We start from the raw sequence: 72,089 nt of genomic DNA, 5'->3' as shown, positions 1-72,089 counted from the left end.
ACAAGATATCATATGTACATGTGACATGGATCATAATCAATCTCATAGTCCATGATTCTATTTCTCGATTTCCTAATTTATGATGACTGAATTTAGACTAATAATTGAACACATCAATTTAGTCTGGTCTCAGCCAAGCACTTTAGATGTCGATAACAAATCATCGAGGGGCCAAAACATATCGCTTTTCCTATTAGGGAAAAAGGAATGAATCAACTTTGACTTATATTCATGTATCTTTCACTCACCAAATATGCATGACACTATGCTTTATGACATCACGTTACTAATGCGTTTTCACAATACCAATGCACAACCGACTTATAAATTACAGCTTATATACCTCCATTTTTAGAATAAAAGATATTATCAACTCACAATTACGCGTGATAAAATCTGTGAAGTAATTCTCGGAGCCTAGGTTTATCCAATACTCAAAATCCCCATTTTTTAAGTACTCATGAACATTGTAGCAATCTTATTACAATGTCTAATCCCCATAGACAATCTACAATTTAATTCTTGACAATCTTAGTTCACTACTTACTTCCAAAAGTATGATTGACTGTGTAATTTCGAACAATAAAATTATTCAGGAAGTAAAACATGCAAAGTAAAACACAATAATAAACTAATTAACTATGGTCTCAAATCTATTGAATATAAATAATATATATGTTGGGTTTTGAGCATTCTAACACTCTTAAGTGTACATGTAACCCTAAATACCTTGGATCTATGTTTTCTCTATTATACATGCAAATAAGAACTTCCAAGGTATTATCCTAATCTAGCATACAAAACAATGACTATAGCAAGATAGAATACATACCTCTTTGGTGTAGAATGTCTTCATGAAGCTTGAGTGCCTAGTGCCCCAAGTGTGACACCTCAAATGGAATCACAATCATCAAAACACTTAGAATAACTTGAGAGAATTCTTACAACTCATGAAATCGGCTAGCCCTCTCTAGAATAATACTAGCGCCGATTTTGCCAAGAATAATATCTTTATATAGTGTTACAATTAGGGCAAACCCTAATTGTCATGACTTTCCATTTCCTTGGATCCATGGGTTCAAATACACCATGGAGCATCCATGGAGCATCATATGGGTTTTGGCCCAACTAGATAATCCATGGAGCATTAGCCCACTATACAAGTATGGATGATTTACACAATCAACCCATATATTTAATTAGTCTTCTTTTGATCACTTAATTAATCCCAGATTAATTCTTGATCAATACTAATTAAATAATCTTATTATTCTTATTATTAATATACTAGAACTTATAATATATTAATAACCATAAGTGTCTTATTTCTCTCATTATAGTCTATCCAAGTGCATGATGGTATGCAACCCAAATGGACCATGCCGGGTCGGGTCAAGTCTTACCAATTATAGTTATGGACTTAGACATTAATCCAACAGTCTCCCACTTGGGTAAGTCTAAAACTATTATTGCGTATGACTTCAGGAACCAACTGGCAATCGTAGCTCTCAAAAGCTTCTGTCGAACTCTGACCTTGTCGATGAACTCTGACCTTTGTCAGTGACTTGTCCATTAGATAAGGGATCATATATTCCTCCATTCTAGATATCATATGGACTGAGACATGGATTATAATCATTCTCTCTGTCCATTTGTTGTTTCCCGATTTCCGATTTATGACGACTGACTAATTGAACAAATCAAATCAGTCCTGGCCCGGCCGAGCACTTCCATTTGTCATCATCAAATCATCGAGGGGCCCACAGATATCGCTTTTATCCCGAAGATAAAAGGAACGGATAAACTTCGACTCATATGGCTTGTTCTACTACTTGTTGAATCATACACAAAAGCACGTTTTATAGCACAGAGTTTCCAAATGCGGTTTCGTGCAATCAATGTACTATCAACTCATAGTAACAACTCATATCTCTAGGTTTGAAGAATATAAGATATTATCGTCTCATGATCACTCGTGATAAAATCCATGAAGTGATTCCAATGAGCGCGGGTTGAATCCAATACTCAGAACTTATGAGCACTCATGATTGTTGTAGCCTTGTCCAACACCTTAGACCTCTACAACCCATCATGACAGTCTTAATTCATATCTACTTCCAACATATGACCGACTGTGGATGGTTTGAATAACTTAGTCATTCCGGAAGAATAACCCAGTTTATTCGGGAAGTCAAAACATGCAAAATGAAACACAATAATAATTGAATCCAATATGGTATCAATACCTATGAACATAAATAAAACACCTTTTATTTATCACCATATGATTACACATTATTCATTGTATACTGTTTCAGCTCAACTTTATTCTTGAATTTAAAACAATAGTTGTCCCATGCTCCAAGCATGTACACTATGTTTTTTAAACACTAGTCATGCCATACACCAAGTATGCATACTATGTTTGTTTATGACCTTTACTTTGTGAACTAGATCAATTGAACATAGCTTCAATGATTCTCTTTTCACACTCCCAAATCCTTACTGCAAATGCAAGAATTCCAAATTCATTCCATTTACTAAAATCTGTTAGATTCTAAACTTATATGCATTGATACTCTTGTAACGATTATGCACAAACTCACAAAGGCTTGGCAACAATCATTACAGAGTATTCCAAAGGAGATCAACTCCTTGTAAATATTCTTCTTGCATTAAGTTTCCTTAATCTTACACAGATTGAAAATTCTAACTTTGAAACATTTCCAGATTCCATTTTGACTATCACTTCTGAACAAGAGTTGCCTCCTAACAGATTATGTCAATATGGTCCTTCCAGAATTATCACTATACTTCCAATTGTCCTTGAGTAACCAATCTTTGGTAAACCTTAGATTGTCCTCGACAATTGTTTAATCCTTTTAGTCATATCCAGTTCTAAACCTTTTCCCTTCTTAATGCCCCAGGCATTTGGAAAATTTTAGATCGGATGATTATAGCACATGTAATCGATCCTATATCCGAAGCATATGGGACACGATTCATAATGTCTCACATAAAGACTAAACCAGTCTTTTGCTATAACATTTCCATTTCAATTTGCCAAGTTCTCATAATTCAGACTATGAAAAGGGATGCCGTAATCATAATCGAATTTTAGAACACAAATAATGGACTCATATACAGAATTTCCTTATGTTGAGCCATTCCAACATGAAATTCATATATTTCCTTGACTAAATGATTAAAACCTCAGATCTAAACCTTATAGATTTGATATGAAGTATAATTTCCTCTCCCTTAATTATAGCAAAACAACTCTTTCCCAATTGAAACTTTTGTTTTCTATAATTAACATTGCTAACTTGCAATACTTATCATAATTATCATGCTCCCACTAACATGATGATTATTAGCATAACACTTATGCTCCCACTAGCTTTGACATGTACTCAGAAATCAGCTGGACTTCTAGAAATCAATACTTCATTGACTTTCTTACCAAAGTTCAGATTTCTGATGCTAGATTGTTTTGATAAAGCTGTATCAAAATCATACACCTTCCCTTAGATAGCACACTTGTGTATCTAAACAATTATGAAGAGGGATGCCGTAATCATAATGTTTAGACCTTTTTGCCACTTCTCACAAGTCCAAATTAGTGTGCCGGTTAACCACACGCGCTCCACTAACGACTTTGAGAATGCAAATATCACAATTGCTATCTAGCTAAAATCTACTTAGTGAAAGTGTTTCCTCACCATCATTTTCATGAATCAGAGAGAAACCTTATGACACTTAGATTTAATGGTGTATGTGTTCTTATCCATGTGAATTGTCAAAATCATAGTCACAAGACAAGGATAATGACAAATCCAAACTCATATGGACTGAACTCAATCTTAATTTCTTGCCACCTGGCTGCTCAAGGGCCTACCATTGCTTCTAAGTTGTTGTGCAACAAATTGAGAACTCTAAGAACTCATATGCAAAACCAACTTTAACTGGAATGGGCACAGAATGTGTCAACACGATAGGTTATAAACCTCAAGTCGTGTGCTAGTGAAGAACTTCAGGTTCTATTCTTGATTAGTTCTTGAGACTTTCAAGATCTTTAAGACTCCCACTGTCCTCTTGACCTATAAGACTCCCTTGTCAAACATCCAAGAGACAATGTGGATTCTAATCAAGACAAACACTTCACACAATTGGCCTAAGTTGATCTTTGTTTTATCCAAAACATCACAACTTACCAATTTCAAATGTACAAGAGTAGAAAACGTTTACTCTTACATTTGACAAGTGTTTTAAACCTTCTTTTGAGACATGTCACTCAAGTTACAATCTTGGAGTATGACTCTAAGACTTGTATTGGAACGAAGTATGACTCATCTTCTTGATTTAACCACTTCACAATTCAAGTTCCTCTTCTTAGTCATAAGAATGCACTAAGATTTCCTTAGAGAACTAATTGTGCTATGGTTTCTTAATCATTAAGATGATCACAGAACTGATACTAAAGTACTCTCCCATCTTTTCAGATTTGAGAAACTCTTATCCTTCTGCCTTATTTGATTCTTCTTATTCGCTCTGCCATACATTGGAACCTTTTCCAATGTCTCGGAATTACACTTAAGCTTGTAAGTATAATCATATTTACTGAGCTTTAGTAAACTATGACGAATAGTTTTATCAATCTTTTTGTGGTGGACTTAATCAGTGCACAAGAATGTGTACTCGATCCCTTAGTCCATTACTTGACTCACACATCCATGTGAACGAGTAATTACTCTTAATTTTCCAAAACTTGAAAGTTTTCATTCATCATGCTATACAACTTGCATGATTCCAAGTTCCGGTCCAAATGAAACTTGGATGATGAGAATCTTTCCTTATTTGGTAAATTTAGACATTACCACAAATGAAAGAATCAATTTCATATTTCCACTCTTGCTCTTAATGGAATCACATAAGCAACAATTTTTCCTCAAATGCCATTGTAAGGATATTTTAAAATAAATAAAATCAAAAATTTTCCTTTATTTTAAAACTTTGCGGAAAAAAACTTATCCTTACAATCCATATGAAAACTTGTTGTTATCTATTCCTAAGCAATATCTCATAACTCCTGAGAAGTAGCTCAAGAATCCGATCTTCAAACTATGCGATAGAAATCCATCTACGCCATCAGATTCAGCATATTCTTTCTTTAAGTTTCTTCACTTTTCTTTCATTCTTAAAACATCACCATGTGACCCAGTCACATCATGTATCAAGAATCTCAGAATAGAAACTTAACAGAGTTAGATAGTGGAATTTACCTGAAGTAGAGTCAAACTTATTGACTTTAACATCCTTAGGTAAATTTTGGCAGCTTCGCAACCAATGCCCTTTCTTTGGCAATACAAACATATGGACCCTTTGATAATGGTACACAGGACTATCACAGACTTAGCTTTTCTCTTTACCATTTGGTCAACCGAGTTGACTATGGCCGATCCCTTTCCATTGGGAAGAGAATGCTTTCCGGGATTTCCTGTGTCACTATTGTCAATGTCCATCAAGTTTTAAGAAAGTTGATCTTAACAAATAGATAAGATCATTAAGGGTCCTGTCATAGTCTGTTTCATAGGTGTTCCAAAAGAACTCACTATGTGACTTAGAAAGTAGTTGAACCACCAACTTTCTCAAGACTTTAACACCCAACTCTCCCGGCTTGTCAATATGTGACTACATCTCCAAGATGTGTCCACACCTAGACCTTACCTTGCCAATAGGGCTTGAGTGACCTTAAACTTTTTTCAAGAACTTGTGGGTTGGGGAGAATAATTGGAGGAGGAGAAATAAGTATGATATCCATGGGACATCATCTTCATTAGGAAACCTTGTTTCAAGAGATTTGGGAAGATCATAGGTGTCTATTACAGACATCTTTTGGGAGATATTCAAGATAATTGATTTAAAGTCCTTAATATGACACCCAATATGAAATATTAAGGCTAGGACCCAACAAACTATTTTATAACTTAGAAGAGGTATGCCGTAATCCAAGCTATAAAATATTTGAAGGTAGGTGAATGACGATTCACCAATTTCCACCAAGATAAACGAAATGTATTATTAGGTTTTAATTGGTTTTGAAACTCCTAGATCTTTGAGATTCATTGAACTTTTCAAAGGCATGTTTCAATCTCGAGTGTGCCCTTCAGGTTTTGTGACTGGGATGCCGAGGATCACAAAACAAGGTGTGAAGTAACCATGCAAATCACTTGGTACCCTTAATAAATTACCCCTCAATCAATGTGCCGGTTAACCACACACGCTCCATCGATACTATGATAAATATTAAGTCACCCTTTACCTACCTTGTTAAGTCCAAGTTAGTGTGCCGGTTAACCACACACGCTCCACTAACGACTTAGACAAAGTGTAAAGTGTAATTTCATGGATTAGCACCTTATTCACATTTTTCTAAGTAACTAAGATTGGGTATTATTAAAAGTTTAGTTACTTAGTATTTTCATTAATACTTTTAATGAAGGGAGAATTATAGTCCTGTCAAACCCGTTCGGCTAACGACCCTCCACCGGTCAAGCAAGCGGTGGGTGAGAGTGGACACCCATTAAGTTGCCATTTTATAGGCAACAACCTTATACCCACCTTATAGACCGGCTTCGTGAATGAGGCGTACTAGCGGTAAGACTGACTTTACTCTTATACATACATATATATATATATATATATATATATATATATATATTATTAACTTATAATATTATAAAGTATAAGGGTTGAATTTTAACTTTTAAAATTCTAAGGGCTAACTTGGAATTAAAGTATTCATACTTGAAAACTTTTCAAATTCCAAAACTTGAGGGCAAGTTTTGAAACTATTCAAAACTAATTAATTCCATAACTTATGTGTTTAAAGTAGTTTCAATCCAAAAACTCTTCAAGTTCCATAACTTGAGGACAAGTTATGGAAGACTTTAAACTAATAAAAGAACTAACTTTTTCTTTATTTTATAACTTATGGATTTAATTATGGTTACATATTTTTCTTTTAATGAAGTGACTCTTGAACTTTCATAACTTGAGGACAAGTTATGGAGTCATTAAAATTATTCAATGACACAAGACTCTTCATTTTGTAACCATTGCCAACCTTTATGAGTTTTATGAGTCTTTAATGTGACTCTTCATGTAACTTGAGGACAAGTTACACAAACACATTTTATACTCAACTCTTAGATTAAAATGGATTGAAAACAACTATTTCACTCAACATTTCTATTAATCTAAGCAACTCATAAGAACAAGATAATTCAAATCAAACTTTTTCATGTAATTAGTCTAAACCTTAAACTAATACAAAACATGAATCTATTGACAATTATCTTTGAAAATGGATTAGCATGAACATTACCACATCAAAAAACAAGTTTATAAGTTCAAAAACAACTTAGGGTAATGTTCCTAGTCCATTTCTAGCCAAAAAAACTCGAAAATATGCTGTCTGGGGGTCCAACTCGTCGAGTGCATGAACCAACTCGGCGAGTTGGATCGAATTCATCACTTTTTAGGCATGGACTCGCCGAGTCTCCTGATGGACTCGCTGAGTCTGATGGCCAGACAGCACCAGATTCGTTTTTTCAGCTTCTATTGCAGGTATAACAAGAAAACAAGCCTAGGCTCTGATACCGCTGTTGGGTTTTGAGCATTCTAACACTCCTAAGTGTACATGCAACCCTAAATACCTTGGATCTATGTTTTCTCTATTATACATGCAAATAAGAACTTCCAAGGTATTATCCTAATCTAGCATACAAAACAATGACTATAGCAAGATAGAATACATACCTCTTTGGTGTAGAATGTCTTCATGAAGCTTGAGTGCCTAGTGCCCCAAGTGTGACACCTCAAATGGAATCACAATCATCAAAACACTTAGAATAACTTGAGAGAATTCTTACAACTCATGAAATCGGCTAGCCCTCTCTAGAATAATACTAGCGCCGATTTTGCCAAGAATAATATCTTTATATAGTGTTACAATTAGGGCAAACCCTAATTGTCATGACTTTCCATTTCCTTGGATCCATGGGTTCAAATACACCATGGAGCATCCATGGAGCATCATATGGGTTTTGGCCCAACTAGATAATCCATGGAGCATTAGCCCACTATACAAGTATGGATGATTTACACAATCAACCCATATATTTAATTAGTCTTCTTTTGATCACTTAATTAATCCCAGATTAATTCTTGATCAATACTAATTAAATAATCTTATTATTCTTATTATTAATATACTAGAACTTATAATATATTAATAACCATAAGTGTCTTATTTCTCTCATTATAGTCTATCCAAGTGCATGATGGTATGCAACCCAAATGGACCATGCCGGGTCGGGTCAAGTCTTACCAATTATAGTTATGGACTTAGACATTAATCCAACAATATATTATTTAATCACCGTGATAATTACGATTTTATTCATTGTATAATGTTTTGAGTAATCAACTAACCACTTGAATTAAACATCAATCATGCCATGTTATGAACATGCATACTATGCATCTCTATGGTCCTTCCTTAGTGGACAGATCAACTGGACATTATTCCAATGATGCTAATTTCACAATTCCAAATTCTTATCATTATACAAGATGTGATGGAATTCCAACTTAAAATGCATTAATCTCCTATGATATCAAGATTCAAAAGTCTCAACGATTGAGTCTTCGATATTATTGAATATCCCATTGGAACTTTGTTACTAGAAACAATTACATGGTAATGAAGGTTCAAATTCAAGGTACACTCCTTGAACACTTCTCTTGCATTACTGTTTCCAACTCACATGTAGAACTTTATAATATATCCCATTATGAGACATTTCCATATTCCCATATGACCATTAATGCTAATCAAGAATCATCTTAATCCAGAATCATGTCACTTTGGTCCGTCCAAATTAATACCATACTTCTAACTGTCCACAAGCAACCAGTATTTTGGTATAACCTTAGAATGTTCTTGACAATTGTTTAACAACTTTAGTCACACAAAATTCTAGTCCTTCTTCTCATAATGCTCTGATCATTTGAAAAATTAGAATAAGTGAATATTATATCATATGTAATCGATCCTATATCTGAAGCATATGGGACATGACTAATTATAACTTATATAAGGATCTGATATCTATTCAATCTCTTGCAATAATATTTCCATATATGGAATTTCCTATATTGAACCATTTCAACATGATATTCATATACGTCTATGACTAAGTTCTATTAAACTATACAATTTGAACCTTTAGAATCGAAAAAAATATGAGTGCCCTCTCCCTTAAGTCTGCAATAGCGAAAGAATTCCCAAACTTTTCAATTTGCAAATTGAAAACTTTGTTCCATATGAACAGTATTGTCAACATGCAATACTAGCATAACAATTATGCTCCCACTAGATTTGACATGGACCTCTAGAAATTAGTACTCTTGACTTTCTTACCGAATTACAAATTTTTGTTACGCGATGCTTTGATAAGTCTCCAACTAGAGTTCTTAAGCTTACACGTCTTCATTGGATATCATATGTGTGTGTTTAACCCCATTCAAAACTTATATATGTATGTCTTGAAAGTTCAAACAATTTCTTTCCATTCCTCATTATTCGAAATATGAAGAGGGATGTCATAATCATATTGTGAATTTGAGAATGAAATTAACACAACCAATATCCATATTAATCAGATCTTTTAAATTTATTAGCGAAAGTATTTCCTCATAATCATTCTCATGAATTAAAGCAAAACCTTTGCAATCTAGATTTTATGGTGCATACATTCCCATCTATGTGAATCTATCATTTCCAACCAACCCTCATAAGAAAAGGTTTAGGACAAAACCAAATTCAAATTTAGCTTTCCTTCATGGACTAAACTTTACTATTCTGGATTTCTTGCCTTCTGGTAGCTCAAGGGCCTACCAGTGCTTCCATGTTGTTAGCAAGTCACCCATATTGATCAATGCACTTTCACTGACCAAACGCACTTTGCTTTTCTAGTTAAATGAAAAACATAAAACTCATAAGCATTGCCAACTCAACGAAAAGTGCACAGAAAGAAGAATGTGTCAACCAAACATGATAGGTTATCAACCTCAGATCACGTGCTAGTGATAACTAAAAGGTTTATTTTTGGTTGACTCTTGAAACTCTCAAGATCAATACGGCTCCCAATGAATTCTTGACATATGAGTTTTCACTCAAAGAACATTCCTTTGACGAGCTAAAACAAATATTCAAAATTTCGTATGGATTCCCAAAAAGAAAATACTTCATAGAATTGTTCTCAGTTTATCTTTTGTTTCTTGATTAACAAAAAACATCAAAACTCTAGTTCTAAATGTGCTAGAGTAAGAAAACATTATTACTCCACATGTTACAAGGTTTTATCAACCTTCTTAGTATGAAATGAGTTTCAAGATACAATTTGTAGTTACTAGAGTATGACTTTAAAACATGATTGGAAGAAAGTATGACTAATCTATGATCGAACCATTTCCAACAATGTTCGATTCCTCTTCTTAATCACACAATTACACTAAGATGTTATTGGAGGAGTCAATTGTGATACAATTTCACAATTACTAAGATGATTATAAAACAAGATACTAAAGTATTCTCATTTCCTATCATATTGGAGAATCTTTTATCATTCTGCCTAATAGATTCTTTATTCGTTCTACTACTCTTTAATTCTTTTCAAAGTATTAGAATTTTGCTTAATCTCATAAACACAACCATATTTACTTAAGCATTAGTAATTCATGATAAATAGAGTTATCGCCCTTTGTGGTGGATCTAAATAGTCCATATCAACATGTACTAGATCCATTAGTCCTTCACTTGCCTCACATAAACATGTGATCAATGAATTAGTCATAATTTTCCAATGACCATGTAACATCCAGATTTCCAGGTACCATATTTAAATTGTTTATTTTGAGTTATGAGGAGGGACTCGACGAGTTGACGCCTAGACTCATCGAGTAGGATCGCGATTTGCTGACTGGATTAATGAATGGACTCGACGAGTCGATGGGTGGACTCGACGAGTCCGCATTGTGGGTAGAAACCCTAAATCCTCGGGCATGTGCCCTATTTAAGCGACCTTATGGCCCTCATTTGCGGCTACCAGTCCAGAGAGAAACCCTAGTGAGCTTGAGCATGCGGTGTGAGAAGAAGGGCTATTTTGACCCTTGTTGGTGTGGTTTTTGCAAAGAAGAAGGAGATTCCGGAAAAAGAAGGTCAAGGTGGTTGCTATTATTTGGTTTCAAGCAAGGAACTCCATCTTTGAGGTATTAAATCGATCCTTCTTCTATTTTGGGGTTGAACCCTTGAATCTAGGGTTTTCTCTACCCTTTATTGGCTTGGATATGATGCTTATGATGTCCCTTTGAGTGTTAAACACTGGATCTGGACCTTGAGAGGTCCATAGAGCCCCAACCTCCCTGCTTTATGTTGTTCCATTAGAGATATGAACCTAGGTTGCCATTTTAGAAGCTATTTCACCAAAAGGAGTCTTATATGTGTTGCATGGGTGTAAAGATTGAACCTTTACGTAGTTATTGAGCCTTAGGAAGTCAGATCTATAGGTTAGAGAAACAGATCTGACCTCAGAAGGTCATTTGGGTGTTGCCATGGAAGGAACTCGTCGAGTCCATAAGCAGACTCGACGAGTCGAGTCGGGTTACCCCGTGATTCGTGTCCAGTGGTAACCTGTCGAGTGAAGGGTTAACTCAACGAGTCGAGTGATGATTTATGAGGATTAAAAGGGCACACATGGACTCGCCGAGTAACACGAGTGCACTCGACGAGTCTGGTTAAAGTTTGACCGTTGACTACAGTTGACTTTCATTGACTTTTAGGGTTTGGTCAACACTTGGACTTTTGGACCATTAGAAGGGTAAAATGGTCTTTTAGCCTTCTGAGAGAACATTGGAAGGGACTAGTCTAGCCTGGAGAGCCGTTATTGATTTGAGATAGTTGCTTATGTGTTTAGACGGGGCTACATCTTCGTTACGAGGTTCAGGGAATACCGAGCACGTGAGTTACTAGACAACATATGAGGTGAGTCTTCTCACTATACGCTACCTAGAGTGGTAATTATGTGTGACCGGAAGGTCCTATGTGTTATGAAGAGTATGTGATATATGTTGATAAGTGATATGTGATATGTATGTGTTATGTTATGTTATGAGTAGTATGTATTTGGACCAGAAGGTCATCATGTTATGGACCGGAAGGTCAATAGTGTATGGAACGGAAGGTCAAAAGGGTATGGACCGGAAGGTCATTACGTGTAGGACCGGAAGGTCTACCAGGGTTGGGACGGAAGTCCCCTGAGACACATGGACCGGAAGGTCCCATAGAGCTATGGCCTTGAATGGCGTATATTTTGTATGTGATATTTTGGGGAAATCACTAAGCTTTTATGCTTATAGTGTTATGTGTTATGTGTTTCAGGTACTAGCGAGGATCGCGAGAAGGCGCCTACATGATCCGTACACACTCGCAGAGGATTTTATTTTATGATCTTGGGATATGTTTTTATCATGATGACATTTGTTGAACATGAGATTTGAGAATATTGAATAAGTTTTATGTTGTTTGAAAAATGAAAAATTGTTTTAATTTTTACGTCGTTACAGACCAAGATTCTCATGCATCACACAATTCGAATTGCAGGACTCTAAGTTTCTATGCAATTTGACACTTGGTGATGAGAATTCTTTTCACTTGGTTAATTATGAGAATATCACAAGCGATATCATAAAAATCAAATCCACAATTAATATTGCTAATATTAGAAACATAACCAACACTTTTATAAATGTCATTTCAATTAAATATAAACTAAGGCAACCAATAAACCAAAATTTCACTTTTATTGAAAATAAACATAAAGTTGAAAATTTTCCTTACAACACATAAAATGAAAAACTATGTTTCCAGACATCTACTAAGAGTAATAACAATCTATTAAATTATCCTAACTCCTTAACAATAGCTCCAAATTTTGATCATCGAACCATGTGATAAAAGTCCATCTCTCACGATCAGATTTAGCTCACTTTGCTTAAGCTTCCTTCTTTCTCTTAGATCATGCAATATAATCAAAATGTGACTATTACATCATGTATTAAGAGTCTATGAATAGGAACTGTGACAACCCAAAGAATACTTCACCAACAGCCGTTAATATTAAACGATATGACATAAAAATGTAATAAGGACAACCTTGTAACCACACAGTATATTTTACTATATTTGAATTTTCTGTCCTTAATTACGTCAACCATTAGGCTAAAAAATAAGTACGCAAAAAGACGTGTCACCTTGAGAGAAGGTTAGCATATTTAGACTACTTAAGTCACCACAATTCTAGAAATATAAATTTCGTAAGAATCGGACACAGTATGGGTGAGATATGACGTTTACAATAAATAAATATCCACCTTACTTAAAAAGTTACAATGACGAAAACTACAAGGCAATTGTAGTATTACTTAAAGTAGGAATTATGAGGCAAGGAACACATAAAATGGAAGCAATATGAGAGAGTTATGATTTTTATTAAATCATAATGGTAATAAAAACTCTACGAAAAACGAAAGTCAAAACTAGACAAAATGACCAAAAAAATATTGTATAGAATGACGAGACCTACACGAATATATAAGAGTCATTGAAAATGAAGTTCGTATGCAAGAGTTATGGAATTTCAAAGTTGAATTTTAACTGGCACACGCACTCGCGCGTGGTGCGCTGCGCGCACCTGACAGACGATACGTCTGGATATGGGATGACGTGGCACTCGGAGATGTCGAAACGTGGCAACAATCTACAGTTCACGCGTATTTGTGCGACACACATTCTAAAACTTGATATAAATAGAAAGATTCGGAAAATCATATCATCACCCCTCTCATAAGTTCTCTCTCTGTCTTGATTTGAGTGTCACTGCCATGAGCACATCTCGAAGTGCTAACTTGTGGTTCCTACCCACATCAATGTTTTTATAACTCACAGGTTCACGACACCATTTTCCAAATCTTTTTTTTTTTTTGGGGGGGGGGGGGGGGGGATACATGTGTAAAATGAAACTTTACATAGTTATTACTAATTGTAGTTAGATAATTATGCTTATAACAATATGATGATATTATTCACGGTGGATACTCTGCCCAAACTTTTTAGCTAATATTATGCCTAGTTGTTATAATAAACCATAATGATAGATAAGATCATACCTAGTTATCATGATGGTTAGTTTCCAGGAAACGCTGAAACTTGTTATTATAGCCAACCTTTGGATAATCTTAGTACAAAGTGTTACTCGGCTACGCGAAACACACTATATATATATATATATATACATATAAGATAAATCATATATATAATAAGTAAACCCATATAAATATAACGTGAATAACAACACGACCGACCAGGGGAGACTCCCACAACAAGAATTAGATGAGACATAATTCATCAACACATTGATAGATTTTCAGCTAGCTCCCGGCCTATAATCGTTAAATCTTAAATGAATGGGATATATATATATATATATATATATATATATATATATATATATATATATATATATATATATATATATATGAGATTAACACTCCCACATGTGGTTGTTAGCTAAAACCTGACAACAAGTCGAAGCAGGCATAACTTTCTAAACACATTTGCGATGTCCGATGAAGCATCGTGGTTTTCAATATCAATAGTCATAGGTCAATTATAGGAAATCACCGTAACTTTTTTGAACTAAAACTAAATATCTTAGATTACTACTTGGAACCAACCTAAGAAAGTATTGATAGTACACACAAACTTAAGGAAACAAGTTTAGGATAAACAATATAAACTAAAATACCCACACAACACTTTAAAATAATAAACCTATGGACTCACTAACATTAGGTTGACCTCTCAAACCACATGTATTATTAGGAGAATGAACCCATCCGAAGGAGGAGATAACCCATGTGATGCAACCCGAAGTCTATATGATTTACTGTTTTACTTTGCTTTCGTGACCTACTTGTACCTCAAACAATTGTGTAATATACTTTATTTAATGAATAAATTACAATGTTGTTTAGTGTACCCAATGTATATATTTGTCTTGAATCCCGACATCCTAACGTCGCACAGCCTAGCGCTTCCGTCACAGGCCAGGGGTGTGATAGATTGGTATCAGAGCTTTAGATATTGCGAACTAGTAATTCCTTAGGAAATACAACTATAATCTAGTGCTACACTCTAATTAGGTTTAACCTATTATGACTACTAATTTAATAAGTATTAATATTAATTACCCTACTTTTTGACTACTTACGGGAGAGGTGACTAGTTTGAACAGTCGCGTGGGTTGTTGGATTTTAGAACGACTATATAATAAAATGATCCTACCCTCTGGTACTTCTCACATGGCCGATCCTTACTTGATAGTCTTTGAGTACAAAACCCTACAAATTAATAAAATACACCCAACAAAAGACAAAGATATAGAGTGATATAGATATGCTCATACAAATATATCTACTACCCACCAACACGAACCCACGAAGTCGCAACTCAGGAATTTAGGTAAAAAAACATATTTAGTGTTGGTATAGTATAATGGTCGTACCACAACTAGACCTGGAATGAGTAACTTAGCTTTATTATGGTTCGACCGATGCATGACCGAACTCGGATATAGTGGTTGGAAATCTAAACGCTTGATGACTTCTGGATTGGATACATAGAAAAGGATCCTATACTCAGAAGCTTCTTTTATAAACTTCTATGTCTGGAGATTTCCAACTCAACGACATCGGCACTCGAGGATTTCCTGCCCTAGGAACCACTAACTTACGACATAGTATGGGGACTCGGGAGTTACGGGTACTATCTATTACATACTTATAATTGGATATTATATAGTATTTAATTAATTTTCACATCTCTCATAAACATCTTTCCTGTTTGATGTCTTATGAAAGTTTTTTGATAGCATGACAGATGATGGATCGTGGAGGGCAGTTTCCTCTTCAGAGGAGGAAGCGTGCGGTACTTGTTGACTCAGAACTTGTCAATACCCTTAATACGGAGGACGGTGAGGACACGAAGCCCGATTATACTCCGACAGAGCACCCATCAGAGCCATCCCTTTCACCAGACTACACACCAGTGGGGCTAGAGCTTCTCCATTTTGAGTATGAGCTTGACGAGGACAAGGACATTGCTACCTTACTATAGGCATCGCCACGTCACCCTAATCCTTCACATAGATCTTCGGGTGACTTTTGGACCTAGGGTTTGAATTTATTCCCTCTTGTATGCATGCAAATGGATAAAGTTAGAGACTTTATCCATTAAGACGTCCCCTTTTACCTAGATCTAAAGTTTTATGAGTTGGCTTTCTGCATTAAGGACTTAACGTGGAGTTTGGGTTCAACGCTAGTATGCTGAACGTAATAGGTTGGAGCCTCATAACCAAGAAGGGCCTCGCTACGTCGAGCGAAATGACTAGGTAGATCTATATGGTTACATGTTTTCACTGGATATGTGTTAGACTGGTAGATCTGTATGATTACATGTATTTGTTGGTGACTGATTGTTATTGTGCATTTCAACATGTTACGGTCTTTTGAGTTGAGGCAGTCCTGCTTTGTGTTAAAGGCCAAGATACCCGGGGCGGTCTGGATAGACTGAAGGCCTACAAGGTGGTCCAGTCAGTCCAAAGGCCTAGAGAGCGGTCCAGATAGGTTGTAGGCCATGCGAGGCGATCTAGTCAAACTAAAGGCTCATATATGCATGTTGTTATTTGTTTGGTAGTGTGTGGTACTTTGGGGGAACTCAGTAAGTGTAACACTAGTCAAAATAGGTCAATAACAATCACATGTGATTATACCAATCATGTAATGTGATTTTGTCAAAACAGGTAATGTAGTAAACTCACTATGTACTGCATGATAAGTCTAATATAAATATGAAATTTCATACACACTTTATAGTATAAATCAAAGTATACATCCATACGATTCCAAAAATATAGAGAACATCAAAATCTGACTTCGCGTGAAGAAGTTATGATAAACTGAACACTATAAAATCTCTATAACAATATGAATTTAAAATAGGCTTATAAATAGCTATTGGAATCCAAAAGAGAGTTGTAGTAATCGAAATTACCTATGCGTGGATATAAAGAATGTTAAAACGGAGTTCGTATGAAAAAGTTACGACCTTCCGAAGATACAACTGTCTTAGAGCATGACACGTGGCAAGAAACCCTAGTTGTCTGGATTCACGACATGAACATTAAATTCACGATGTGAAAGTAGTCGCGGACACATTTGGAGCTAGAAACCACATGCGAAGTCTACGGGAGTGAGGTGTTGAATCCTCACGACGTGAACATAAAAGACACAACGTGAAACTAGAATCGTGACACCTTCCGAGGCTAGGACGCAAATGGTAAGTCTACGAGATGATGCAGCTCAGATTCACGACGTGAACCTTAAGTTCATGAAGTGAACTTGTCTTGTACAACCTATAAATAGCAAGTCCAACCTTTTCTCTTCTTACCCCTGAATCTCTTCTCTTTCTCTCCTTTGTTGAAGCCCTCTTGCATCCCGAGCCCGACGATCGCGAACCGCTGACTGTTTTCAGTTAGATTCCGTCAAAAGTACGATATTAAGGTGAGTTTCACGGCCCCACTTTTAATGTTTTCGGGGGAAAACGCATGTTAAATATTGAATACAAGTTAATACTATATTTATATAATAGTATGTTTGTTAGTTAGTATATAATTAATTTGTATCTATATAACTATCGTAAACTTGTTAGTATGTTCTTGTTATAGAAATATACTAATGTAGATCTTTAGTTATACTTAAGATTATATATATATATATATATATATATATATATATATATATATATGTTGTGTGCGATATAGTTCCAGAGTTATACTCGGAAGTTCTATATGTTAATTGATATATACGTTGTTATTCTTGGTTTTATGTCAAGATAAAACTAGGAACGTTATATGTTGTTATTGGTTTTATGTCAAGATAAACTAGGAACGTTATATGTTGTTATTGTTGGTTTTATGTTATGATCAAATCTGGTTTTCCCTCAAGTTATAGCGGTTGTACTGCCTAAAGTATTATGAATTTAGGAGTAATGTTTAAAAGCATAGTCTAGTAACTTAGGGTTTTAGACACGAATATGCTTTGTTGTTAGAGTTATAGGGAGCCGACAAAGTCTACATGAGCTACCTCATTCATCAACTAAGATTGGGAATCTTAGTGGAAATCCTCTAACCTGTAACCGTTAATCTTGTGTGAGCGAGGAAGTTGTGTATGGATCTATGTGGGTTAACGCCCCATCCGTAGTTGTTGGCTACAACCCAATCGATTTTACGATGGACTGTAGATCTAAGCGGGTTGACGACCCCACCCGTGGTTGGTAGCTACAACCCAGTGGTTTGCGGGTGATGAACTATCCTACTGATTGTTATAGACCCGACGTCGATGAAGCGTACGGGGGAAGTATTTACCTTGGTTGAATCCTTTATGACACCAATGGTGGTTTTATTGTTGCACCAATGGAGGAACCATTGGTGGGATATCTTTTAATCATGGTTTGTATGTCTAGCAGCGGTTACAGACTCATGGTAGCACAAATTTAGAAGCATTATACTTTGTCAATATGTAAGTATGAATGTTAAGTATAAGTTTCCAAAAGACTTATACTCTAGGTATAAGGAACTTGTAGGTATACTACTTGTTCATTAAGTAGACAACTATACATATACTACATACTCGTATAGAATTGAAATAGATTTATACGTAGCAGTTTTAATCGTATAGGATTGAAATAGATTTATACATAGTGGTTTTACTCGTATAGAATTGAAATAAGATTTATACGTAGCAACCTTAGTTTGTATGGGATTACAACCATTTGTATGAGACTTATAGGTATACTACTTATTTGGTAAGTAAACCATTATACCTAGGATATATATATATATATATATATATATATATATATATATATATATATATATATATATATATATATATATATACTAAATGTTGGAGAGTCAAAATGATACTTTCAACTATACTTTTGAATTGAGAAAAAGTACTATTTCTACTTAGAGTCAAAACCTGTGAACTCATCAACTTTATGTTGACGTATTTTAAAATGCATGTGTTTTCAGGAAGTTGATAACTATGATACAAGAAATGTCGTTACATTGTCCGGTGTTTCCGCCAACAGCGTGGGTGTGATAGTAAGCTTTGGCTTACAATTTGATTGTTATGGTTTCAACTACTTTAAAGGACGGGGGCAAAGCGAAGACATGATCGTACACATCCTTCGGTGATATGTTTTGGAGATTTTATGATACTCTGGTTTTGGGATAATTGTACCTGATACTTGGTTTTTATGACTTGGGTTTTGATCAAAACAATGATTTTACTTTAATTGAAAAATGAAAATTTTATCGTGATTTTGGGATGTTACAGTTGACGTGGATGATGTTCTCCACGGCGTGGCATTAAGTATGTCACGACGTGACAGTGAGCTTGTCACAACGTGAAGAGTGATGAGTCATCGGAGCGTTCACAATTCATACGTGCCAAAACGAGAGTCTATTGACCCTCACGATGTGAGGCATACATGGTCACGATGTGACATGAGTCAGATCAAAGAGACACGTCGCAAAAGAGTACAATATGCGTCGATATCAGAGTGTGTAAGATCGTCACAACGTGACACTTAGGAGGTCACAACGTAATGAACGTCAGGATATAAATACGAGAGTCTTCGTGTCATTCGAGAGGTTTTGGCACATGTGACAGGAGATGTTGCCTGGGAGTCATTTACGAGATATTATACCGAAGGAGTTGTATCACTATATGGGAGATACGGAGGCGAGTACGCAATGCATTAAGGTATCTTTTACCCCGTTGATTTATGGTTTCGAAATGTAACAATTATATTTATATATATATATATATATATATATATATATATATATATATATATATATATATATATATATATTAGATCCGAGTGTGGGTTACGGGTATTCGTGATATGGAGTTGTTATGAACCTATTTGTGAGACTAGTGAGAAAATCGCATGATTAGATATCGAGTTTGGTTGATAAGGGTTGTAAAACCTAATATTTGAGAATTGCCCATTATGAGACATTTAGCCACTGGCTTATGGGTTAAGCTTATTATGGTTATATTATGAAATTTGATAATTATTATTATGATGGGTAGTCATAGTCTCATAGAGTATACCTAGTAGTGAGTTTAAACATGTTCTAAGGAACTTGTTATGTGATGACTAAGTGTTACCATGTGAAGAACTAATAGGCAATGAAGGATGGAAACCAAGACTGAAATTAGTTTGTCGAATGACCTGGTGAATAACACCACTCTAATATCCATTGATGTGCTATCTATGATATACATTTCATGAGTTATAATGTATACAAACACCTATTTTATAATAAATACATATATATATATATATATATATATATATATATATATATATATATATGTTCAGGTTCATTTGAGACCATTCTAATTTTGTGAGACTGTGAGACCAAATCTAAAAATAATTATAAAACGCAAAATAAATGGAAAAATCCAAAAATTCTTTTTTTAAATATTATTTTTGGAACTTGAATTAACTAAAAAAATAAAATAAATAAAAATAAAATAAAATAAAATCCAATTTTTTTTTAAAAAATACGTGAAATATTCTAATAGAATATTACATTGACATATTCTAAAAAATAATTTTAAAATGCAAAATAAATGGAAAAATCTAAAAATTCTTTTTTTAAATATTATTTTCGGAACTTGAATTAACTAAAAAAAAATTAAAAAAATCCATTTTTTCTGAAAAATACGTGAAATATTCTAATAGAATATTATACTGTACATATTGTAAAAAATAATTTTAAAATGCAAAATAAATGAAAAAATCTAAAAATTCTTTTTTTAAATATTATTTTCGGAACTTGAATTAACTAAAAAAAATAAAAAAAAGTAAAAAAAAATGCGTCTCACGGTCTCATAAAATTAGGTCGTCTCACATGAACCTAACCATATATATATATATATATATATATATATATATATATATATATATATATATATATATATATATATAGTCCGGTTCCGATGAGGACTCGTGTGGACGCCTTAAAAAAATTGAAAAAAAAAATACAAATCATAAAATTGAGTATAGTACTGTATTTAACAAAAAAAAATTGAAAAAACAAATTTTGATCATTAAAATTGAATCATGGATCATAAAAAATGAATCATGGATTATAAGAATGATCAATGATTCAAAGTTTTATAAATATGTATTTCGCACTTAACAAATACCTAATTTTATTTCGCATATAATTTTTTTTAAAAATATATAAAAAAATAAGTTTTTTATGTAAAAATATTTTTTTATATAAATATGATTTCATAAAACAAAATAAAATATTCGAAGCAAATTTATGATATATATATATATATATATATATATAGAGAGAGAGAGAGAGAGAGAGAGAGAGAGAAAGAAAGAGAGAGAGAAAGAGAGAGAGAGAGAGAGAGAGAGAGAGAGAGTTGGTTTCATATATAAACCTTAATATTGTATGAACATATAACCGATTCTGAGCCAATCATTTAATAAAGCTAATTTCATAATTTTGCTAATTAAAATAATTGATATCTAAAATTAAATCCTTATAATTATGGTAACTAATTAAACATTGAATATCATAAATTTGTAAAATAATGATCATGCCTGCATCAAAAGAAACTAGTGTTGGCGATGTATCTTTTTTTGTCAATGACGATAAAAGAAAATTTAGAGTATTTATATTTTCCAGATTCTCTAAGAATGTTTTTTTTTCAATACAAAGAATATATTCAATATTATTATTTTAGAATGCATGATAACATATTGATTTTTTTTAACTTTGTTGTTTTAAACACAAAATGCGTTATTCTTCCAGAATACATATGTATAGTTACGTATTTACATCTTTTTCTCAAGAAAATATTGGCTAAGTGGTTCAAATACATTTATCAATTAATCGATTCTTAACGAATTAACTTTTATTTTAGAGAATGAATTCTGATTCTTCAAGAATGTTTTAGGAGAATGTCATTCTTAACCATTCTTGTCAATAAGCATGTAGTTTCAACTAACCAAATTGATTCTTTCTCATTCTAAAAATGTTTATTTAACTAAAAAAAATTGATTATGAATCTTCTAAAAAATGTTTATTTAACTATAAAAATTGATTTTTAATCATTTTCAAAAATCAATATTTAATATTCTCTAAGAATGTTTCTAATAACTGGTGATTTAAAATTTTGAGAAAGCCATACGTTTAAATTGATTATTTTTCTTATAAATTGTGTAATTTAGAAAAATGTTTATTTAAATATTTATTTGTTTCATTTTTTTATTAATTGACTTGACTAATTTACCTAGAATGTAGTTAATTTCATTTATCTATCTTAATCTAATGACCAAAATTTAGTCAGATCACCACTTTTCATTTTCTTTAATCTAATGACCAAAATTTAGTCATACACTCACTCAATATTTATGATCCACATTTGATCCTAACTATATATATATATATATATATATATATATATATATATATATATATATATATATATATATATATATATATATATATATATATATATTACCTCCGTCCCAAATTGATAGTCCACTTTTGACTTTTGAAGTATTTTTTCTTCAACTTTGACCTTAAATATTTTTGTTTTTTGGTAGATAATACTTGATGCAAAATATATGAATTGATTGTATTTTAAATGTTTTTTTCATTGTTATAAGTTTTATCAAGTAATATGTAGCACAAATAAAAATATTTAAGGTCAAAGTTGAAGAAAAAAGACTTCAGAACTCAAAAGTGGACTATCAATTTGGGACGGAGGAGTATATATATATATATATATATATATATATATATATATATATATATATATATATATATATATATATATATATATATATATATATATATAGAGAGAGAGAGAGAGAGAGAGAGAGAGTCAGGTTCAAATATGGATTAACATCTATTGTGTTGACGTGTGGATAATGTTATTCTGTGAGAATTACAAAGAAAATATGTTGTTTGATAATATGAATACGTTCAATCTGATATAATTATTTTAATTATTAAGCATTTTCACTAATTAAATCGTTTATAAGGTTATTATATATTTTTTTAAATTATTCTCATTCTGTCAGAATATTATCAGGATGTTATTAAATCGTATTCTGTAAAAATTAAAATAAATAAAAAACGATGAATGAGAACAAAAATGAATTTGGTGAGAATCCATTAAAATAACAATAGTTCTATGAGATTGAATGTATTGACATTACTAAAAGTGTAAATTTTTGACCAAATTTATAATAAAGTTTAAAATCTGAACCAAAAATATAAATTTTTGATCAAATTTGTAATAAAATTTGAAATTTATAACAAAATATAATTCTTGAACGTTAAATAACCTATTAACCGGGTAAAATGGTCAACATAAATATAATTTTCGGTTTTTTGGACTTAGTTGACTAAAAAAAGATAATGATTTAATCGATTATGAATTTTAAACATAATAATTTTTAATAGATTGCATTAAAAAAAATGTGTTTTACACGTCGCTCACATTGCTAGTGACTGAGAATCAAAACTTGACAACAAAATTTTCTAGATCCAAACGATATCAACCTATTATGCCAATGCACATAATTTAAAGAAGAAAAACATACTTAAATACGTCTTTTTTTTCGTTTTCAACCATTACCCTGAGTTGAGAGTCTTCTTCAATGGATTGCGAAGCAGTGAAAACATCAAAATTTGACAACCAATAAAATCAATATAATTTCGTTCGTTTCAAGTTCAATGTTGAACAGCCTACATTATTAATCAAATCAAATAAGAGACCAAATCATTTAAATATAAACTATTAATTTCAGGATCATTTCTTATATTTAATTATACATTTATAACAAAATCCACTAGATATCAAGTTTGAAAAAATATTTTTAAATAAATATTAACTTTCCGTTATATTTATTATAACAAAATCCACAAGATATCAAGTTTGAAAAAATAAAGATTAATTAAAATTATTTTTTTACATTATGATTTACCGGTTTACTCTTCAATAAAAAGTTAAAAACTATTGATTTGGAAAGAAAAAAGCTTACCTAAAAAGAAAATGTTTGTAAACTTTTTTCTGTAAATAGAAAGCATAATAAATTTTGTTTTTAGTTTTAGAAAAGAAAAAAGAAAAAAGAAAACTAGCTGGTTGTATAAATAGAAAGCATAATAAATTCAATAGCCATGGCCATGAACTCAACGAAGACTCCGTTCTGCTTCTCGTTTTAGAGAGAGAAACTCCACCCTTCAAATTTCAATCAACTTCAACAACACAATTCAAAATTCAAGGAGGTTTGGGACTTCAGAAATTCATAACATTACTGAAAACTTCATTCAGAAAACCCTAATCACGTATGTAATGCATCACAAGAAATCGGAGGTTCAGATCGGAAAAGATAGCAGCGGTGTCTCTTCCGATTTCAATCCGACCCCAACGATTCAGAATCAATCTCCTCATAAACTCTCCATTTTCGAATTGAATCAACATTCTTCTGGTTCTTCACTCTGTTCTTCGTCTTCTTTGTTATCGACACAGTCGCCTGATAATGATGTTACCACGACAACCACAAGTACCAGCCCTAAATATGAACATCAAATCTTGATCGACGACGGTGATTTTGATTATGATTCACTTGCCGGACCGACTCCTAGATCAACACCTCACAAACGGTCTGTTTTCTCCCAAACCACACCAACTTCCTTTTCAAATTCCCTACCGAAATCACCTAACTATTCCTTTTCGTCTAAAAACCGGCGGTTTTACAACACAAAATCCACCGTCATCCACCTCCTCAACCGTCTCCGTCACCTCCGACGCCTCCGTACTCACCTCCGTTTAATCCTCTTACTATCTCTCCCGTTTTTCTACTTCTTGGTATCTCACCCTAGTCATTCCTTCTTCCTCGATTTCCTATCGGCATTCGCTTTCTCAGCTGCGTTATTATTCTCCCTCAATCTCGCCCTTCCTCGCCTCCCTTCAATCCGATTGTTTCTTGCCAGATCTTTCCCAATCAAACTCACATTATCAGACAAGGTCTCCAAATCACCATTGCCGGTGTTCTGGTCAATCGGTTCCAATTCCAAAACAAAAGGCGATCATATTCATAAATGGAATTCAGGTTGTTGGGTGCAGGCATACAACAATGGTGATGTATACGAGGGTGAGTTTCACAAAGGCAAGTGCTCTGGTTGTGGCGTTTACTACTATTACATGAGCGGGAGATACGAAGGCGATTGGGTTGATGGAAAGTACGATGGTTATGGTGTAGAGACATGGGCAAGGGGAAGCCGGTATAGGGGTCAGTACAGGCAAGGATTGAGACATGGATTTGGTGTGTATAGATTCTACACGGGAGATGTTTATTCCGGTGAATGGTCAAACGGTCAAAGCCATGGATGTGGAATCCATACTTGTGAAGATGGTAGTAGATATGTCGGAGAATTCAAATGGGGTGTTAAACATGGTCTTGGCCACTACCATTTCAGGTAAGATAACAACTCCTTAACCCTTCTGATTCTATCACTTCTTGATCTTGTTTTATATCAAAATTTTGACAACCAATGACAAGATTATAGTTTCTTTTGATATTGATTACAGGAATGGGGATACATACGCTGGAGAATACTTTGCAGATTCTCTGCATGGATTTGGAGTATACAATTTTGCAAATGGGCATAGATATGAAGGATCATGGCATGAAGGAAGAAGACAAGGGCTTGGTATGTACACTTTCAGAAATGGTGAAACCCAATCTGGGCATTGGCAAAATGGGATTCTTAATATCCCAAGTTCACATACCCCAACACAATCGCATCCATCATCACCTTCAACTGTTGCAGTCTATCATTCTAGAGTTCTTAATGCAGTCCAGGAAGCAAGAAGATCAGCAGAGAAAGCATATGATGTAGGAAAAGTGGATGAAAGAGTTAATAGGGTGGTGGCTGCCGCCAATAGGTCAGCTAATGCCGCTAGAGTGGCGGCGGTGAAGGCAGTACAGAAAAACCTGCCTAACCAGAGTGATGATGATGGTCATCCTAAGATCTATCATCTGCCAAACTAACTGTTTTTTGAGACCAATTTTGTTCATGGATATATTGAGATTTTTGACTTTTTTTTCTTTTTTTGTTTAGTTTTGTAGATCAGTGTTAGCTTTTAGGAAAAATGTTTGAAACCTATCTGGCCTGTATGTGTATTAACAACTATACTAATGAAATCAAGATAAAAAATCTATTTGAGATGTGGTTTGATTATTTTATAGCAACATACTTTAACTAATACATAGCAACATGCAAAAGGAAATAAAAGTACCATGCTTTTTCTTGCATTTAGCCCCTAAACAAGATTTAAAGAAACATAATATAAAATTTAGAACATACATGTCAACATACCATTCAAACTTTAAGATTGCATTTAGCAATGTATTTTTTAATAGAAAACAAAATTGCGATAATCTTCTGAAATGTAATAGAAAAGTGAGGATTAAAGTAGATCAAGAAACATCCAATTCTAACTCTCGGTTTGTTCCCTCAGCCTACGGATGGTACTCCTGACAGTAACCGCACTAGCAGTGCTGCAAAAAGAAAATTAAAAAAAAATGTTAACACTTGTAAAATTATTAGAATGAAAATTAAAATATCATAAAATATCATTACTTCAAAGTGTAAGCACCGCCTGCTTTCACTTTGCCACAATCTTTGCAACCCCAGATACCAACTGCTTTCCTTTTCACTGCATACTGTAAAACAATGCCCAAAATGAATATTGCAAAAAAATAATAAAATTGTGTCAAGATTATATTAATATAATGGTCACATGAACAAAAAGATGTACCTTTCCACAGAATTCACAGAAGTATTTGCTGTGCTGACTAACTTCCATCTTCTTGATCTGCTTCCTCAAACTAGCACCATATCGGGTACCTAAGAAGTCAAATAATCATTAAAAAAAGCATACTTGTAGAAAGGTTAATTTACCACATATGAGTAAATGAGCATGATTTTTGCACAAAAAATTATGCTAATCTCAAACTAAAACAAGTTTAGATCTTGGAGATGAATGTATTTTAGCCATTAAATGATGATATAAAAGTGATGAGTAAGCATTATCCATACCGTATTTGCCAACAATTCCAGCCTTCTTGGTTCTCTTAGTCTGTGTATAAGGATAACAAATGTATTATTATTACATGAGCATAACAGAATACAATAAGAAAAGAGGTAGAAAAAGAAAGAGCAGTTTTGGAAGAAAAAAAAGACTAGGTAAACAGTAGAAAGAAAAAAAAAACTTAATAATAAAACAAGTACAGATAAAATTATAATGAACAACAAAAGCAATTACATTACACCCCTAATTAACTGGTTATAATTAGGGGTGCAATACCTTCTGTAACTTCATCCAAGCTCTATTCACATGCTATAAAGTTTGAACTCTGAGAACAAGTTCTTAGAACAAGCTAATTTGTTAGATCAAATCACCTGATTCTCAAAAACACTAATGAACAGCCAAAATATGTAATCTCAAAGTTCAAAACTGATTGACATAGGAGTCGTACGATTGAAATTTTAAATCCTAGATTTGTATTAAAAACTAACCATGATTCGTGATGAGGAAAAAAAAAAAAAAAAAAAAAAACTACCCTTGTTGAAGGTAAAGTTTGGAAAATCGTTTTAGCTACCATTCTTTGTTCTGTTTGTATTTTCAAAAAAACCTTTCAGCCCTAAAATTCAACGACTTCCAGAAACCTAACAACTGCTATTAACAATCTTACTAATCAAATGTCGGCATCTTTCAGCGAAAAAACACTAATACATGATATTAAAAACCATATAACGAGCAATTCAAACAATCAATTCGTAAAAACGTAGAAATACAACTAAGTATTATACATAAATCTTAACATACAAAGAGATCTAGTATCTAAGGAGTACCATGGCTTGACGCTTGGTGAAATCGAATGAGACGGGATTCTTGAGATTGGAAGCGCCAACAAAAACCCTAGACTTTAACTCGGCCGATTGCGATTTGAGAAGTTTATATGGAACGTGGACTCGATTTTTAGGGCTTATCCTTAAGACTCCAAAAAATAAAAAAGGCTCCGCCTTAACAAGAGCCCAAACTTTAAAGGCCCGCATATTTACATGTTGATTATTCCATTTTGAGTTCTTTAAAAATTTTCAAATTGTGAAAATGCTTATACACTTTTATATCATTTTTTTCTGTACACAAGATTATATATATATATATATATATATATATATATATATATATATATATATATATATATATATATATATATATATATATCAAGGTAACATTTCCCAAGTTGGCACATTTCAACACTTTTATATATTTTTTCTACTAAATGTGTTACCGCGCAAAGTGGCGGTGATAAATAGTTTTTTCTGGCGAATAGTTTCTTACGAATAAATAATTATTAAATTTTAGTTATTATGTAATAAAAAAAATATAAATTTTGTATAAAATATTTATGTTTATATTGTCTATTTATACTATTAATGTAAAATAATTAATATTTGTGTTTAATTTAAAAAATATAAATTAATTTATATTTTATACACATGAATTTTTTATTTTATAATCTTCATTATGCTTCAAATTGAATTTTTTTAATTTCATTGTTTAATTCAAGTCTTCAAACTTTTGTCAAGTATCAATGAATTATTTATGCAAAATTAATTTGTACAAAAAAACTTTGTAATTTATACCTCTTAGAATTCTAGATGTGACTAATATGTTTTATAATATAGTATAAGATACATAGAGATCAGTAACTCAGTATTATTTCTAGTCATTAGAAAGATTATTTTATAGTTATAAAAATAATAATTTTTTTTAATTAAATGAGTTTTTCATTTAGTGAAATCCAATCCAATAATAAAAGAAACAATATTTTTAACAAAAAAATTACTTTTTCCCTGCCAAAAGTTATTACAAGGTGCAATAGATTTAACAAATAGATTATAGGATACACATTTATGAATTAATATTGTCTACTTTGTGAATTGTTTATTTAACTAATTTACTCAAATTTTTATATTCACTAAGACCAACTCCAATGGACCGGCAAAATGTGATTTGCCGGCCAAAGGAGCTCCTATCGAACTGCAAAACAAACGGTAAAATGGTGATCTTGAAGAGTAACCCACTAAAATGGTGGGACAATGTTCATAACCGGCAAAATTTATAATCAATATTATATTGTTTATATATAAAAGAATTACTTTGTTTGTTCTTCAACCCTTTCGTTTTCCTTCAATACTATATTGTTTATACATAAAAGTATTATTTTATTATTAATATATAAAATATATGATTTTGAGGGGAAGATTATACCGTGCGGTAGGAATGAAGACGAAATTTAGTGTTAAAGTTACACTAGTTTAACGTTTTATTTGATGTTAAGGTTTGACTTGTTCTAAAGGCGTGTTTTGAGGTGTTTTTTAAAATAACTTATTAATCTATTGGCTTTTCAAAAAATGAATAAATTAAGAAAAAAAAGAATTTGATAACACTAATTTTTCAGTGTAAAAAATAACTTTTTCAAAAAACCAGTAGTTTTTTGTTTTTCCAAAAAGTCAATAAATAGATTGAAAAGCAATTTCAAACGCCCTCTAAAAGTAAAGTTTACCGTAACTCAAATCAACCTAACCATTTAATAAAAGAGATAATGACTTAGGAGGGTAATAATTATTCTTGTTTGTCCATTTTAGGTCTCTAACGTATTTTTTGTGCGTATTACACCATTAAGGTTATTATAACCGTTTACAAATAGTTCTTTTAATAGGAAGAAACCGGTAAAAGAATTAGTCCTAAACAGTTATAACAACCTTAATGGTGTAATACACACAAAAAATACGTTAGGGACCTAATATGGGCAAACGGGAAACGTTATTATCCTCCTAAGTTAATATCCCCGTATGAAACTATAAACCCATATAGTAATTTTTTACTTTTTAAATAAGAAACTTGTAGGTCTTTGGGTTGGTAGTTTGGATGCTTTTAACATTGGCCGTCTTTATAAATGAAAGTGGTGGTTTCTTAATGACAAGGGAACTCTTTTGGTTAAAATTGTCAAATTTTGTCATGGGGAAGGGGGTGGTTTTTCGGACGATTCGAGAATAGGAACTGGAGGGGGTGTTTGCAAAAATATTGTAGGATCCATTAAACATCTCCATAAGAATGGTTGTATTCCTTCTAATTCCATGTATAGATGTAGCACCTGGTTCCTGGTATGTAAAATTTATCTAAGTGTTTTGCATTTTCAGCCTTGGACTCGGCGAGTTGTAGGCCCGACTCGCCGAGTATAGACGGAATTTGGAACACGTTTAAGTTGGCGACTCGGCGAGTCCCCGCTGTCTGTTGAAACCCTAAATTTCCAGGGTTTACACCCTATTTAAGTCATCTTATGCGCCCCTAAGCTCGCCCCCTTCACCCTCAGAGCTCCCTATATCGTCCAACCCTTGTTCCTTGTGAGATTGAAGTGCTTTGGTGTGTTTTCTTGAAGATTTTGAGAGGAAAGGAGAGTAGATCAAGAAGAGGAGAAGGAGGCCAGACATCTTGGTGTTATTTCAGTGATTTCCTTGAGGTATGACTCAGTTTCCCTTTGTTTTCATGCTTATAGTCCTTTATAGCTCCATTAAAGTCCTTCTTGAGCTATTTCCAAGATTGATTATGAATTAGGGTTTGTAATAAGTTGATTAACCCTTAGATCTAGGCATGATTGAGCTCTAGGAGCTCGGATCTACTGCCTTTATGGAGCCATATTGCATGAAAGCCCTAGATCTACTCTTTTAAGTGCATTTTGAGCCCTAAAACCTTCATTGGTGTTTATTTACACGTAAAGTTGGAAACTTTACGTGTTAATCAAGCCCTAGAAACCCAGATCTATGTATGGCATGAACTGGATTCGAGCAAAATCGAGTATATAGTATTTGCATGTGAAAGACTCGGCGAGTCGAGTCGCGAGCCCCCGAGTTTTCCCCCTTTTCGTGTTTGCGGAGTGGAATAGTGAGTCATGGGGTGTGACTCAGTGAGTCGGAAGCCAGACTCACCCATGAAGGAACTCGGCGAGTCAATGTCCTGACTCGGTGAGTTCAAGGCAATCTTCTTGCCTCAAGAACATACTCGGCGAGTTGTTCATACAACTTGACGAGTCTCAGCATCGAATGTTCTTCAGATGAAGATGAACTCGACGAGTTGTTCATACAACTCGGCGAGTAGGATGAAGGACTGTTGGACTTTGGGTTAGAAGGAAAACTCGACGAGTAGAGACAGGATTATGGTCAGTCAAAGGGATAGGGACTCGGTGAGTTGGCAAGCCAACTCGGCGAGTCGGGTCAACTGGAAGTTGACTTTGACTTTGACTCTGGTTAGGGGTAAATGGTCATTTTACCCTGAGGACGGTTAGTAGTATTTGACTGAGTATTTTGTGGGAATTATAGCCGGAGGATTTCCGAGGCAGCAGCAGCAGAAGACAGTCAGTTCCCACGCTTATCAGCAGCTACTTTGAGGTGAGTAACCTTCCAGTAGCGGTGGGTCTACGACCACAATGCCGGCCCACCAGTAGGAGTTGTATGTGTTGGATTAGTGTCTAAGTCCATAACTATTTTGGTATGTACTTGACCCGATGGTGCATGGTCCTTTTGGGTTGCCTTCACCAAAGCAACTTGATAGGATGAATTATGGAGAGAAATAATTAAATATGATTTATTAATATATTATGAGAATAATATATTAAAGGAGAAATCATATTGTTTAATTAATATTAGTCAAGAATTAATTGGTAATTAGTTTTATGACTAAAAGAGATTAATTAAACTTAAGGGACTGGAATTGTAATTATAAGATAATTGCAATTTGGGCCATGGATTGCCTTATATTAAGGAGTGGACGAATTCTATGGGAGAAGCCCATAAGAAATCGTCCAAGGCCTTGAGGAAAGGGCCCCATGGGTTGCTTAGGGCTTAAGCATCCAAATTAGGGTTTCCTTGTTAGATAACCCTAATTGCCTCCTATATATATATATATATATATATATATATATATATATATATATATATATATATATATATATATATTTATAGATCCCTTATGACCAAAAACGTGGCTAAGACTCCTCTAGGGTTTGTAGACGTTTTTGGGCAGCCTCCATCCTCTCTCCTCTTCATCCTCTTGCTTATGGTGTTTGTGAACCATTAGAGGAGTGACAATTGTGACTCTATGCTTTCTAAAGTCAATACAAGGAGATTTGGGATTGTTATTGCTACATAACAATCAAGGTAACATCTTAAACCTATTCTCATGTTAATATGATTACTTGAATGCTAGAATTAGGGTTTATAGTCTTGGATAACTTGCATGTACAATAGAGAAACCTAGATCCAAGCATTAGGGTTTGTATGAGCACATAGGATGTTCTTAGGACCAAAACCCATCAGTATGTTAGATGATTGTCTTTGTGATATCATCTAGGTTTACTACTACCTGAAATGTTATATGCTGACATGATATGTGTATGTGATAGTAATAGAGTTCAGTTGTTAGGACCGAACGGTAGGTCAGACGCCCCAGATATGTCTGACAGTATGTGATGATATGTTTATATGCTGGCATGATATGTTATATGTGATAGTGGTAGTAGGAGGGGAATAGTCCCCAAGTTCGGTCGTTATGACCGAAGGGAGATCGGACACCCCAGATACGTCTGATAATATGCTATGTTATGATATATGTGATAGTAGCAGTAGGGGTGAAATAGTCCCCGAGGGTCGGTTGTTAGGACCGATGGGTAGTCAGCACCCCAGAATGGCTTGACATGGGTAGTCAGCACCCCAGAACGGCTTGACACGGGTAGGTCGGCACCCCAGAATGGCTGTACCGGGGCACCCCAGAATTGCCCGACAATATGTATGATATGTGATTGTATGGTATGTGGGGGAACTCACTAAGCTTCGTGCTTACAATTTTCAGTTTTGGTTTCAGGTACCTCTTCTTCGATGGGGAAGGAGTCGGCGCGGTAGCGGCACATCACATACACGCCTTGTATTCCGCACTATGAGATCTTCCTGCGGATTTGTACTCTGACGCTATTATGTTTTTTTTTAAAATGTTTTTCCAGACACACGATATCTTGTATGAAACAATATGATCGGTGAATGTTTAATTCCAATGTTTTGCTAAGTATATGTTTTAAAAATGAAATTTTTGGCTCGTATTTTTGGGACGTTACAATAGAGTGGTGGGGGATGGGACTCAAACGAGGTTCTAGAAGGATGTTTAGTGCTTGGATATTTCTCTTAAGAGCGGTTCGGGAGGCTCTTTGCTTTGGCCTTTAATCAAGAAGCTCGAGTAAGTGAATAATGGGATTCGGGGGGATGGAATTTCATTGGCGTCGGGGGATTAAAGGAGGGGTTGAATCAACCCAATTTGATTATCTTGTGGAGATATTAAATCCTATTCGCATAGGGGAAATGTCGGATAAATGGTCTTGGGAGCTTGAATCGTCGGGTATATTTACTGTTAAATCAACACGAAATTAGGTTAATGATATGACGCTTCCTATGGGTAGTGTGCCTACTAGGTGGAACCGTTTTGTCCATATTAAAATTAACATTTTTTTATGGTGTGTGCTTTTGGATCGCATTCCGGTAAGAGCTAAACTGGTGGAAAGGGGGTGATGATAGATTCCTTATTGTGTTATGTGTGTCATAATTCTCAAGAAAATGTGAAGCATTTGTTGCTGTAGTTTTCGATTGTTGATCAGGTTTGGAGTCGGGTTGGGCATTGGCTTCATTTGGACCTTCCTGTGTTTTCATCTATCCATGATGTGGTTACAATATCCAATCCAACCTTAATTTGTTATTCTCTTTAGTTCCTTGGTAGAGGTTTTGTTTTGCTAGATGTTAACTGGATGATGAACTAACAAAATCCAATCCAATCCAATCCAAACCTTTTATATTTTTTATTCTATTTAATTTCAATAACTTTATATGAAAGACACATATAAAATATGAATACTAAAAATCTTAAAAATATATATTCAAAATAATAAATACTAAAAATCTTAAGAGAGTAATAATTCATGTTTGTCCATTTTAAGTCCTTAGGTATTTTTTCTGCGTATTACACCATTAAGGTTATTCTAACGTTTACAAATAGTCCCTTTAACAGGAAGAAACCGATAAAAGAGATTATTTGTAAACAATTATAACAACCTTAATGGTGTAATATACACAAAAAATACGTTAGACACATAATATGGACAAACGAGAAACGTTATTACCCTCCTAAGTCATTATCCCTTAATAAAATAAGTTAAAGATCTTTCTTATCAAGATAAGCAACCAACCACTTTAATGTTTATCGATTTATTATCAATTCAAACCAACTCAATCTTTTATTGAAAGCTATATTATGATAATAATATATCAATATTAGTGATTATTTATATAGAAAAAATAATGAATTGTATTAATTTTGTTTTTCTAACCTTTTTTAAATAACATATAATATATAATATATAGAGTTCATCGTGTTTGGTCAAAAATTAATAAAAACCACCAATAGAATAAAGCCAAGGCGTGAACATACATTCATCTCTGTTAAGCCACATTTTTTTATAATAATTTTCGGCGACCGACCAAACAAAAAGTCACATATCATTCTTGATTTCTTGGTATATTTATTTTATACTTTATATAATATATATACATCTTTTTTGAGATAGGAAGTTTGTTACGAAATACTCGTTAACACCCTTTCTAATATAGAATTGCTGATCGTTTTAGAGTATATTTGTAAGATTATTTATAACATTATGAAACATGGTTATGGTTACATCCTCAATACATATGAAAACATAAACATTTTAGACATAACATGAACTTGGATCATAATCTTTCATTCATGACAATTAACAAATCAACATATAACAGATTCAAGGAGAAGGTAGACCTCATTCACATCACAAACGTTCAAATACACAACTGACGTCATCATAGTCATAAGTCATGTGTTCAAACTTCAAATTCAGATCTTCCAAATCTAATATATCCACACTTATAACGATACTGACTTCTTTTACAGTTAGCAATCAAACACACACATAGGGACAAATTCTACATACTGTACTCAACTAGAATGTGCGTCTTCATCATATATGAAGATCAGAAGGAGAATGGTTTTGCATACACATCGAAAGGCTCACATGAAGTCAATTGTGGTTCCTGAGTGAACCCACGATTACTTGAAAGCATATCATGCACAGAATTCGCAGAACCAAACCCTCTTGATGCATTACGGATGGTGTTACGCATTGAACTTAACAAGCTTCCATAAGTAGACGCGTTTCCATGTTCTATAGCTTCTATAAAACAGAACGTCATTGCTCCTGTTGATGTGATTTTTGATAACGCCTGCATATCAAGACTTGTTATGAATATCATCAAATTCAATCAAAATATGAGAATTTGATTAGACTTACCGATGTATCAGCAGATGTTTGATCATCGTCACATCCGCTGATCGAAATGACTTCGCCTCCATTACTACCCTTATATATGCCTGGTGCTGTAGGACGATGATCCTCCCATTCGTAATGCCCAGAACTATGACACCGAGAAATTAAGAACATAATTGTTAGATACAGAGCTTGATTTGGATCGTAACATTACGATGAAATCAGTCGCCTCACCTGTTCATTCTGCAGAGGAATGGGAGATCTAGAACAGTCCCACTATGGCAAGAATCGATGATTGCATGAAGTTTGGCTCCCAGAGGAAGAGGTCTGACGATTGTTGCGTTGATTTCGTCGTCAATGATCATACCTGCTGTTTCAAAATCCAAGGGGCACAAGGTTTCGTCATACCCATCAAGCTCGTCGCCGTTGAGGTTCCTCTGCCGTGAACCGTGGCCGGAAAAGTGAAAGACGAGAGAGTCTCCTGGTTGACATCCTTCGATTAGCCAAGAGAGTGCAGTCCTTATGTTACGTGCTGTTGGGATCCTGTTAGACTCTGTTTCTTCTTCTGCAATTTTATAGCAGGTGTATATGAGGAAAAAATTGGCCTACTGCCATCCCAAGCATAAATTAGGGTTCATACCAGTGAGCATACGAATAGAAGATTCGGGAAACTGAAATGTCTTAATCAGAAGGTATTTCATGTATTTAGCATCATTAAGGCATCCTTTAAGCTCGTGACTAGTGTTCTTATACGATACGCCGACGATCACCGCCTTCTTCCTACCATATACCGACGGCGGGGAATAGCTCAAATGCGACGGTGAAGGCATATGTGGCACTAGACCAGGATACGCTGTAACAGCGGAAGGAGATGACGGAGCATTGTTGTAAGGCGAAGGAACATGCGCCGCTAGACCCGGAAACGGAGAAACACCGTAAGGATACGGCGGAGCATTAGTGTAAGGCGATGGTGAAGGCGCATACCCCGTCACATCAGCAAACGGAGAAGGGCGAAGAGAGGGTACAACGGTGTCAGCGATTTTAGTAACGGTTTGGCATACAGAACATCTTATCGATCTGGCTCCCTCCGGTAGGTTCAACGTTGTACGGCAGTTGGGACAGTCCACGAGCATAGACATTGCTTGAATTTTAGGGATTCGATCATAAAGGAAATTGGGGAGATTTTGATTCTCCATTAATGTGCTTCGAATTCGATTATATATTATGCGTCGCTTTCAGAAACCGCGTTGAGCAAATTTTCCGATCAGTGACGCTGGTCGCCGTGGCGTGATGGGCGTTCAAGTTATAATTCGACTTGAGCTTTTAGTCAACCCCTTGTAATTTAAAACGTTACACATTAGTCCCTCCGTAATTTTGATATAGTCGATTTGTCCAAGAAAATCAATATTTTAATAAACATTTAAAACTCATCACGTTTTTTGCAAATAAGTTCCTGATATTGTATAAAATTAAAATTTTCTGAAAATTTTCTTTTTCTAATTCAAGCATGTTATATTTTTAGAAAAAAATTACAAGTTATATTCGAGTGTATGCTTTTTTATAGACTAATTAGGTGACGTTTGAGATTAAGTTTTAGAAAAGCTTATTTACTTATAGGATTTTCAAAAAAAATTAATAAGTCTTTTAAAAGAAGCTTATGACTTCTTAAGATAAAACTATTATAATATCTACCTGTTGTAAAAATCTCGACAAGATCACGATTAATCTTTAGGTGTTATCCGATCGACTAGAGGGTGTCTAACGATTAATCTATGTTTATGTTTCAGTAAAGCAGTAGAAAACAATAAAATTTTAACACTTTAAAAAATTTTATCTCAGTAGAAACTATTTGTGAAATAATTAGTATCGTATTGATCATATTAACTTATTTTGTTATGATATTAGTGATATTTACAAATTTGTTATGATATTCGTCATATTTATTCTTTTAATATTCAACGAATTAACAATTTATGGTTCCCAATTAATCCATGTTTAGCCAATTAATCTCTGAACCCTAATCCACTCACTAGGTAACATCGAGTATTGTTTACAACCTTAATAATATCTTTAATGAACTCACTCTTTATTTCTTTTCTATTGTTCCGCCTTTTTTTGACATTTTATAAATATAAGTCAATCCAAACATTGTTTTATATGTTCTTATCTAGGGATGAGATAAAGGACCGAACCGGCCTGAACCAGACCGGACCCGGGAACCGGCTTCGGCCAAAATCAAGAACCGAACTGGCCCGGCGGTTCTACCGGTTCCCGGTTCCTACCGATTCTTGTCGTGTCTTCAAATGTTGGAACCGGTCCTCAAAAAATAGCATCATACGGTTCCGGTTTTTGCTGGTTCTACCGGTTCCGATTCCCGGTCCCAAAAATCCATAAAAATAATGTCCCGGTCCCGGCCCGACCGGTTCCATCGGGTTCCGGTTCCGGTGCCGATTCCGGTACCGGTTCCGGCCGATTCCCCGGTCCACATGTTCATCCCTATTCTTATCAAATTATAGCTTTTATCATCACATAAATTAATATAAATATTTTATTTAAAACCTACTTTTACACCACATAACCTAATAAACATTTTTATCAAAAATTACTTATTAAGTTAAACAATCAATCTCAAATGCCCACTTCAAATCAGACATTAAGGGTGGCATTTTTGCAATTATATGGAACTTCAGGATTAGAATAAGGGTGTAGAGGGGCAGTAAGGGGATTTTACTGTCTATTTCATTCAGGTCGTAAAAACTTTATATATCCTCTTCAATCTTCTTCGTTATGATCTGCAAAACCCTAAGCAACCTCAATATGAACACCACAATTCGTCGTATTCAATCTCGATCATCAACATCTTCTACTTCGTTCTGATTCGGAGTTTCAACATTGTTATTTTGACTCTAAAATAGGATCAAGTTCTCGAGCATCAACATTCCTGAATCAAATGAAATCGAAGCTTAGTTTTACAACAAATGGATCATTCAACAGAACCGAATTCATATTTGCATCAAGAGTTACTCCAGGTGACGTATAATACTATAATTTCTTCTTGATTTTATATTTGTGGGTGATTTTGAGTTAAAATATTCTAATTGTCGATTTTGTAATATGTATGTGATGATGAGTTGATGTATTCATCTATAAGATTTCTTCTCATTCTGATTCTACTTTGCACCGATCTTCCAAAACCCCCAATAAAACCCTAAAAATCGATTTTGATTCACTGTCATTTTGATTTTAAACGTTTTTATTCATATTCTGATCTTGAATCATGTTTCTGCCAATCCTTCAACTGCTACTTCTTCTCATGATTCTTAGTTGAGGAAGGATTTTTCTCATCAGGTAATAAAAGATTCCATTGACTCATTTTTTGTTGTTAACAATTTCAATGTTAATAAATCTACAATCCAAGCTAAGTTATTATGCATAAATGAAGTTATTCAAAAAATCTGTAGAGATATTCTAGGAATTTGAATTATAATTTGATTCAAGATCTTAGTTTGTTTGGTTTATCTTATTAGTTTCATACTTCTAGTATCAGTTAGGTGTTTGGTAAATTTAGTCATCGCCCGCTAGGTGTTCGACATAATGCACTCTGTATTGATTTCATATTTTCTGCAAGAAAATTGTTATTGAAAATGATAGAATGTTATGCAAACATAACTTGCTTCCTAAATTGATTTTAGATGTTATTTTGTTTGAGTAATTGGATTATCTAGTAAATATTTATTGAAATGTTGTTTGATAATTTGATATTCTAAGTATTCTAGTTTTGATAAGTAATATGGTACTTCTTAATTTAATTCAGATGTTACTTTGTTTGATAAGTTAGATGATCCAGTAAAATATTAGTAAAGTAGTTTTTAGTAACTTAATATTCTAGGTATTATGATTTGTAAGGTTAGGTGTTACTTCATAAATTTGATTTAAGATGTAATTTTATTGATTAACCAGATGTTACTATTTACTTTGATAAGTCAAAACTAAAATTTTGAGAATTTGTTATTCTATCCTGACATAACTGAATGAATCTCTTTATGTTTTAGTTCGATAATATTTGATTCAGATTTAGATTCTACATAATGTATATTCTAAATCACCTCTTATAATAGGCTTTAGGAAGTTGCTAAACAATTTATTCTAATTTAGGAATTATTTTTCTGAAACTTATATTGTAGCTATGGTTAGTGTTTGATCCTAATTCACTATAGCTTGCACTAGAAATGAACTTCTTTATTGTAGTTTCGGTTAAATATTTTTGAAATTATTTATTGTAGCTAGGATTAGTGTTTGATACACATTAAAAGCTAATGAAATTTTTTCTGATGTGTTCTTAATGCGACAGATGGCAATTTATTCTGGAATAGTAAATGGAAATGTGAAATATTGACTTGGGTAAAGAAGATCTTCTGCAGAATAAGAAACATACAAAATAGTTATGCTTTGACCAATCAGATTCCAATTCCATAAGAAAGTAACTGACGAAGCAAAGGAATAGGGAAAGGTTGATAATGATGGTCATTAAAAATGATGAAGGAATGGATCGATGCAAGAAACATACTGGAAGGATGTGAATAATTTTTTTAAGAATATTTGTAAGTATTTGATTATGAATGACATGGTAGTGTTTTGTTTGTTTGAATATTGGTTATCTTTTTTTTAGTTTTGAACAATAGATATGGTTGTTTCAATGTCCAGTGAATGTTTCACATAATAATAATCATGGTTAAAAAATAGTTATGTTTTTACCAATCTGAAATATCATGCTTTTATGATCAAATGTTCATTTTTTGTTATAGTTCATGTATAATATTTTAATAGAGTGATGTTATATGTTTCCTATACATTTATAATATTTTATTAGAATAATGTTAAATGTTGTTTTTTTTTTATGGATTTATATGTAATGACCTTTTTACAATAATATTTTAGAATTTATAGATATATGTAATGTTAATAAAACCTACTTACTGTGTATATGAGGAATATTCTAATAGAATAAATTTATAGGTTGTATGCTTATGTATAATAATTCTGTTTGAATAATGTTATATGTTTTAGAATATTAGAAAATTACATATATTATATTTTTATGAATACAGAAATATTAGAATATTTCACTAGAGAAAAGTGGTCTAATGGTCTTAAGGTCTCGAAAAATTTGACATTTAGAACATTCTATTAGAATAGTGTTAAGCTTTGTTGGTTTTTATAGATTTATATGTAATGACTTTTTTACAAAAAAAAATGAATTTATAGTTATATGTAATGTTAATAAGACTTATTTACTATGTATATGTAGAATATTCTGATAGAATATTTTACAGGTTGTATGTTCATGTATAATAATTCTTTTGGAATAATGTTATATGTTTTAGAACATTAGAATATTACATATATTATATTTTCATGAACACTAAAATATTAGAATATTTCACTAGAAAAATATGGTCTCATGGTCTCATGGCCTCACAATATTAAGGTCATCTCATTTGAATCTAGCGCATGATGTATGATGTTGATAATCTAACTGAATAATTTTATAGGTTTCTTGTTAAATAATTTCATTTATTAAATAAAAAAATATGTATATGTAGAATATTCAAATAGAATAATGTTATGTGTTATTTGTTTTCATAAATGTATATGTAGAATATTCTAATAGAATTATGTTATAGGTTTTAAAATAAATAAGTTAATTTATTACATGAAAATAATGTGTAGTATATGTAAAACATTCTATTATAATAATGTTATATGTCGTTACTTTTCAGAGGTTTATACATAATGAGCTTTTTTAAAATATAACACTACTTGATTATATCAACAACAAATATCAATGTAGAATATAACACATAACAATAATCAAATCTAGAATATTAGTCATAGTAAGAAAACACATTCAATTACATCATCATTTATAAACGTGTATTAGAATATTACACTTATAAATTATCAAAAATAGAATTATACACTTCAATAAGATATCAGTATCATCAATATAGAAAATATAAGTTATTAAAAATAGAATTATACACTTCAATAAGATATCAGTATTATCAATATAGAAAATATAATAATAGACTATATCATTAAATATGTGCACTATATCATGTATCATATTCTAAACAAAATATGGAACTAATTGAGTAGTTCAACAAACAAAAATCAAAGTAGACTATAACATTATATATATATATATATATATATATATATATATATATATATATATATGTACATGTACAATATCCGGAATCCAAACTAAATAATCATTAGTTGAAACGAGTTCATTGCTTGAGTGTGATTCTTCAGCACCATCATTAATTTGACCTACAAAAAAGTATTCCATTAATATTAATTATTGTATAAATATTTACAAAATTGTATTCTAAACTTAATTTTCTAAATATAGAAGGACGTATGAGTAATGTTTTTCAATTATTCTAATCAGAATAATATACTATTTACTATGTAATGTAATAAAAAATATGATGAAATGTGACCAAGTACCACTTCTGCTTCATGCTAAACTGGTCCAAATTCATCTTTTACTTCACATGCTACTGACAAGGATGATAGTAACTAACCTAAACCTTTCACTCATATAATCAAAATAATAAAAACAATGAGGAAACATCTTTCAAGCTTCAAGCTTCAAGCATCAACATAGTCTGAGATTTCCCTACAATGATTACACCAATCCTTCATATATGCACCATTTAGTGTACTTATCTAAATATGATGGAAAAAGAACAACATTTATATCAACAAGAATATTATTTAATCATTTAGAGGCAAACCAATGATAAAACATGTTCCAAGCTCCAAGCATCAACATGGTCAGATATTTCCCTACGATGCAAGCACCAATCTTTCAGAATCTTTCAAACATGCATAAATATACATCATGATACTTAAAATAAAACATAAAACATACTATTATTCTAATCATAATAATATACAATTCTATCAAGATTTAAACAAAACTATGCTAAAATCAATCTCCAACCTTTTGTGTTTGAAAAAAAAATCATATTTAAACAAAACTGTAGTGAAGCTAATATGAGAAGCAAACATTATATCATTTTTCACCAATTGTGACTCATATTTTGTAAGTATACACATATTATTAAAGAGGACTTAAGTCGTAGGAATGAGGGAGTGATACATCAGACTCATTATTCATTCAGAACTTTCATCAAACAGGTAGGGTGCATTTTTAGTTTAAGAGAATTTGCTCAATAATAATAATTTTTTGTACATACCTCGTTCATTTATAGAAAGAATGCATATTAGCTCAAAGATTCGTTGTTGTTGCTTGCTTTTCTTTACATAATATGTTCTCGAATGCGCAGGAAAAAAAATCTTGAAACTAATTATTAATAGCTGAAATCAAAGCCTCTAATTGAGAATACATCTAAGATGATGATGAATTGTTGAAATCACAGATTTGATTGTAAAAAAATCAAAGCTTGAAAACTGTTGGAAATCGATATCAATTTGCTGATGATGATGATCTGATGAAAATCATTGAATAGACTAACAATCGAAACTTGAAGTTCTTGCAGATCATACTTTTAGTTGTGATTTCATCTGGTAAAAGAGATAACTTTTTGTGGAGGATTTGATCGATTTGGTTGCGATTGAGAAAATCATCAGATGAATGTGACGACATCTTGTTACGTTAAATGATGAATATGAGATAAAACATGATTAGTTATTATGATTAGAACATTGACTATGCCCCTAACAACTTAATTAGGCACCTTAATCTGGGTTATTTTTTAGCCACAAGATCAGTTTTGATCAAAGGTTAAGATTTGGTCCTCATGTCTCACAAAATATAGATGGTCTCAAATGAATATATATATATATATATATATATATATATATATATATATATATATATATATATATATATATATATATATATATATGCCAGTTTATATACATATTTGGTGGGTTACTTGACCCACCTTTTTTTATATTACAAAAATATGAATGAACCATCTTAATATTTTTGACAAAAATATATATAATAATAAATTAGATATTTAGAGCCCTTGTTCTATGTTTTAATAGCCCAATATTTTTAGGGTATAATCTAATATGCATAAACCAATACAAATTAAATTTAAAAAAAAAAATTAGTTGCCTCACGAACAGTTTTCACAGCGACGCATGAAGGCTTCTACTTCATTCAAATCGACAATCATATTATAACCATTTGCCCACGGCATGTATTTTACTCAATTAGTCAATTTTATTAATTTTGTGAATTGTGAACAATAAGTAAAGTATATGGTCATTCTCTATATTAATTTTGTTAGTTTTGTTCTTTTAGAATTCTAATGTCAAAATGATGGATTGCCTTCTCTTAAGCATATAATATATCCTAAGGTTTGCATTCTCTTGAAACTTGCACTGATCTTACCCCTTGCAATAATGAATATGAAATGTGCATTTTCATCAATGAAGTTGGTAAATATTATGTACGCAACAAAATAAGTGATCAATTTTAAAATGATAGTTTGGTGTCATATATTGAAGAAAAATATTTTAGATAGTATTAGTAATGATACAATTGTGAAATTATATCAAGTTGTAAGATCTCCGTCGAGTACAATTGTAAGAACTTATTATTTATTTATTTATTTACGACTCGATCCGATCCTAACCCGCAACAATATTTTTTTATCAGATTCATTTAAATAGTAAACCATATGGTTTTACATTCTAGACTCGCCACTATATATATATATATATATATATATATATATATATATATATATATATATATATATATATATAATTTTTTTGAAAATAATTACATGAAAGTTTTTAAAGTGAAAGGATTCTTAAACTTTTTTATAGATATTAAAAACATCTATATGTTTTAATAATAGAGTAAATTATATCAATCTCCCTTGTGCATATGCCAAAAAACATGTTTAGTCCTTATTTTTAATAATTGTCTCGGACCGTCCCTGGTTTTGTTTTTTTCTTGCACGGTTAGTCCTTATAGAACGTTAAACTTTAAATGTGTTCATTTAAGTGCCACCACATGCCTTGTACGCAGGGGCATTTTTGCCTTTTCAGAGTGATATCTATGGACCAGTATGGTGCAACTTCGGGGTATAACCAATCATTTCATGCTTTATCCTCCTTCAACCTTTTCGATTGCACAACCAAACCCTATTTTTCTATACGATGGTGAAATGGAAGATTAGGAAAGAATGGGAGGAATATGATCTCTAGCGCTCATGCGGTAAAATCTTCTACACTACTTAGTTGATCATCCTTTATAATTTCCTAAACGTCTATTTTTTTAATTTATTTGTTTTGCAGTTGATAATCCATCAATGTTTAACATACAATCGCACTATTAAAGGGTTTTTATGAAGTCTCCAAACCGCAAATACATCAAGGAGAAGATGAAATATATTGATAGCATAGATAATGACTTGTTGTCGGTGCATTTTTTATAAGTTTTTTAATTTTTTAGTATAATCTAATACAACTTTAATTAATCAGGGAGGGCACATTGTGATGCTTTGTTGAATAATATGCTTGAGAGTTTGAATAACAAGATAGTGAAGGGTCGTGATAATCCAACTATCACTTGCTTAGAGTTAATTATGGGGTATATCATGAGGAAAATTTTCATTTTCCAAAAGGAAATTAACAAAGTTAATGGCCCATTAACCCCTACAACGACCATGACCCTTGAAAAAAATTAAAAATAAAGCAGGACAATTTAGGGCAGTGTTTTATGCAAATGGGAAGTACCAAGTTACAAGTCAAGGTACTGATCAGTGTGTGGTTGATATGGAACAACAAAGTTGTTCATGTAATAAGTAGGATCTGACATGCAAGCCCTTAACTCACTGATACACAGCTCACCCTGAAGAAGGATTAAGACCTCACGACCAGACTCGCCGAGTCCAAGAACAGACTCGCCGAGTCTAAGGCTATCTTCAACCTACTCGCCGAGTTGTTCTTCCAACTCGCCGAGCTCCAGTCCATCTTCAAGCAACTCGCCGAGTACACCTTTGTGACTCGCCGAGTGCCTCTAGATCTCATCCCATACAGAAGCCTTCCAGGCCATGCAATTGATCCAAAACGTAGATCTACCCTCCTACAACCCATCCATCACATAAAGTGGCAAACTTTACGTGAATCCAAAGAGATCTAGGCATTTTACACTCTAGGGCTAGGGTTTGGGACAAGATGGCTTCACCAAACACTCAAGAACAGGGACTTTAATGCACTCTAGACCTTCTCCATTCCAGATCTAAGGTAGCAACCTCAGATCTATCCTTCAAACTCAAAATACCACAAGCTAAACCTCCCACACATCCCAAAAATGATGAATCTAGATGAATAGTAGCCCAATAACGAGATAATACCTCAAAAGGAAGCCCCAACAGCAAGGAAATCCGAATCTTAGCAAAGCCCCTTACTCCAAGCCTCCTAACTTTCCAAGATCTCCTCCAAAATCTCTTCTCCAAGGCTCAAATGCACTCAAATCCTTCACAATCGCATTTCTAGGGTTTTCTGGACTTCAAGGGAGGGTAAGGGGGCTGGGGAGAGGGTATAATGTCCTTTATATAGGGATCATCCTCCTAAATTAGGGTTTTCTCCACTCAGCACCAACTCGCCGAGTCCAGCCGCCAACTCGCCGAGTTGGCCACTTAACACGCGACCAAAGTCGCGACCCTACTTGCCGAGTCCACTCGTGGACTCGCCGAGTTGCCCTTTCCCAATTACACTTTTAGCCCTTCAACTTTACTCTTGATATTCTGGGATGTTACAATTCTCCCCCACTTAAATTAGGCTTCGTCCTCGAAGCCTGCGGAAACTCAACTCCAAAATTACTCTCGCATTGCATCACCTGGCATTAACCAGACCAAGTTCCTCAAAGCACAACCATCGAAACCCAAAAACCCAATTTTTCCTTCCCACGGTGTTCCGACCACCGCTTCAAGATGGCCACTGGCCTCGCCCTCTGACAACCACACTTACCAACTTATCAACTGAGTATCATTCCATGATACCTCACCCGTTCCAATTCACAACAATCACTCGACTCAACGAGCTAGAATCACCATGAACCACCAAACACCCGATCTGAGTCCAACTCCATCCGCTCCAGGTTGACAGAAGGACACATCCTTCAATCTCATAGTAACTCCCAAGAGTTTCTCCACCGCAATCTCATACCCATGCTGAACTGCCGCTAGCATCTTCGGGTTGGGAAACCCGATACACTGACAACACCTCCAAACATCCCCAGGATGAATTTCCACCACAAACATAAATCCTTGACCGAAATCAAACTGGAAATCCAAGATGCCATTCCTGCATTCCCTCCGAGCCTTTTGGCTCTACAACCGCGGAAATTTCTTCCGAGACCTCAACAACATCCATCCCTAGTGCGATTCCATACCGCAGCCGCAGACACACTGCTCATCAACCATGATTGTAACACTCCAATCATAACTCTGCACTACTGCTTCCACTTCCGTGCATTTACACTCCCTCTCGGAGCTACATTTCTTTCCCTTTCCTTACCAAGGGAATCCACTCGGCCGCCTTGTCACTATGACAAGTGCCACGGTGATCACCCAATAATGCACCATTCTCTTATAGCATAACCGCTATCCCATGCACCACACATGCTCTGGATCCACTCGCAAGGACTCTCAAGTCCATGCTCTACCTTCCACTCACCACGATCAATACCCGGGGCCAGACCTTCTGACGCTTACACGTCGCGACATACTCAATCCATATCCTCATACTGATCTCTCAACACAAGCAGAGTCTCCAGCATGACTGGACCGCCTCTCCATGCCTTCAGCCCATCTGGACCACTCTCGGAACCTTCAGTAGGTCTGGACCGCCCTCCAGGGCCTTCAGCCTGTCTGGACCGTTCCCCGAGCCTTCGGCCTGACTGGTACGCCCACCGGCCTTCAGTCTATCCGGACCACTCAACCAACATCCAACATCCCGAATTATCCTTCCAGGAAAACTCTCCCATGCATATTGTTCTAGCCCTCTAGGGGTTCCGAACTCTATCTCCACCCTACACACTCAATCCCGGCCCAATCCCATGCCTTCCACCAACAATCACCCTTGGTCTGTATCCCGCCCTGCATATCTGCCACTTACTCGCTCCAGCCTATACTCTTGGCTGACAGAACCACTGCTGAATCCCAAGTAGCTAAACAACCTCTCATGTCCATCGACCTTCCGGAGAATTTCCAATTCTCCCCCACTTAGAGCACTGACTATCAACCACCGATTGCCATCACCGACCTCCCAAAAAACCCTGCACAAAACCAACACTTACATGCGAACTGATTCCCACTAGAATGAGCAACCTTCACAAATCACATATCAACATGGATCATCACGGCTTGAAAGGAACCCGACCTTCAGCAATCACTCTTCAGACTGCAGATGATACCCGACATTCGGACTAAAAGCCAAATTCCCACTAATAATCCTCATGAACGATAACCAAAGAAATTTCCAACACCAAACCCTCAACCATAACATAACCTGAAAGGAACAACGAATACAATACCAGGAATCACACAACAAGACTAGCATATAAACAATACTCCGCAATAATCATAAGATAACAAGACATCAAGAAAAAAAAAATACCCGCAGCTGCCTCCAGCACTGCCCCGACCTCCTTTGTTGTAAGCTGTAAAACACGACCCTGAGCCCTTGGGGGCTCCGCTCCACCCTGACCTTCACCCGTGATCCTCAATGTGGCCGGTGCTGGAGCCTGCACCAGTCCTGCAGCAAGCTGTGGACAGTTGACCCTCAAATGTCCAACCTGATGACAATGATAACAAATCCTCAAATCCCGATCCGGGGCTGCCTGCCGACAATCCCTCGCATAGTGCTCCTCCTTTCCGCACTTGCGACATGCACCACTGGACCTACAAACCCCGGTGTGACCCTTCCCACACTTCCCACAAGTGTGGCTGCTCTGATCTCCCAATCTAGAATCAACGGTCTTGGACCGTTTCGGCGCCGGCTGCGACTGCACCGGAGCCTACCTCTGCTCTCGCAACTGCAACTCAATCTCCAACTCACGCCGCCTGGCGGCCTCCTGCAACTCCAACAAGGTCTTGCACTTTTGCGTAGACACAAACTGCCTGATATCCCTTTTGAGCATTCTCAGATATCGGGTCATCTGAGCCTGCTCCAAAGCAAACTCGGGGCAAAACATTGCCCTCTCAGTGAACATCCTGGTGATCTCAGTCGCCGACTCCGAACCCTGCTTTAGCTCCAGGAACTCCTGAGCCAATCTCTCTCTCTCTCTTAACTCGCGGAACATAACGAGTGTTGAACATCTCCCGGAACTGATCCCATGAAACCGCAGCTCTCTGCGCATCCGAATACGACCATGTGGTCAATCTCCACCAATCCTTCGCCCCGAGCCTTAACAGGTTCAGAGCACACCTCACCCTCTGATCAGTAGGGCACGAACACGTGAAGAAACACCCCTCCACGTCTGACAACCATCTCATAGCAACAATCGGGTCCTGGACCCCGTCGAAGGTAGGAGGCTTCATATTATCGAAGTCCCGATACTGAAAACCCCGACCAGCTCCTCCCCCTGCCGCTGCTACAGCCGCTGTAGCCGCCGCGGCAGCCGTCTCTGTGAGAGCTGCATAGCGCTTATCAAAATACTCAACCATGGCGATCTTGATCGACCCAAATAGTTCCCGCAACTCAGCCCGAAACAAATGCATCAACGTCATCATGCAGGATCTCACGAATCCTCGCATCCAACTCGTACGTGCTCATCTGATCAATAACCTCGGCGGTACTGACCCGCCCGAAACTCCCTCTCCTGCTCCCGATCCTGACCCGGATCCACTCCCAGCATGCCTCGGAATCTCCATACTGAAAAACACCACAAGATCTCCGATACTTCCCACAAACCCGAGAACCAACTCCCAATCCAACCCTAAAGGTCATGGTTTCCCTGATACACGTATGGGTCCTGTGCTTTCAGTAGTACGGGCCCGTACTACCTTCCACACCTACCCATATTTTTATTAAGTACTTCCATAACACTCTAGAGAAACACACACAAAACAAGCGCTCAACCCTCACTACTAGAGGAACACTGGAAATCTCTCACAAGGAAACCCTAGGCCAACAGGCATCATAAATCAGGCAACATTATCATGAAATCCTGAAGATCCCTAGCCTAGCACTAGCATGCTGTTATATTAAAGCTCAAAACAACTATCATGTATGGTATTTTGGGGTTACTTACTGGCTCCGGCTGATCGTACCTCCGCGTCCTCCTTTACCCATTTTGAAAACCCTCCTCGATTTGAGACTGGAGTCACACGAGTGTTCCTCCAATTCACTCAAACCAGGGCTCTAATACCAACTTGTAACGACCGAAAAATTCCAACCAGTTTAAACTTTTCAACAACAACCCGATTTCATTAAATTATTACAAAAAGGTTTTCAATACAATTAATTTAGAGTATTCCCAGAATCACATCACAAAACATAAACATGAGGAGTGGTACGATCACGCCTTTGCCTTGCCACGGTCTCCTGAAGAACCTGAAAACATTAAACCACAACTGTAAGCCCGAAAGCTTAGTGAGATATCCCCAAAATACCAACCACATATACCATACACGCATAACATGCCATATCATATCTGATCACAGAACAACCATGCACTTCGGGTCTACTGTGTGACTGGTCCGCCGGCCAACAGTCCACCTGGTCCACCCTCCAAGTCTAGCCATATACATCGAGTCTGCAGTGTGATTGGTCCGCCCGCACTGGGCCTTCAATCCACCTGGTCCACTCTCTGAGTCTACAGTATGACTGGCACGCCCGCACCGGGCCTTCAATCAGCCTGGTCCACTCTCCGAGCCTCGGCACGTCTGGTCCGCCCTCTTGGGGCCTACAGCCTATCCGGACCGCTCGCTGGGCCTTCGGGACAACCGGTCCGCCCTGGGTATCTTGGCCTACAGCACAAAGCATGACCCACCTCAACCCAACCCCAGTCCAACAACATGCACATAAACATACAATCATATAACAATTCACCGTCAACAAGCCGATCTAACGGATCACATAACATATCATCATCCTAACCAGGATATCGACCTAACCGGTCACTAGCATAGCATCACCCTACATAACAGGATACCGACCTTAACCAGGTCTCTAACATATACCATCCTAGCTACCAGGATGCAAGCATAACAAAGCAATAACATAACAACAGATACTCGGATCTCAATCCGATAAAGGGTCGGCCTTGGTGCCTTAGACCCTGTTGATATAGTGAGGATAACTCACCTCGCAACTGCCGACTGAACAGATAAACCCGAGCTGCTCCGACCACTGATATGATCTCCACCACCGGCCAACCACCAAAACACTGAACTCAAAACAATATCCAACAATTACCAAAATGCCCCCGGAAGATAACCGGACCACCCTTGGTCAAAGACAAGTCAAAGCCAACCCCTGACTGACTCTACTCGCCGAGTCAACCCGATGACTCGTCGAGTCCCCATGCTCAGAATTTCCCCCAATCCGCGACTCAACTCGCCGAGTCACCCCGAGACTCGTCGAGTCCAACAACTCTGAGTCCTTCATCACTCGACTCACCGAGTCATCCCTTGACTCACTGATACACAGCTCACCCTGAAGAAGGATTAAGACCTCACGACCAGACTCGCCGAGTCTAAGGCTATCTTCAACCTACTCGCCGAGTTGTTCTTCCAACTCGCCGAGCTCCAGTCCATCTTCAAGCAACTCGCCGAGTACACCTTTGTGACTCGCCGAGTGCCTCTAGATCTCATCCCATACAGAAGCCTTCCAGGCCATGCAATTGTTCCAAAATGTAGATCTACCCTCCTACAACCCATCCATCACGTAAAGTGGCAAACTTTACGTGAATCCAAAGAGATCTAGGCATTTCACACTCTAGGGCTAGGGTTTGGGACAAGATGGCTTCACCAAACACTCAAGAACAGGGACTTTAATGCACTCTAGACCTTCTCCATTCCAGATCTGAGGTAGCAACCTCAGATCTATCCTTCAAACTCAAAATACCACAAGCTAAACCTCCCACACATCCCAAAAATGATGAATCTAGATGAATAGCAGCCCAAGAACGAGATAATACCTCAAAAGGAAGCCCCAACAGCAAGGAAATCCGAATCTTAGCAAAGCCCCTTGCTCCAAGCCTCCTAACTTTCCAAGATCTCCTCCAAAATCTCTTTTCTAAGTCTCAGATGCACTCAAATCCTTCACAATCGTGTTTCTAGGGTTTTCTGGACTTCAAGGGAGGGTAATGTGACATCCCCAAATTTCACGGCCAGAAAAGACCGATTTGTTTATGCTTTATTTTTTTTAAATCAGAGTAATCGTTTAAAGAAAACTGTTGCGGAATTTGTTCCCAAAAAAAATATGATAACCATTTATCAAAACATTTCTCAAAGAGAATGTATTTTTATTAAATAATAAAACATCGGGATGTCATGTTCGATACAGACCAAAAGCATAAACAATATAAAATAAACTTTACAACAGTTATTTATAACTACTGATCTATAATCCAAAATCTCTCGTCAAGTCCACCAACTTATACCCTTGTGTGATTACGTGTAATGCAAAGAAAACTGAGTGGGTCGGGCTTGGGAGCCTGGTGAGCATATAGTGTTTTCAACCCACAATAATACATTTATTATATTCAATTATCAAACAATCAACCCAAATACCCATCCCAATATCTCCTTTATTTTCTCAAGGGTTTACCCTAAGAATCCACTATCCTTCATTCATTCATTCCTAAGGATTTACCTAAGGAATTGGCACAAGGTCCATTTGCTACCACGGTTTATACAACAGACACTACGTCACATAGTCACCAGGGTTCATACAATAGGCACTATGTCTCATAGTCACCAAGGTTTACACAACAGGCACGAAGTCACATCGTCACCAAGGTTTATCAAACAGGCACGAAGTCGCATCGTCACCAAAGCTTAATCAATAGGCACGAAGTCGCATCGTCACCAAAGCTTTACTTAATAGGCACGAAGTCGCATTGTCACCAACTATTCCATCTACCCATGTTCTACCCAACTTTTTTGTAGATATAAATACAAGCATAATCATTAAACACCCGTATAAAAACATCAATTCCAAGCCCATCTCAAATAGACAAATAATATATAACACATAGCACGTATTTCATAGCTAATACTTTATATTTATGTGTTAGAAGAAAGTAGCTATACACTCACTTGATCAGAAGATGATCGGACAACACTACGGCTTGTAAAAGTAGTATTCTTCGGTAGATCTGGAAGATCTTCACAAAAACCGGGCTCCTCGCGGGCAAAGCTTCGGCTCGGGAATTTCACTTCTCGGGATCTTCAGGGTCTCGGGACTTGCTTCGGGGCTCGGGAATGATATCGGGGCTTTGGGATAATTCTTGCACGAAAAACGATGCAAAAACGCAAGAGAAAGAAGAGAAATGAGCAAATGAATCGGCTGCACTCAACTCCCTTTTATAGGGTCTGGATTCATGATTTACGTTGGGCATAATCTTACATTACGCTGGGCGTAATGTGGATCAGCTCGCTGACTCCCCCCTTGGATAATATCGAAAATTTATATTTAAATTTAATATCGAAAATATTTAATAAACTTCAAAAATTCATATCTTCCTCATACGAACTCCGTTTTCGACGTTCTTTATATCCCCGCGTAGGTGAGACTACCCTATACAACTTTTGTTTAGACTCCGTCGGCTAATTTTGACTTTATTTTTATTATTTATTTTTAGTAGGCCGGGACAAGAAAACTCCGTTATAAATTCATAACTTCTTCATCCGACGTCCGTTTTCGCCTATCTTTTTATCGTTTCACTACAATTAATGAGATCTTCGATTCTCGTTTAGATTGTTTTAGCTAAAAACTGCTCGGTCTCAAATCGAGTATTCGGACTGCATACTGCTAAGTCGAAACTTAGAAAAATCATAACTTCCTCATACGAAGTCAGATTTGGACGTTCTTTTTATGCACGCTCACGGTTTAACGTATTATACGACTTTTATTCAGATTGCTATGGCTAAATATCATTCTAACGTAAATTCACTTTTTACGTCGCGCTGTGTCGTGCCGGTTCTGTCGCGAAACTTCGACAGGTGATAACTTCTTCATTATAACTCGGATTTCGGCGTTCTTTATATGTACGGAATCCTTGTAACATATACTACAACTTAGTTAAGATTATCCATTCTAAATATTCTTTTATCAAAAAGTCATTTTTGACGCTTATCGTCTCTAAATTGACTAGCCCTGATCTACGGGCGTTATAGGTAAGGAGGCTGGGGTGAGGGTATAATGTCCTTTATATAGGGCTCATCCTCTGAAATTAGGGTTTTCTCCACTCAGCACCAACTCGCCGAGTCCAGCCACCGACTCGCCGAGTTGGCCACTTAACACGCCACCAAAGTCGCGACCCTACTCGCCGAGTCCATTTGTGGACTCGCCGAGTTGCCCTTTCCCAATTACACTTTTAGCCCTTCAACTTTACTCTTGATATTCCGGGATGTTACACTTTATTTAATATGACTTTGTCGTATATTGGGGATATGAATATGGAAAGCTTAAAAGGAAGTCCCAAACTTGCAATAAGGGTTCTTGCATGTGGACGAGTAGCAAGTAATGAATACTTTAGAATGATAAGGGAACAAAGCCATATGTTAGTCCAAATCTCTATTATTTGTGTAGTTGTACATTAAGGAAGAGGGAGTCTGGTGGTTGAGAAACCAATATAACATTATCTTATAGATCGAGCCAAGCATGGGGGCGTTGGAGGGCAATAAAGTGGACAGATGTACATGATACAATTCTTTATTATATATTCTATATATTTTTATTTAAAAATAAAATTTTGTAATAACAATAAGGGCTATTTTTTTAGCTCGTCCTGAGTCTTTGAAGATATTTAATTCTTCAGGACCAGCCATAAGCCAAGCTTCCCTAGTAGATTTCTAACAAGGGGATTCTAGTAAATAAGAAAAAAGAAACCACCAAAGTTGTGATACTTATAAAGGTATTGAGCAATTTAGTCCATGAAATTTTATAAGAGAGTGCTAGAGGTATTGAACAATTTAATCCATGAAATTTTATAAGAGAGTGCCAAAGGAAAAAATATGTATTAAGCTATTTAGTCATGAAACTTTATTAAAAATTTAGTTTTATTTTTATCCGTCATAAAACATATTAAAGCATACAATTACCACACATATATTCCATCAAAACAAAACAAAATATGTTGACCAAATCGTGATCCTAAAATTAATCCACAAGTTATCGTGAATTGATTGGTCAAAAAGTTATAGACAAAACAATTTCGAATAGTTTTATTTTTTTGTTCATACTATCTTCTATCTAGTGACAAATGTCATTAAATTTAATTTAAATTTGATTGAGATGTTAAATTTGTATATTTGTCATCATCTTAAATAGATAGAAAGAAACCGTTAATTGTTGCTAAAAGATCATCTGTTGTCGTTGTTGGGGTGGGACCGCCTTGCAACTGGGTTGGACTTGGTCCAATCCAAGATCGGTTGCATTGGAAGAACGGGGTTTCTCTTTGTTGTTGGTTGTTTGGCCATCGTTTGAGTTGGTTACTCGCAAGGTTATAGGCCAAGGAAGCCGAGGCTTTGGCTACCAACACTTTTGTTGTTTGATATAAATTGATGTAGGTTTCTCGTCTTTGCGCTTTTCCAATCTACCGATATTTATACTTTATAATAAAATAACATTAAGTTGAAAAACAAAATATATCTATTACAAAACCAACTAAAAATCAGTTTAAACATCTACAGTTTAAATATAAATATATCTTTTAGAATCTAATTCATTTAAATTTGATGCTCAGAATTATGCACTGTAAAAATATAATATAGTTTTACGGTAAAATTGTTATTTTTGATGAGAATTACCCACTGTGATTATTTTAATAGTTATGTTTATTTTAATAAATATTATAATTAATAATTAATTTATAATACAGTAAAGACATAATAATTAGTCTATCAGGGTTTTGAACTATTAAGTATTAACCCAATATTGAATGTAGAAAAGTACAAATTGGTTGTTAGAACATGGTGCGTATTTTCACGGAATAATCACCACATGAGCAACTTGTTGAATTATGTACATTTTTCAGTTTATTAATTGCATTTTTTTGATGTTCAGTTTTTAGGTCCACTTGGACGTTCATAACGTAGTTTGTTTGTTTTTTATTTTAATTTATTGCAATACAATGTTTATTATGACCGTAATTATAAACTAACTTTTTAGAAACTATATAAGATGGTTTATTGATAAATTCATATCTTTTTCACAAGTTTTTTATGAGAATCTTTTTTAAAAGTTCATTTAAAGAGACTTTTTCAAGGAAAAAGTCTCAAAATTTTAAGAAGCTATTGGAGAGATTTTTTAAAACAATTTTTTTTTCTTCACAAAGCTTGTTAATTAACAAGATTTATGGCTAAAAGTAATATCATTTTTTATTGCATATTTTTATATGATTGACCATAAAGAAACTATATGAATTTTTTTTTCTATAACGAGTGTTTGTAAACTTTTTGGGTTTGAGATTTGGTAAAAGGTTTTGTGAAAAAACTTTTTTATTGTGGACATTCTTGGTTGCTCATTGTTTGTTAATATAATTATATTCTATGTCATTTTATATTTGTTATCATCATTACCAACTTCTTTTTTTTTATTAAATATTATTACTTTTCCAGTTTGTTTATCAACTATCCGGTAGACTATAATACAACAATTAGTTTTTCAACTAGTTTGTCAAACACATCATTAATATTAAATAAACTATCTAGATTTCAAATATATATAAACTTATCTAAATTTGAGATAATAATAATATGTTAGAGATTTTAATGTTATCAATATATTTTAGTGTAGTTAGTATTACTATCGAGATATAAGTTTAATTTATTTTTTTAGATTGAAGGTGTGAGGTATACACTTTGATTAATAAATGTGGACTCAGAAATATAAGGGTTCATATGGAGTGTACATGGGAACATGATTCCAAGGGGCAACACCATTGGCGAGGTGGGGGAGAGCCTCCTGGTGAGGTTAAAGGGCAGCGCCCCGAAACAAAAATAAATCTTATAGATAAAATAGATTTAGCTTATATTTTATGACCTATACATCCATTAAAAAGAGTCGTTTTTCCCTATTAATTAATTGTAGTCTTCTTCATATATAAAAAAAACTGCTTCTTCTTTTCTCTGCATTATGTCTCTCAAAACACAACAAAGCAAGGTATATTATGTGTAGTTAGTATTACTATAATATCCATAGGGACATGGTTCCAAGGGGCAACACCCTTGGTGAGGTCTAGGGTCCAAAGGGCGGGGGGAGAGCCTCCTAGCGAGGTTAAACAAAAATAAATCTTATAAATAAAATAGATTTTGCCCACATTTTATGACATAATATTCACATCCATTAAAAGAAGTCGTTTTTCCCTATTAACTGTAGTCTTCTTCAAATTTGAAATAAGTTTGTATTCAAAGTCGATTTGTTCTTGGAATATCCCAAATCGATTTCGTGGTACCTAACTAGTAGGGTCGAAATTACAGATTTTAGGAGGTATTTTTTAAACATGATTATTGAATTATCTAAGTTAGAAACCCAAAATCTAACATAATAAAGAATATTCAACCTATAAATACAAAATATAAGATATTAATTTGACACAAACTAAAAAGTAAACATAACCGATACACAAATATAACTTATCTTTTTCAAATTTACCAAGAATATTTACAATTTACAAACAAGCCACGGAAATAGATATGAGGTTATGTTGATGTTTAAAAAGTTTTAATTTGTAACAGAATACTTGCCATAATTATACATTCGTTCTAATAGAATATGGTCTGAAGCTTTTGAGATTCAAACTTCAAATTGACTTCATTTTAAAATGTTGGAATCCTAAATTAATCACAACCAGGTCACTTTCACAACGGTATATGAACTTCGGATTTTGTAGATGAATTACATGATTTAGAACTTTTGTCATAAAATATGTAAACTATTCTTGGGTTTAAATTTTTTTTCTAATATGTAACCTATTATTCTTGTTTTTCAAGAAAATTTCTAATTTATCAATCATGCTTGCATGAATTTTTCTTTTAAAAAAATATCTAGTTGTTGACATTTGACCCATAGCTTACACTATTATACAAAAACATACGACGAGTCATTATATATAAACAACCATTGGATTGTATTTAATTATCAGCACAGCGATTTTCCACAGTTTAATTGGTGCAGGCAGACAGATGAAAGCTATATTTGCCCCACATAATAATTTAAAAAGACAAATAGAGTAGACTTTATTTATATAACGTAAAGAAGTCATTGCCAGGTCATCTAGGAATATATTTTCTACAATCATCAATCTAATATCAGAAAATACTTTTAAAAAGATCCAACAATCAAAAACCAACAAATATATTGCACACAAAATACATATTCAAATATAAAAAGTATATAACCAACCATAAGTCAAGTAAAATCTAGATGCTCATTTGAACCTTTTAAGGATCATGGTTAATATTTTTCAAGTCGAGAACAATAACAACGAAGGACCAAAAACCCTCCTACAAATAGATATAGATATATAGATATATATACCAATCCCCCTATCAAACCCATAAAAGATTTAAAGATTTGAATTTCTTCTTCTTCTTTTTTTTTTTCTAACAAAGATAAAACGAGCATCCTTACTTATGATCATCGATCTAAATAAACTTATCTAACCTCGTTGCTTTTTTAATTCCAGGAAACCGAAATTTCTCTAGCTTTGGATCAGAAGCCTCACGCAAATCATTCAAAAAGGAATCACCTTTCTCCGATTTAACAATCTCTAGAATCACTCCAACAACTTCAGCTGCAAGACCAATTTCCACCAATCGCCCCTGCTCCTCTCCACCTTCGTATATCAAACGCCATACTTCTTTATACGGTATCACATTTTCCAATATTACCCTTGCAAACATTCGGCCAAGAAACTCTCCTGCTTTTGGAGCATCATTCACCGCATCCTCTAATGTCATCAGAACAGACTCAAATCTGAAAAAACATATTCGTACAAAAAGTAAAAACACAGAGTTAAACGTGTAAGTATGTGTTAATTAAAAAAAAAAGATATATTATTTACCCTTTAACGAGGGCCTCTTCACTTATAATTTCTTGAGATTTTGTAAGATTGATTAGAAGCTTAGCAAGTGATTCCCGATCCATGTCTTTTCTTTCAAACGAATCCGTCACCCAAATCGAAATCATCGATGGATAGAAACCAGGGGCGTTTAGGTCTTTTACACACAAAGCAACTTCCTTCTCATCTCTCGCACTAACATTAAAAAAAAACATTGTTAAATAAAAATACATTGCTAAGAAGACAAAAAAAAAACATCGATTATACAATTATAATACCTGTAAAACTCTTTAATCGCCTCTACAGACATGTCATGTAACCGATCTTCAGACAAAACCTTATCCGAAGACCCACTTTGCGGGGGGGTAGGCACCCGCCCACGTGGCGGAGGTGAAGATGGCGGGACCCGATGTTGTTCCGGTTCGTAAGCGGGTCGCGGGGAGTATCTTGGACCGCCCAAATCATCTCGTGGCCCATAACCCGGTCTTTCGGGTCCAGACCCGTACCCATTTGGATTCGGGCCACCAATTACTCTCATAGACGGTTGTCCTCTAACCGACATCCCTCTAGCAAGCCCGCCTTGCGGGCCAAGGGTAATATTGTCATCTCCAACGGGCCGTAACGGGACCGACAAAGTCCTGTTTTCAAACGAATGCCTTTCTTCAAATCGCGAATCTTGATTACCATACCCGCGTGTCTGTTGTGGTGACCCACGGTAACCCATTTGAGGATTTGGTAAAAGATTCGACCCTTTTGGCCCAAAGTCCATGGGCTGACCCTGACCACGTCTAAGAGACGGGTTCGGGTTGGGCCCACGGGCAAGTCGATTACTTTGGGCCTGGCGCTCTTGGGCTGCATCGCGGTGTACTTCCTCGATCTTTTTCGGGCCTTCGACTTTTCGTCTTTGTTGCCATCTGTTCTTTCGGAGGTCGATTACGTCTTTTAACATGAAGCGTACACGCGATGAAAGTTTCATGTTATTCGACAGCTTTAACATCATGTCGAAGTAGACATCCATATGCTCTTTGGCTTTTGCGTGATCAATCATTTCCCCTATTGTGCTCATCAGTTTGCATAATGACTCGATGTTCTCCTCATCTTCACCGAATAATTTCTTTATGCATTCGTGCATGATTCTTTCTGTCAACATTTTCTTTTTGTATAATTCACCAATAAGTCTGATATTACCCAACATACGTCTTCTCGCCTGAACTCTTTTCTCTTCCCTTTGTTCTTCCGTTTGTTTAACTTCACCTTCATCATCGGTTCTATTAGCTTCTGCTTGTTCTCTCTCACCTCTTTCAAATTCCTCTTGACATTTGTTCAATAGTAATCTTTTAAAAGTAATCTTCTCATTGTCTTCACTAAAATCAGGCAATTCCACAGACAACCGGGAACAAAAATTGGCATACATTTCAACAAAAGTTGGTTCCATCAACGCCTTATCAAATATCTGAGAAATCACACCAGACAAAGTACCCGCATTGTCTATGTTCACTTGTTTCACTTGTTCAAATAGTTTCTCAAAGTTCTGAGGTGTCAACTTATTTAGAATACCTTTCAACTGCCTTTGTTTTGCTTGTTCCTCATCTGTAATCTTTCCAATTTCATACTTCCTTTCAGCTTTATGCATCACAGGCATTGGAGTAGGGGAGGGAATTAACCCTTTCTGATAGCCACCCGCACGTTGCCACCTGTCGGAATCAGAGTTATTACGGTAGCCCTGCGGGCCCGGGGATTGAATCGGGCCGGAGAGAATGCCACCACCGGTGGTGTAACCAGGTTGCTGTGGGCGTGGGGTCCGCAACACACCATGGTTCCCACGAAAACCGGATACATTATATCCCGGGTCGATCCCGACCCGCATGTCACGCCCTGGACCCATGGGCCCGGGACCGGACCCGGACCCTTTATTCCACTTGTCATCTTCACCTACATTACTTGACCGACGGTCCAGCCGTGGGCCACCCCCTGGTCGTGGGCTTGGATGTGGGCTTGGGCCCATACTTGAGCCCATCAAGACTTCAGCTATGTCGGTTGTTACCTCGAAACCTTCCGGAAGATCGGTACACTGCTCGGAGAATTTCAGGAGGAAGTCTCTGGAATACTTTTTAGTCATTCCTTCATTGTCAACCTCACTGTTATGTTTTACCTGTTCCAGTTTAGGGGTAGAAATGTCTGCAGCATCTTCCCAATCATCTGGCTCAAATTTAACATCTTTTTTAGTCAAATCAACAGGTTCTTGCTTTGTTATAATGTCAGAAGAAGATTCAACCATCTCAGAAGCTGAAGTTTCTTTCTTTTCTTCTGGACGTTTATAAGCATTGTAAAGATCAGAAGTTGAACCTCGTGCATCAGCATTTTTCAAGATTTCTTTTATTTTTTTCTTCCCTTTAGGTGTACTACTACTACTACCCTTAACCTTACCTGTTTCAACAACAGCTTTATCAACCAAACCCTCTACTTCTAAAGTCAAAGCTGGTGTCTCTAGGACAGCATGTGGGCCCTCCTCTAAATTTAGCAATGAAGTTTCAGCAGTAAGGACATTAACCTCTGAAGTGGGAATTGATACCGATGATTTAACATCTATATTGTTTAAAGATTCTTTCTCTTGTGCTTCAGGAGTCACCATGGAAACAGTCTCCACAGTGCTAAGTTCAATTTGGTCAACAGAATCCTTGCTTTCTTCTTTTGACCCGACAATTTCACCTACCGGCCCTTCAACTTTAAGAGACTTGTCAGAATCAGCCCCTGAACCAATAACTTCAGTAGATATAAGACCTTTTTCATCACCATCAACTTTCTTACTAACATCTACCACATCCTTGTTGGTTTCCAAGGATAAAGTCGGTTCTTGAACACTATCATCACCATGAAGGGCTTCTTGTACCTTTTTGCCAGTAGGATGCTTAGGTGACATGGCATCCTCAGTGGCAACAGAAGAAGCAGACGGCTTGCTAGCGGCAGGCTCCGGTAAAGAGATTCCGGCGACCACCTCAGATTCTTTATGAGGAAGAGTGGACTGACTTTCTCCACCTGGCTTTTGAATTTTAGGAATCTCAGTTTTGTCAATGGGTAGTGAGTCACCAGCCTTTTCCCCATGTGCACTTGCACTCACTGCAGGTTTAACTGTCACCTGTTTAGAAGGCTGCTGATTGTAAAACCTTGGTGGCTGAGAAGCAGGAGTGATCTGTGCACTAGTTAAAGGGTTACTAGAGCCAGGTGGAGGGTAAAACATAGGACTGGTATTGTAAGAATTTGGATAATAATTCATTGGGTGTGGGTGTGGGTGTGGAGTGGGGAATGATGGTGGGCCATGAGGGTGTGACCTTGGACCAGAGGGTGCACCATTTGGATACACATCGGTTCTTTTATCGAGTCTGAGCTCCTCATGGGTGTCTGGGTGAGTGATCTTCACAGTTCTTCGGGTCCCACCAAAATTTCCCATCTGCTGTTGTTGGTATTGTGGCCCTAACTGTGGTCCTATACCCATTCCCATGTTTCCAATCTGATGACCCATCTGAGAGGTGAAGTTCAGACCTTGATTTTGATGAATGATCCCCTGAGATGACATTGGATGATGCTGAATGCCAGGGACAAATGGGGGGTTGCCAACTGGTAAATGCATGGGGAGTGGAACAGGCATTGATGTGTTCACCATGGGTTGTGATTGCAATGGTGGATTTGGTCCACCAAATTGGAGATAATTTTGGGATTGGTGAAAAGGCATCTGCATTGGAACACTAGGGATAGAAGGCATAGGAGGACCAGAAGGCTTGATTGTAGTAGTAGTAGTAGTAGTAGAAGAAGAAGAAGAAGAAAGCACATCCCTTTTTTCTTTTGGGGTAGGATGGGGTTCACTCACATTAGACTGGTCAACACTCCCACCATCTTTCCTTGGTTTTGGAACAGGTGGATTTTGATTTGAAGTAGCTTTTAAGGATTCAAGACGAGCCTGCAAGAAAATATCCACATAATATGCTTTACATTGGTATTCATTATCAAGATTTAACATATTTTTATGTTAGAAATATACGAAACAATGAACAAGAAACACACACCTGGACCCGTTTTTGCTCATCCAGATTTGGCGGGGCAGAGTTGGTTCGGGCAGGTACCTAAAAAAAAACCATAACATAATGATTTTAGAAAGGTCATGATTGATGATACTACACAATTCAGAATTCAGAATCTATTAGAAAGGTCATAATTAATACCTGCATTCCGTTCATGACACCAGGACTGAGAGATCCAAATTGAAGAGGAAATCCTTTAGAAGCATCTGCTGAGCCTAAATATAGAGAAGAATATATCAACAGACACCTTGTAAATAATGCAACTCAGACTTAGTTTATACTAAAGACCTCCATTAGTCAAACTCATGAAAAGTAAAGTGCAAAATGTATCACAATTCATATTTCAAACAATACAATCTTTATAGTCGAACCTTTAACAGGAGTTGCAGGACCTGTTGCACCAGTAGAGCTAGAACCAGAAGGAACAGCATTACTTTGTGGGGCCTTTGGCAGACCTGGGGTGCTTTTCTGGACTGATGCATCAGTTGGCTTTACAGTAGGACCTGTTGATGAAGCATCAGGGGTTCCTACAATGATCAAAATAAACAATGTTAATTTAGTCATGGTTTGGTTGAAGGAAAACAATAAAGCCCACAAATTTAAGCTTACTAGGATAAAAAGTAGATTAAAAAACAAGAAAATTATCCAAATTGAATGTTGTTGCGAGGTATTGAGTTGCAAACATACCACTTAATGGCGGTTGAATATGTGCGCCATTCTGCACAGCTCTGCCAACAGCGGGAGAATTTGAAGTACTCAAATTCACATTCGGATTCTGACCGAGTACCCTATTCTGTGCTCCTTGTGCATTACTAACCACCTTCTTAAAGCTATATGAAAGAATCCCAGATATGAAAGCATTAAGAAAAATAAAAAACAAGCCCTAAATTCACATAAACGTATTGAAAGAGTAACAAGACCCGATTAAGTTTTACCTTTTACCGGAATTTAACGAAGAGGAAGGAGGGGCGGTGGTACTGCCGCCGCCGCCCTTCCCGGCACCACCACCACCTGAAAAGTTCCTTTGCGTAGCAGGATTACCAGATCGACCGGATCGTCTGTACTGTTGCGACTCGTTGTTGTTACCCTTTGATTGATTGACGGACATATATCCAATTCCTCACGAAAGACACAATCTTTTTCTTTCCCTAATAATCAAAAATACCCAATAATAAAATTAGTCGGATCTCTCCGATCAAATCACGTGAAATCCAAATTACAGTAATTTAATCGTGACCCAATCCAACATTACAGAAATCAAACGTGGAAAGCGTGTGTTTTTTGTTTAACCACTTACCAGAAGTAACAGAGATAGAAAGATAAACGGACAATTAGGGTTTAGTGATTGGTACACCGACAAGGAGAAACCGAAACCATGACACCGGAGAAGAAAAGAGAGAGGGGGGAAAGAGGAAGAGGGAGAGTGATGATGATATTGGTAAGGTAAACTAACAGAACCTGGTCAGATTGTGAAAAGATAGGTTTTGTAGGAGATCGAAAAAATCCGCCCGAATGGGTCGGTGGCGCATCGTAGAACCCTTCGTATTATGTGTTGTGTGGAGACTGGAGACCTCAATCTTACACTACTCCTCTACCGCTACGGGTGTAATTGTAAAATGCAAATTCACATTTTCTCCTACAAATTCTTCTAATTGTCCTTTCTCAAAATTAACAAAAATACAAACACTTTCAATGTATCTTAACTTTTAAGAAGCCTTTTCATTTTGATAATGTTATTTAAATGGAATTTATTATGTGGAAATTGAGTAAACTAACCTTTTTTGTGTGTGTTTTTAAAAACTATAACCTATTTTTTTTCTTCAAAATAACCACATCCTTCAGAATAAGTTGTTATGGAACGTATTTCGGACTCGTTTTCGGGTGGGTTGACCCATTCCGTTGCTTCTGCCCATTACGGAGTTTTCGTACATGTTTCGGATCAGAACCTTGAATTTCAAAATCTAGAATATATTTTGAAAACATTTGGACCATCAACTTCATCCCGGATCTTGCTCCAACTTTCCGATGTGATTCCGATCTCCAACAAGCAACTCCGACATGGAAGACGACCACTAGGACTCGGTTAATTTACGGGTACGTTCTTCACTCCAAAAACCTAGTTTGCTTGTTTGTATAATACAATTATTCACTAAGAACCACTGCTCCGGAATGTGTATAACACCCCCCAGAATGAACTGAAAACGTTCTGGAATTTTTAATCAAATATGTCATTGCAGTATGACCAACCCAAAAGTAGTTTAGATGTTTAGGTATTGTTAGTTTACATAGAAATGTAGTGTTCCAGAACATAATATTTCCATTATGGAACGCTCCGAAACACGAAAAATTGGTATGGAACACAACGAATTGGTTTGGAACACGAGAAATTGGTCTAAAACTGGTTCGGAATATTGGTTAGTTTTCGTTCCGGAGTTGGGTTATAACAACTTTTTTATTTGTGCAGCACAACAGGGCTTTTGATGCATCCATTACACTATCTTGTAAACCCAAAATCAACGGGAAATTCTTATGGCATTGAAAGACAGACCGACAGGCAAGACTATGTTTCGAAATTCATGTTTTGATAGGTGGTTAGACATTCATAATGTAGATGAGGATCATTTGCTTCTATATTATGTCTTTTGCCACGAACTTATCATAGACCTCCGAAGCGAATCATAGAAAATGGTTTTTAAGAATGGAGGTTACGAGCAATCTTTTGGGAAGAAAAAATTTTGTCTTGTCATCGGCTTCTGTTTTGGAGATTATTTTCATGTGTCTAGTTACGACGCCACCTTCTGTTCCCGTGTGTTTCCTATGGTCACGAGGAATGTCACCGTCAAATTAGACGATGTGAAGATTGTGTTTGAGCATTCACTTAATGACCTGTCGTACGAGGATGCGGTCCGTGTATGTCTCTTATATCTGTTATAGAAGGGGTTCAATGGGCGGTTGATAAAACAGTATGTTTTAGAGGAGTATTTGGCTTTGGTGTCCAACTTTGATGAATTCAAAATTAAGGTTAATTAAATATCATTAGTAATGTTTTTTATAAATTTAATTGAGAAATTTTTATGTCGCATATATCCATGGGGGATGGTAATTTAAGATTAATTGTACTCACAGTTAATTACTGTATTAACCCTAAGAGGGATAAAAATGATATATGTGGGCCCTTCGATGATTTAGTGATGACAACCCTAATCACTTGGCCAAGCCTGGATTGATTTGATTAGTTCAATTAGTCGGTCGTCATAAATCAGAAATTGGGAAACAACACATGAACAGAGAAAATGATTACAATCCATGTCTTAGTTCATATGATACCTAGAATGGAGGAATATATGATCCCTTATCTAATGGACGCGTCATTGACTAGGTCAGAGTTTGACAACAGCTTCTGAGAGCTACGATTGCTAGTCGGGTTTTGAAGTCGCATTTGCAGTTATAGTTATTAGACTTATCCGAGTGGGAGACTGTTAGATTAGGTGTCTAAGCCCATAACCATAATTGGTATGTACTTCACCCGAGAGTAGCATGATCTATTTCGGGTTGCCTTCACCAGAACAATTTTGACAGGATGGATATTTGAGAAAGAGGTTATATGTGATTTATTAATATATTATAAGTATATAATATATTAATTGAGAAATCATATTATTTAATTAATATTGTTCAATAATTAATTTAGTGATCAAAAGAGATTAATTAAATTAAGGGGACTGATTAAGCAAATCAGTAATACATATAGTTTGGGCCAATGATCTATGATTGATTAGTGATGGACTAAGTTTACGTGAGAGTCCATGAAGTGTTAGTCCATAAGGCTTATCATATGGATTATTGAATTAAAGGCCTAATGAATGAATTAGAGTTTACAAGTTGAAATCCTAGGAATTCCACACTATAAAAGTAACCCTTTAGCTCCAAATTCACCACCCAAAGGTTCTAAGAGAACCATAGCCGATTTTGGTGGTTCTAGCCTCTCTTTCAAAGTCCTCCACTTGTTCATGGTGTTTGTGACTTGTTTGAGGCATCACACTTGTGACATCCCCAAAATCTCGGTCAGAAAAGACCGATTTTCATTTATGCTTTTAAAATAATTTCAGAGTAAATCCTTTTGATTTGAAAGAGTTGCGGAATTTGTTCCTAAAAACAAAACATGATAAAACAATGTTTACCAAAGCATTTCATAAAAGAAATGTATTTTCATTATATAATCAAAACTCGGGGTGTCATGTTCCGATACAGACCAATAAGCATAAACGATAACATTACAAGTCATTCAACAAATATATACATATATAGACTTGTAAACAAAACAACTTGATGGTTCATCCATCTTATGCCCTCGCGCCACTTCCTGTAATACAAATAAAACTGAGTGGGTCAGGCTTGGGAGCCTGGTGAGCATATAGGGTTTTCAACCCACAATAAATAATTATATTTAATTCCACCAACCAACAATAACCCAATTACCCATTCCCGTTATTCTCACTTTATGTCCCTAAAATAACTAACACAAGGGACCTAGTCTAAGAATATTTCATCGGGGCGACAACACATGCTTCGGGGGTTCCTTAGCAATATAAGTCAAATAAGGCAACCATGAGGGGGATGGAGTACAGCGAATGAACACCCGAGTTCATTAACACCTACAGGTGGCGAACCTGCTAATGTTCCACAAGACTGTCTAGAAAAGTCCGTGGTCGTCATCTAAACTCCGCTAGATGACTGAATCAAAACAACAACGAGGCATCTCATCTGTTTATTACACACCAACTATCTACCAATGTTCTACCCAACATATTAGTAGATAAAAATATACATTTTATACATAGTTTAAAAACCTGTATAGCATGCTTTAATCAATACATATTCCACATAACAGATGAGGCACACACACATAACACGTATTTCATAGAAAACAAATCAGATCCATGAGATAGAAGAGAGTGAATATACATTGACACATATAACACAAAATACACACATAACGTGTATTTCGTATAAAATACTTTATAATTATGCGTTAGAAGAAAGTAACCACACACTCACGCATATAAACAACAATATACTTAATACACTCAAACCATACTTGTATTATTATCGTGTTTATGAAAGGTAGTATACACTCACTTGATCAGAAGATGATCGGACAGCACTACGGCTTGCAGAAGTAGTAATCCTCAGCAGATTTGGAAGATCTTCACAAAAATCGAACTTCTCTCGGGCAGAGCTTCGACTCGGGAATCGCACTTCTCGGGATCTCCGGGATCTTGGGACTTGCTTCGGGGCTCGAGAATATTACTGGGGCTTCGGGGTACTTATGGCACGCAAATCGAGGTAAAACGGGAGAGAGAAGAGAGAAAAATAGCAAATGAGCCGGCTGCCCTCGCATCCTATTTATAGGAGGCTGGAGCCTCGGAGTACGCGGGGCGTACTGGTCCGAAATCGTCATTGCTTATGTATCCGAAGTGCTCGAGTGCAAGTGTCGACATTCCTCGGTGTACGCGGGGCGTACTTCGGATGAGTCCGATGACTCCTCTTCGGATAATGCCGGATTTTCCAATTAAATTTAAATACAAATTATTTAATAAACTTCGGAAATTCATATCTTCTTCATACGAACTCCATTTTCGACATTCTTTATATCCACGCGAAGGTGAGACTACGCTCTACAACTTTAGTTTAGACTCCGTCGGCTAATTTTAAATTTATTTTTATTATTTATTTTTAATAGGCCGGGACAGAAAAACTTCGTTATAAATTCATAACTTCTTCGTTTGACGTCCGTTCTCGCCTTACTTTTCATCGTTTCGATACCAACAACGAGATCTTCGATTCTCTTTTAGATCGATTCGACTAAAAACCGCTCGATCTCAAACCGAGTATTTCAGGCTGCACATCGCTACGTCGAAACTTCAATCAATCATAACTTCCTCATACGAAGTCAGATTTGGGCGTTCTTTATATATTCGGAAACCTCGTTTCAACTACTACAACATTATCCAAAGATATCAAGTTTATTTTACACTTAAATTTTAAGGCTTATTTTTTTATTCTTAATTAATCAAACCACATAATTAAGCAATTAAGCACAAAACACATAATACTCAAATAATACACTTCTATTATTTCAAAATGGGTTACAAAGGTTAACCTAGACTATTACATCAACGAAAATGCCTAGCCTGGAAACGCAGACGTTACAACACTTGAGATGATAAGCTCTTGAAAGGCCAACAACTACAAACTACAAATAAGAGTTATTCTTCTAACTAGTTTTTATGATTTATGTACCAAATTTGTATGCTCGATAGGCTTCATGCTTTGGATAATATAAATGTACATGTATAATTAGAGAAAACTTAGATCCAAGACGTTAAGGTTTTATGTGCACCATAGGAGTGTTATCATACATAAAAACCAACACTAAGTCCATAGCTACCATAGTTTTTAGAGTACATCTGGTGAACACGTAGTTCAAAAACACCTACAGGTTGCGAGCCTGCTAGCATTCCACTGGACTGTCTATAATAGTATGTGGTTGTCATCTATACTCTGCTAGATGATTGGATCAACTTTAAAGTCAAGGATTCTCATCATCTTTCACCTCTCATCATCTATATCATATTTTATCTCTCTTCATCCATATCATCTTTCATCTACTCATCTTTACCCAACATATTTATAGGTATAAAAATACATATACAGTTTAAATCAAGTAAAACATGTATAAATCGTTCATCTAGCATAGATATTAGGAACACTGATAATAAGCACATATTGCATGTATTAATATTAAATACTTCATATCTGTGTGTAAGATGAAAGTAACTATGCACTCACTTGTTAAAGTGACTACTCAAAATTTGGGCAGCGCTTCGCTTCTAGCAAATGCCTTTTCCTTTGACGAAACCTTGTATCATTATCACTAAACCTTAGTCTAATATTCATTGCGACTAATTATTAGTCTAGATTCATTATTAACTCAATATCTACTTCAAGGTCTATCAAGTAAGGAACAACCAAGTAGGATCATATCGGAGGTAGGGTCTGTTTGGTATACGAAGTATACTATTTGGAAATCCCACTTTAAACATCTCACTAAATCCAGCCTGGACATCATCCCCATAAGTAGATCAATCAGTATAATGACTTGGAATCATTGATAATTGGATAGAATTAGAGGCTTCAGGGGGGGTGAGAGAGAATTGGATAGAATTGTGTGAAGAAAATAGTGATTTTCGAGCTCTATTTATAAGTTGCAGCAACCGAGTACGCGAAGCGTATACAAAGGGTAGGATGGGTGTATCAAGGCCACACGTCATGATCTGGTGCCAGGCCGTGGGGTAGAAGGTGTGGCCTAGATCTTGCCATGTGTCATTTTCTGGTTAATCCGAAAATTATTTATATTGTAAAATCCATAACTTTGGCATACGAGCTCCGTTTTTTATGTTCTTTATATCCACGCGTACGTATTGACGTGATCTACAACTTTCGTTTAGACTCTGTCAGCTAATTTTGACTTTATTTTAAAGTTATATTTTAACAGTCTTAGAGAGTAAAAGTCCGTTAAAATTCATAACTTTGTCATCGACGTCCGATTTCATTTGTCTTTATATTATTGAGCTCCTATTAACAAGATCTTCAATTCTTGTTTAGGTTGTGTTGGTTAATAATCGCTCGATCTAAAATTTGATTTCCGGACTGTATACCGCTATGTTGAATCTTAGAAAAATCATAACTACCTCTAACGAAGTCAGATTTGGACGTTCTCTACATGTACACTCTCGGTTTAATGTCTGCCATGACTTTCATTTAGATCACCAAGGCTAAAAAGTATTTTGTCAAAATTTCACTTTTTTACGATACACGTAGTCGTGTCGGTTTAATCGCGAAACTTCACCGGATCATACTTCTTCGTTATAAGTCAGATTTCAGCATTCTTTATATGTACGAAATCCTTGTAACGTATACTATAACTTTGGATAAGATTATTTATCATATATAATCTTCTATCAAAAATTCATTTTTCAGTATCGGGACTTCGATAATACGAAGCCTCCTACCTTCGATGGGGTGCAGGACCCGATTGTTGCTATGAGATGGTTGTCGGATGTGGAGGGGTGTTTCTTCATGTGTTCATGCCCTGCTGATTAGAGGGTGAGGTGTGCTCTGAACCTGTTGAGGCTCAAGGCGAAGGATTGGTGGAGATTGACCACGAGGTCATATTCGGATGCGCAGAGGGCTGCGGTTTCATGGGATCAGTTCAGAGAGATGTTTAGCACTCGTTATGTTCTGCGGGTTGAGAGGGAGAGATTGGCTCAGGAGTTCCTTGAGCTGAAGCAGGATTCGGAGTCGGTGACGGAGATCACCAGGATGTTCACTGAGAAGGCGATGTTTTGCCCTGAGTTCGCTTCGAAGCAAGCTCAGATGTCCCGATATTTGAGTATTATCAAGAGGGATATCAGACAGTTTGTGTCTATGCAGAGGTGCGAGACCTTGTTGGAGTTGCAGGAGGCCGCCAGGCGGCGTGAGTTGGAGATTGAGCTGTAGTTGCGAGAGCTGAGGCAGGCTCCGGTGCAGTCGCAGCCGGCGCCGAAACGGTCCAAGACCGTTGATTCTAGGGTGGGAGATTAGAGCAGCCACGCTTGTGGGAAGTGTGGGAAGGGTTACACCGGAGTTTGTAGGTCTGGTGGTGCATGCCGCAAGTGCGGAAAGGAGGGACACTATGCGAGGGATTGTCGGCAGTCAGCCCCGGTTCGGGATTTGAGGATTTGTTATCATTGTTATCAGGTTGGACACTTGAGAGTCAACTGTCCACAGCTTGCTGCAGGACCGGTGCAGGCTCCAGTACCGACCACTTTGAGGATCACGGGTGGAGGTCAGGGTGGAGCGGAGCCCCCAAGGGCTCAGGGTCGTGCTTTTCAGCTTACAA

General features: G+C 35.7%; 4 protein-coding genes across 4 annotated transcripts; 1 reads left to right on the top strand and 3 right to left on the bottom strand.

Moving 5' to 3' along the window:
* Window positions 1–24,484: 24,484 nt before the first annotated feature.
* LOC111898451 (uncharacterized) lies at window positions 24,485–26,764 on the top strand. The gene is made up of 2 exons (XM_023894360.3): window positions 24,485–25,778; window positions 25,891–26,764. Exons 1-2 carry the CDS (start codon window positions 24,652–24,654, stop codon window positions 26,351–26,353), a joined length of 1,590 nt encoding a protein of 529 aa, XP_023750128.2. The 5' UTR covers window positions 24,485–24,651; the 3' UTR covers window positions 26,354–26,764.
* Window positions 26,633–28,424, bottom strand: LOC111898551 (60S ribosomal protein L37a). The gene is made up of 5 exons (XM_023894454.2): window positions 28,221–28,424; window positions 27,405–27,444; window positions 27,124–27,212; window positions 26,946–27,028; window positions 26,633–26,863 (listed from the first exon to the last, which is right to left on the bottom strand). Exons 1-5 carry the CDS (start codon window positions 28,422–28,424, stop codon window positions 26,800–26,802), a joined length of 480 nt encoding a protein of 159 aa, XP_023750222.2. The 3' UTR covers window positions 26,633–26,799.
* Window positions 28,425–35,186: 6,762 nt separating this feature from the next.
* LOC111898564 (metacaspase-1) lies at window positions 35,187–37,082 on the bottom strand. The gene is made up of 4 exons (XM_023894462.3): window positions 36,411–37,082; window positions 36,005–36,335; window positions 35,795–35,918; window positions 35,187–35,726 (listed from the first exon to the last, which is right to left on the bottom strand). Exons 1-4 carry the CDS (start codon window positions 36,964–36,966, stop codon window positions 35,478–35,480), a joined length of 1,260 nt encoding a protein of 419 aa, XP_023750230.1. The 5' UTR covers window positions 36,967–37,082; the 3' UTR covers window positions 35,187–35,477.
* Window positions 37,083–58,417: 21,335 nt separating this feature from the next.
* On the bottom strand, window positions 58,418–64,734 carry LOC111898574 (eukaryotic translation initiation factor 4G). The gene is made up of 9 exons (XM_023894474.3): window positions 64,443–64,734; window positions 64,081–64,293; window positions 63,833–63,975; window positions 63,517–63,672; window positions 63,287–63,360; window positions 63,131–63,187; window positions 59,348–63,024; window positions 59,073–59,264; window positions 58,418–58,984 (listed from the first exon to the last, which is right to left on the bottom strand). The coding sequence occupies exons 2-9, from the start codon at window positions 64,251–64,253 to the stop codon at window positions 58,654–58,656; spliced, it is 4,803 nt and encodes a 1,600-aa protein (XP_023750242.1). The 5' UTR covers window positions 64,254–64,293; window positions 64,443–64,734; the 3' UTR covers window positions 58,418–58,653.
* Window positions 64,735–72,089: the final 7,355 nt, after the last annotated feature.

The sequence above is a fragment of the Lactuca sativa genome, chromosome 4 (assembly GCF_002870075.4).
Source record: "Lactuca sativa cultivar Salinas chromosome 4, Lsat_Salinas_v11, whole genome shotgun sequence".
In the NCBI taxonomy this organism is placed as follows: domain Eukaryota; kingdom Viridiplantae; phylum Streptophyta; class Magnoliopsida; order Asterales; family Asteraceae; genus Lactuca; species Lactuca sativa.
Note: the sequence above shows the minus strand (reverse complement) of the source record. Positions and strands in the feature narration are given on the sequence as shown.

Coding starts and splice junctions, on each gene's coding strand:
- LOC111898451 (XM_023894360.3), top strand. CDS start 24,652: ATGCATCACAAGAAATCGGAGGTTCAGATCGGAAAAGATAGCAGCGGT. Junction 25,779..25,890: donor CTTGGCCACTACCATTTCAG/GTAAGATAACAA, acceptor TATTGATTACAG/GAATGGGGATACATACGCTG.
- LOC111898574 (XM_023894474.3), bottom strand. CDS start 64,253: ATGTCCGTCAATCAATCAAAGGGTAACAACAACGAGTCGCAACAGTAC. Junction 63,976..64,080: donor TCGTTAAATTCCGGTAAAAG/GTAAAACTTAAT, acceptor TCTTTCATATAG/CTTTAAGAAGGTGGTTAGTA. Junction 59,265..59,347: donor GCGATTAAAGAGTTTTACAG/GTATTATAATTG, acceptor TTTTAATGTTAG/TGCGAGAGATGAGAAGGAAG.
- LOC111898551 (XM_023894454.2), bottom strand. CDS start 28,424: ATGCGGGCCTTTAAAGTTTGGGCTCTTGTTAAGGCGGAGCCTTTTTTA. Junction 27,445..28,220: donor TCACCAAGCGTCAAGCCATG/GTACTCCTTAGA, acceptor CCTTATACACAG/ACTAAGAGAACCAAGAAGGC. Junction 27,213..27,404: donor TGGAATTGTTGGCAAATACG/GTATGGATAATG, acceptor TTGACTTCTTAG/GTACCCGATATGGTGCTAGT.
- LOC111898564 (XM_023894462.3), bottom strand. CDS start 36,966: ATGGAGAATCAAAATCTCCCCAATTTCCTTTATGATCGAATCCCTAAA. Junction 36,336..36,410: donor TTCTATTCGTATGCTCACTG/GTATGAACCCTA, acceptor ATAAAATTGCAG/AAGAAGAAACAGAGTCTAAC. Junction 35,727..35,794: donor AAACATCTGCTGATACATCG/GTAAGTCTAATC, acceptor CTTGATATGCAG/GCGTTATCAAAAATCACATC.